Source organism: Agelaius tricolor, unplaced genomic scaffold, assembly GCF_023055355.1.
Source record: "Agelaius tricolor isolate 1412-34295 unplaced genomic scaffold, bAgeTri1.0.p SCAF_30, whole genome shotgun sequence".
NCBI lineage: Eukaryota > Metazoa > Chordata > Aves > Passeriformes > Icteridae > Agelaius > Agelaius tricolor.
The window spans coordinates 3,524,715-3,592,186 of record NW_027269290.1 but is presented as its reverse complement, the minus strand read 5'-3'; the positions used below and the strand labels follow the sequence as shown (position 1 = coordinate 3,592,186).

The window sequence follows — 67,472 nt, the reverse complement described above, 5'->3', positions numbered from 1 at the left end:
TCGCCAGCTCCAGCACATGCTCCGCACCAGCCCGCGGATGAATGGGAGAAAAGGGCTCAGCACCTCTTTGATCTCTCCCAGAAGAGCTGCCAGGAGCAGGCAGCTCTGGAAACACCCCGTGGAGGGATGGATCCAGCTGTGCCCGTGGTGCTTTTGACTGGCTGGTCCCAGTTTGTGCTGGGATCTTTGGAGTCAAGTGTGGCTGGAGACAAGGTCCCTGGAGTAGCCATGGTGTGGTCACTGGTGCCCCACAACTCACAGCATATCCTCCATCCCACCCCACAACAAAGGAATGTCTCCATCACAGCAAGTGTTTTGTTTTTATTTAAAACCGCATAAAAAAAATAAGATTTCTCAATTCCCCTGTACAATATTAACTATTAACAAAACCCGCCAGCTACACACGTGGTTACAGGTACAGACTGGACAGTGCAGACAGCCTGGGCCAGCCCCCCCCCCCTCCCCAGCCCCAAAACCAAGACACCCGTGGAAAAAACCCAAATTCATCTGCAAACTGAGATCTGCACGTGGCAAGGAAAGAACAGCACCCAGAACTATGTACACAGACAGCTGGGGAGAAGCTGCCACCCCACACCTCCACCAGACACCCAATGGAAACACGATGGGCCCAGGGATGGACACAGGACAGAAACAGAGGGAAGACCCAAATGGAAAACCGGGGGATCAGCAGCTGTAGAAGCAAGGCATGGGCTGGAAACCCACATGAATTATAAATAAATAAATAAGTTATCCTAGTGGCTAGAACTCTTCCTTTAAAAAACAAAACAAACAACAAATTTATGAAAATAAATTAAAAACAAAAACTGGAAATGAGAAAAAAGGCAAAATGTTATCACTATTCACAACTGTACATCAAGCTTTGCTCCTGTAGAACTATGTACACATTTACAGCTGTTGGTTTGCATTGTTTGTGCATTCGTGAGGGCACAGAGAAGCAAAGAACCCCAGAAAACCCGTGTGGGATGGAGGCACAGGAGGCGAGGCATAACCCACTTGGTTCCCAAGCATCTTCTGACCCATTTCCTTTTTGAAAAAGAAAAAGGAACTATAGGCCCAGGCGAGTCTCAGAAAAGCAGCACTGTAGGAAAAGTCAAGTCTTTCCTCCAGCACGGCTCAGATCAAACAGAAGGCACACAAGCATGGGGACAGGGAGAAGGGACAGTGAGAAGGGACAGCCACTTGGCCACAGGCCTTGCCCTCCCCACAGTTTTCCCCTGTTGAAGCTTTTCTTGCAGTCAGGTCATCCAATTCAGCAGGTCAAGATGACACTTGAGAGCCTCCAAAACCAGTCCAAAAAAAATTACTGGTAAAGTCTCAGAAGAGACAAAGTTCAGATGGAGTCCAGGACAGCTGGCTTGGATGGTGGCTACCAAAACTTGGAAGAGCAGGTCCCCAGCACAGCTCCAGGGAAGGATGTGCACATTCCCATCTGAGAACATCTGAGGATCCCTGCTCAGTGTTATGGTCAAGATGAAAAAGTCTGGTTTTCTTTGCTTCTTATGACCAGGAGCTGCATGGAGCTGTTACTTGTCAGGCTCCTGGATCAAACTGTGCAGGTGGATCTCAGCTGGTTCCAGGTGAATGTCCTGCAGCCAAGAATGGTTGAAAATGTCTTCCAAGGACGGCCTGTCTGAGGGGCGCATGGACAAGCACCACTTGATGAGGTGTTGGCACTCTGGGGAGAGAAAGCAGCAAGCAGTGGTCAGTTAGAGCAGGCTCCTGTCCACCCTGTGCCACCATCTGAGCTGTACCCAGCCTCCCCATCCACCCTCTGCTTGGGAGGAGAGCAGCATGGCAGCACATGTGCCACCTCCTGCAGATGAAGCCCCTGCAGAGCTCCCTGGGAGCTGCTGCCTCCCCCAGGCACGTCCCAAGCCGGGTACCCACCGAGAGAGATGCGCCGTCGGAAGAAGAGCTGGCCCCGGATGATGTCCTCGTCCTGCTCGAAGGGGACGTCCCCACACACCATGTTGTAGAGCAGGACACCCAGGGACCAGATGGTGGCTGAGTGGCCGTGGTAGCGGTGGAAGCGGATCCACTCCGGGGGGCTGTACACCCGCGTTCCTGCGGGGCACAGCAGCTCATCAGCCCCTCGTCAGAGCATCCCTGGGCGCCGCTGGCACCCGCCGTGACCCGCCCGCCTTCCCGCCAGCACGTGACTCTTGTTTACAAACTTTGGGTTGTAAAAGGAAGGCGCGGGTGCCAGAAGAGGGCAGCAGGGCCCGGGAAAGGCCCGGCCGTTACATGCGAGGAAAAAACCCACCTACGGGTGGGGAAAAAACCACGCCTTCCCAACCCCCCCCGCAATGGTAAAAAAAAATAAAATTTAAATTATAAACCAAGGCAAACAAGGGGAGAGGAGCAGCCCCAGCCCTTCCGCACCTGCAAACTAAACCGGCCGGTGCTTGGGTTTTGCAAACCCCCCCTTCTGCTCCCCCCTCCCCAGGGTGTTTTTGTCACGCTGGCTTCCCCCGCCCCAGCCCGAGCCAGCCTGGGTGACGGAGGCTGTCAGCAGGGCCAGGAGCCGGCTCCCGTTTCACAACATCCTCCCCGTGCCAAACAGAACTTGGCAGCGGCTGCAAAATTCATGCCGGCCCTCCCCGGCACGGGGAAACCTCCGGAGCCCGGCCCGGCCGCGCAACGCCCGGCACCGGGAATGCACCCGGCTGCGGGCTCACCGTCAAACTGCGTGTAGAGCGTGTCCTTGAGGAAGGTGCCGGAGCCGAAGTCGATGAGCTTGAGCTCGCCCGTGGCCAGGTCGAGCAGGATGTTCTCGTCCTTGATGTCGCGGTGCAGGACGCCGCAGTTGTTGCAGTGCCGCACGGCCTCCAGCACCTGGCGGAACAGCCCCCGCGCCATCTCCTCCGGCAGGAACCCCCGCTCCGTGATGAAGTCAAAGAGGTCCTGCGACGGCTCCGGACGCTCCATCACCACCACGAAGCTGTCCGGGAGCTCGAACCAGTCCAGGAGCTGGATGACGCCGTGGAAGCCGGAGCCCACCTTGTTCAGGAGCACGATCTCCAGAGGGACACGGCTGCCGCCGGGCTGCGGGGGCACCACGCTGCCATCAGCGGGGCTGAGCCACCCCCGCCCGCGGCAAGCCCTGGCGTTCCCCCTGCCCGCACCCACTGATCCGGGGGATGCTCCGGTGTCTCCCTACCCGCTCCCATCGGTGCTGGGCATCCCGGTGTTTTCCTGCCCGCCCCCATCGGCGCTGGGCATTCCCCGGCCCGGGATGCTCCGCGTCCCCCGGTGACCCCACACCCGCTCCCCCCGCGCCGTCCCGGTTTCCACCCTCCCGCGTCTCTGCTCATCCCCGCCCGTCACGCTGGGTTCTCCCGCTGGCCTCGCTCACTCACCAGCTCGCCCCACTGCGAGATGCGGTCCCGGGCCACGCGTTTAATCGCCACCTGCGAGCCAAGGGGAGCGGCGGGATGAGCTCGGCGCCGGGATGAGCTCGGCGCCCGCCCCGCCGAGCCCCCTCCCGCTCCGCCCGCCGCCGGCCCCGCCACTTACCGGGGCGCCGTCCGAGAGGCGGATCCCCGAGTAAACGCTGCCGAAGCCGCCGCTCCCCAGCAACGGGCCCACCCGGTACAGCTTCTCCAGCGGCTCCTTCTCCTTCCCTGTGGACGAGACCCGCCCGTCAGCGCTCCGCCCGCTGCCCCGGCCGGTCCCGAGCCGGGACGGGCACCCCCACACCGGCCGTCCCGGACCTGGCTGTATCTTGGCGGGGTGCAGCTCGCCGGCGGTCCCGGAGCGGAGGTGCGCCAGCGAGGTGATTTTGGAGAGCAGCATGCCGGCGGCGGGGCCGGTGGCGGTGGCGGGGCCGGTGGCGGCACCTGCGGCTCGGCGCCGGGCAGGGCTGTGAGGGCGGTGAGGGGAGGGCAGGGCAGGGCAGGGCGGGCTGCGGGCGCGAGCGGCCGCTCCGCGCGAGGCCCGGCCGCGTGTGGCGCGCGGCCCCTGCCGGCCCCGCGAGCCGCAGGGGCCGGGGGCGGGGCCGCACGCCCCGAGGGGCGGGGCTACGCCTCGGAGCCACGCCCCCCTAACGCCCGGCGGCCAATGGGGAGCGGGCGCGGCGGCGGCGCGCGCGGGCCGCGCTGCCCGGGCGGCCCCGCGCGGTCACGGGGCCGCGCCCCGGCCACGCCCCCGGCCCCGCCCAGCGGCGCCGGTTCGCGCGCTGCCTTTTCCCGGGAATCGCCGCTTCCCCCGTGCCCGGCGTCCCCCGGGCTCACCCCGCTGTTCCGCTGTTGCTTCATCACGCGCCAACCAGCGCATGAACTTTTCCCCTTTCCAGTAAAAGTGGCCATGTGGCCCTTCCAGCTGGGGACTCTTGACTAATATCGCTGTTTTTTAGGGTTTTTTTACCCCTCTCCACTCCCCTCCCCACCCGTCTTCTTTTTTCCGCAGAAGTCGCTGGCTGAGATGCCTCCCCGAGTTCCAGAGATAAGATAAATAATTTACTGGATGGAGATCTCTGATTACTCACTCTATTAGCATTTGGAGCAAAGAGCTCCAGCCACTGGGAGCTGTATTCCAGACAAAGCCCATCTGGGCTCCTGCTCCTAAGCAAGACCGAAGAGTTCCTGGCATCCCACACATACTTGTGGGATGAATTGCTTGAAATCGAATGGGGTTTACTGGAAATGCTGGTGACATCCTATCCCCTTTAGTGTTAAGAAAAAGGATTAAATACAACCAAGATGCACCCCCCAAACTGGGGTTTGGAGCTGCGGCCCAGCCCTTGCAGTGGCCGGGAAGGACTCGCCACCACAGCTGCTGCTTTTAGATTTACCCGGAACGTGACACATCCTCTTTCTGGGGCTGAGCCAACCAAAAACTGGAAAATCTACCTTCCGTTTTACCCAGAAAGTGACATTTTTACTTAGGGAAAAGTGTGGAAAATCTGACGCAGCGCCTCCATTCCTCTTTGTTTAAAATATATAATTGTTAAAAAAAATTAATATATTGTTGTTGCAATTCGAGGTGATGCAAGCTGAGAGTGGGGCAGAGGGGCAGGCAGCGCCTTTCTCCTGCCTTATTCCCACCCCGACGCCTGGGCACATTTGGGACAACTGGTTCTGCCAGTCCCTGCTCAGCCGTGGGATGAGGTGACTTAGCATTTGGCCCCGAACTCATTATCAAATTCTTTGCCAGGATGATGAAAGGCACCGATGGGGACCTGTTGACAAACAGAGCTCGCCGGGCTTTCCCGGGGGCTGCCTGTCCCTGACTCCTCGGCAGAAGCAGCTCTGCCCAAACCTGCTCATTAGCGTCGGAGGGAGCAGCAGCGTGCCTTGCAACCGGGATGAGCTGGGGCCAAAATCATCCTCGTGCATAAACCTGCCCAGCTGCTCCGGCCCGGCACTGAGTCAGCGCCGGCTCCTCCTGCTGGCAGCAGGGCTTGGGTCCCCTTGGGTCGGGGAAACCCCTCCTGGCAGAGGAGAGCTCAGGTTTGGGTGCCCGTGGATTGGGGAAATCCCTCCTGGCAGAGGAGAGCTCAGGGTTTGGGTCCCCTTGGATCAGGGAACCCCTCCTGGCACAGGGGAGTTCAGGGTTGGGTCCCCTTGGATTTGGGAGCCCCTCCTGGCAGAGGGGAGCTCAGGTTTGGGTTCCCTTGGATCAGGGAACCCTCCTGGCACAGGGGAGCTCAGGGTTTGGGTCCCCTTGGATCAGGGAACCCTCCTGGCACAGGGGAGCTCAAGGTTGGGTCCTCTTGGATCAAGGAAATCCCTCCTGGCAGAGGGGAGCTCAGGGTTGGGTCCCCTTGGATTTGGGAGCCCCTCCTGGCACAGGGGAGCTCAGGGTTGGGTTCCCTTGGATCAGGGAACCCTCCTGGCACAGGGGAGCTCAGGGTTGGGTCCCCTTGGATTTGGGAGCCCCTCCTGCTCCCTGTCCTGGCCCCGTGGAGCTGGGAGGCAGCCACACTTCCCAGCCACCTCCATCTCTTTCCAGATTCACCCAGCCAGGTGCATTCCTGTTCCCAAAATGACCCCAAAGCAGGGCTGGGAGTCACCTTTCCCCCTCAGCCCATTCCAGACTCTTGCCTTTCCCTGCCAGCCCGGGTGAGGCCATGGGGATGTGTCAGAAATTCAAACAAAAACAAAACAAACCCCATCCTGCTGCTCTCACCCACTTTGCCCTCATCCCTGGGGATCTCTTCTCTCCCCATCCCTCTTCCCCTGGGGTGAAAGCCGCCGAGGATGAGGATGGTGGGTGCAGGGCAGCAGCCACATCCCCAAGCACACCCTGCCCTTGCCTGGGCACGGGGATGTCCCGCGGGTCCTCCCCGGGCCAGGGCTGCCCTGTCCATCCTGGAGCATCCCCAATTCCTGCCGTGAGCCCTCGGGGACCAGTTTGCAGCCCGGAGGAGACTCCACAGGGCTTGCAAGGAGGAAAAACCCAACCAGGGCCATGCCCGGGGAGAAACAGGACCCTGGGGTGGCAGGTCTGGGGGAAGAGGAGCTCCCAGCAGACATCAAAAGATCAGTTCTGAGCCCTGCAAACAATCCCGGCAGCTTTCAGGCTCTTCAGCGGCATTCCAGTCTAACCGGGGCTGCCTTGCATGACAATCAGGCTTAATTACTGCTTTATCGCTTGATTGCCGTGCTGGGCCCTTGGAGCTGCAGTGTTGCTTTCGCAGTTTACTTTTTGTATTTCCTCCCCCTCGCCTTCCCCGCCAGCACAATTAGCAAATAGGTGAAAACGGGGAGGGCCAGGGCGATGCCCAGCAGGGAGAGAGAGGCTCCCCAGGCCCGCCTGGGGGTGAGGGGATTTAATTCAGGTTTGCACCGATGTCCTGGAACAAACCAGCAAGGTCAATGCCCCGCCGGGAGGGAGCGCGGCAGCCCCATGGGCATCCCCTGGTGAGGATGCGGGGCCGTGAGTGCCGTGACACACCAGGGAGGGCTGTGGTTCCCTTTGAGTCATTGCCTGACCTTGGCTGAGTCTGCCCCTGGCTCCCCCAGCTCGGGGAACCGGCTGGCCCAGGGCGTGGGGTGAGGCACGGCACCCAAAATGTTCCCAAAATGACCCTGCGGGTCCCCGGGGGAGCCCGAACCCTTCCCTGATGGAACCTGGATAAAGGGATTTGAGGCATCTCAGCAATGCCCCACGAGGAGGGCACCGAGGCCTTTGCCCACCTTGGCCTGTCCCAGCCTGGCATAGCTGGGAGAGGGGAGGAGAGTGAGGGGCGAGGGTGCTCCCACCCACCCGCAGTGACAAATTCCTGGTGGCACCGGGTTTGTGCCACTGCTGGGACACCCCCTGTGTGTCACCACCTGCTCCGAGTCACCCCACAAACACAGTAAGGTGCTCTGGGCTCTCACATTTGGAAATGTGGGCACGCTCCTGGTGTGGCAGTGCGGGTGAGGGACATCTCTGTGGGATGAGGCCAAGCTCGGGGTGCAGGGTGTCCCCCCAGAGAGAGGGGAGGGCTGGGGTCCTGTGACTTTGGGTCACGAGTGCTGGGAGCAGTGAGGCTCTGCCTGGGTGCTGCTTTCCCTCCTCATCCTCATCCTCAGGGTCCCCCCAGACCCAGAAGGGACCACACGGCAGCGGTGACACCTTGGGGACCTCACACCACATCCTGGGGATGGAATCACCCGAGCACAGGGAGGAGAAGGGTCCTGGCTGGACCTTTCCAGCTGCAGCTCCCCAAAACCCCCCTCAGCCAGCACCCAGTCCCAGGACTGTGGGTGCCAATTCCCACCAGACAGTGATGGGAGCAGGATAAGAGCGGGACAGGAGGTGCTGAGACCCATCCTGCTCGCTGGCAGGAGCAGCCGTGCAGATTTCTTCTTAATAATTATATTTTTTTTCTTTTTTTTTTCTTTTTTTTTTTTTTGTATGTTGGCTTTTTCGCGGGCTTTTTGGGGCGAGGTGTGCGGGGAGGCGGCAGCATGGCTAATCTGCTTTGTGAATAGAGCCTCACGGGGGGGAGGCCGAGGGGATCGGGGAGGTGGAAGGAGCCGCATATTTGGGATTCCATCATCTGGGTGGGCTTCTTCTCCCCAGACTCTCAGGATGTGGGAAATGGAAGATGAAAGGAGCTGCATTTCCAGCCTCTCGGGTTACAATGTCTAAAGCAGAAAGGGGTGGTTGGGGAAAGAAAGAGGAAAAAAAAAGAAAAAAAGAGCGGGGGGAGTGGGATGCTACAGGGAAACCTGGGTTGGGAAATGGCCCGGGTAGGTTGGGGCAGGCAAGGGGGCGGCTGGGGCCGAGCCGCTCGTGTTTCACATCACGTCAGGGCTGAGGAATTTCCTCTGCTCTGGGGGTGCCTCGCAGAGAAAAAGGGGGAGGCTTTAAGGTTAGCTGGGGATGAATAATAGCCAAGAGAGGGATTAGAAGTGTTACCCAGGGGCTGCTGTTTACAAGCAAACCCTCCTGCCGAGAGCAGCAGGGGAAAGTGGGATGCATCGGGGTGATGGTGGGGTGATGGATGTGCCACCCACATCCCACATCCCTTCCCCCAGAGCACAGGGGGGATCCCCCCAGCCCCTGGGAGATTTTGTCCCCAGCAGGGTCCCAGCACACGTGGCATGTCCTGGGGTGCCCAGCCTGTCTGCTCCTCCTGTCCCCCTTCTGTCACCCTGAGTTGCAGACACCCAGATCATCCCTGTGAGAATCCACAGAGGATTTGTGTCACCCCTGCAGAAGGAACAGGGAGAAGGGATGTAAGGAGTGGGGAGGGGGCACAGAGACACAGCCTGGGGGCAGTGCCTGGGCCTGGGGCTTGTACCCTGCTGGGTGATGGCAGCAAATCCTGGGCCTGGGCATCTCCTGGCATCATCCCAGCACTCCAGGTTTTGTCCCAAAACAATCTATTTTCATTTCCCCTTTATTGTTATCCTGGGTGATGCAAGGTCGAGGTGGGGAGGAGTGAAAGGAGCCACATTTCTCCTGTGTTGTTCCCTATCATCCTAGGACAGCTGGGAAGGGATTGTCACAGGGTGGAAGTGCAGCCTCCAAGCTGGGACCAGGGAAGCTGTAGGATCCACCCTGGGATAATGGCAGAGACACTGGAATGTGCTGTGGGCTCCGCTTCCAGGGGCTGTTCTCCTTGATTTAGCCCAGGGAAACTGAGGCACGGGGGGGGCAGGAAGCCCCTGTGAGACTGGAGTGGGGAAATGGGCTTATTCCAGCCCATAAAGGGGAAGAAAGAGCAGGGAGAAGACGTGGCTGGAATCAGCTGGGTGCTGTTTGGAGGAGGCTGAGCCGGCCCACCCGCACTGGTGAGACCCCTGACCGTGCCTGGGGACTTGGACCTGGCCCAGTGACAGCACCAGGGACTGGCAGCACTTGGGGGACACAAAATACATCCACGGCCGGGGCTCGGGCTGACTGCAGCCCCACCTGCCCCGCTTAGCAGGTTTCTTCCTGCAGAGCATTTGCACAAGAAAAGCACCTTTTCATGGCCGTAGAACAGATGTCGGTGGCTAACTGCGGGCAGGAGGGTGCTCAGCTCTCCTCTTCCCCCTCCACCCTGCAAAACCCTGCCTATTCCCAGGTACATTCCTGGCATTGCTCCGTCCTGGAGTGCAGGGAGGGCCCTGACCCCCTGAGCATGGGAAAAATGCCTGTCTGCGTGCGGGAAAGGAGGTGCAAATAGTGCGGGGTGAGGAGGTCAGCCGGGAAATCCCTTTCATCTCCTCCCGGGCCTTCGCCTGCCGGCCGGGGAGCGCGGGGTTCTGTGTGCAGCTGGAGCAGAGGAGGCTCCCGGCAGGGCCGGTGCTGGTTCCGAGCTGGAGGAGGCTGAATCGCCACGTGGGGATGGGATGGGATGGGATGGGCTGGCCAGGTGACAGCGGCCACCCCGGGATGGGCGATGGATGGGGCCTTTGTCCCCTTGTGCAGTTCAGTGGTCACCGGGCCCTGCCACACGCCAGGGCGAGGGGGCAGAGGGGCACCCCTGCACCCCAAAGTGCCCCTGGCACACAGGTACCAGCTCTTGGTGCTGGTGGACCAGCCCAGCTGGTGACACTGAGGTTCCCAGTGTCATCCCAGAGAGCTCTGAGTGACAGAGTGACCCGGACTGGTGCTGTCCCATCCTGCAGAGATCCCATGGAAACCCATCCCCATCTGCACCAGACCTGACACTGCTGCAAAGGCTGGGCCTGGCTCTGCACCGGGGCTGCTGCAGCAGGAAAAAATCTGGCATGAGCACAATAAAAGGCAGGTCTTGCCCTCCCTGTTTGGCAAAAACCTCCTGAGTGGAGGAGAAAGGGGGAACCCCTGAGGAGCCCGGGAGATCCCGGGGCCACCCCATCTTCTGCCACAGACCCGCTGCACTCTGTCCCTCCTCTCCATCTCTGTATCCCACCTGGACGATTATAAACCTCTCCCTGCGGTTTGGACTCTGCCATCTCCCTCCCAGCAGCCCCCCCCACCACCGCGGGCCATGGTCGTCATCGCTGTCACCTGCCCTTGTTGGCCAAAGGAGGAGTCCGAGCGCAGCCCAGCCCGGCCCCGTGCGTGCCGAGCCGGATCCAGCCCGGCTTCCAGGAATCTGGGCTGTGCCCGACAGCTGCTGCCTGGGGTGGCATCCGCTCCTCCTGGCGTGCTCAGCTCCCCATCCACCCTTTTCCTAAGGCACCCACTGCTCTGTGGGACTCAGCTCTCCCCAGAGGCTCCCACTGCCTTTCCCCAGCGTGGGACGAGGGCTTCTCCTGCCTGCACAAGGCAGATGGTAAAACACGGCCTAACAAGATCAGAGATTAATCTGCACTTTGCTTCCAAATCGCATAATCATGTAATTATTGCCAGTATCGGGGAGGAGCAGGCTCCTGCTTCCTCCTGGGCCACTTTGCATGGCAGGATGGTGTCAGGGGTGAGATCCTGCCTTGCTGCAGTGCAGGGCACTGGGACTGCAGTGGGGCTGCCCAGTGTCCTGCTGGTTTGTGGCCTCCAGCTCAGTGTCCAGCGTGAGGTGTTGGGAGAGGTCCAGGTGTGTGAGAGCAGCTCCCCATCACACCCCCATCCCCATCCAGCCTTGCTCTGGGGTTATCCACCTTGTGCCAGGGCAGGAAACACATCCCAGAGCACCTTTCCACAGGAGCAAACCCAGCCCAGTGACTCCCAGTTCCTACCAGTAAGAGTCCCTGGGGTGGAACTGGCCTGCTGCTGCTGTGATGCTGCTCTGCACCTGCACAGGAGTCAGGGGCCATCAGCACCACCCACTGCTGCCCCAGCACCATCTCTTGCTTTTGTGGGAGAGGAAACGGGGGCGAATCCCACATTTAGGGCAGCACGTGTGGCCGTTCATTGGCTCTGAATTCCTGGGTGGCCGTGGCAGGGCCCCATTATCAGCAGGCCTGGGCTGTTTGCTGGAAAAGGGCGGCAGCAGGGCTGGGTGACCCCACACTTCCTTCCTTTCCTGGAAGCCGCTCGCTGCGGCGTGACGCCCGCTCTGATAACAGCTGCTTTCACAACACGGGCTGGGGCTGCCTCATCCCTGCTCTGTCACCATCCTCCCCACCCAGCTTCCAGCCCCTGCCTTCCCTGCCTCAGTTTCCCTCCTTTCCAAGGTGGGAACACAGCCTTGAGTACTGCAAGAGTGAGGGTGTGGGTATGTTCCACTGTGGGGTGTAATGAAATGTATTGGGTGTCAGACTCACTGTCTGTCCATCTATCTGTCTATCTATCTATCCATCCATCATCCATCCATGAATCCATCCATCCATCCATGGACCCATCCATGAATCCATCCATGGACCCATCCATGAATCCATCCATGGACCCATCCATCCATCCGTATATCCATCCGTCCGTCCGTCCGTCCATCCATCCATCCATCCATCCATGGACCCATCCATGAATCCATCCATGGACCCATCCATCCATCCATCCATCCATCCATCCATCCATCCATCCATCCATCCATCCCTCATCCATCCATCCATCCATCCATCCATCCATCCATCCATCCATCCAGTGAGGAGAACTGAGGGCTCCTTCTCCGCCTTGGCAGCACCCAGGGAAGGGCTCGTGAGCTGTGCTGACCCACGGAGCTGCACCTGTGGCCGTGCACTCTCTGCTCTCCCTGTTCCCTGGAGGATCTCAGTGCAAGGTGCAGGATGGTACAGGAGTGGCTTGGGGGGTTCTTGGTGCCCCTGTGCCCAGGGCAGAGCAGTTGGTGGCTCCTGTGTGCACCCAGGGGCTGAGCAATCACAGCTGCCTTTGCAGGGGAGTGGCAGGCAGGGTCCTGCCTCACTCAGGTGTGCCCAGCACCCCAGCACGGTCCCCTCCCTGCGTGGTGGCAGGTCCCTGCACGCCCCAGGAGCCACCGCCGCGGGTCAGGGAGGGACAAGCTGAGGGGGAAACTGAGGCAGTGCTGGGAATGCCATGACTTGCCTGAGCCCTTCTGAAAAGGGACCCAGCAGCCCTGCCTGCTGCCTGGACACTGCTGGTGTGCAGCTCTGGGGGCTGTGTGGAGCCAGGTTGGTGCAAACAGGGTTTGGGCTGTGGGCTTGGAAACCTGGGGCTGGTGCTGAAATCCTCCCAAACCCCACTGGGATCCACTCTGCACTGCCCTGTGCAGGGGCAAAGGATCAGCATCAGGGTCTGTGGTTCCAGGGACCTCCCTGCAAGCCTGGTATGGCTGAGCTGGTCTCCTTGACCCGTCCAAGGAGGAAGTTTGCAGGGTGGATTCCAGCAGACAGGTAAACAGCAGCCAGATGGGACCCAGATACCAGCCCAGAGCCACCCTCCAGGCTGGGTTTGCACAGCCCCGGTGAGTGTTTGCTCTGGGGAGGGCTTTTCCCTTTGCTGGACGTCAGCAGCAGGGCCAGGACGTCACCCCAGCAGCTCTGCTGGGCTCCTGGTCACGCTCCTGGCCAGGTGCCTGATCTGGGGCTGCCCTGCCCAAAGTGCCACTGACCCCCAGCCTCGCCCCCCACAGCCAGGTGCCAGCAGATGCCCAGGGCTCCTCTGACATGGCCAAAAGGGCTGGGGGTGTTCAGGTGGTGCTGGGCTGGGGGTCCTGGCCTCACTGGGCCCCTCTGGAGCAGGGCAGGGCTGAGGGGTTCTGCTGACTGGGCCAGCTCAGGCAGCAGAGGTGGCTGGCAGAGGGTGCCAGGCATGCCCTGGCACACGTGCAGGAGCACCTCACACCCAGCTCTGCTCTGCAGTGCCACCGGGAAGCTCCCAGCCCTGTTGTGAGATCCTGGCTTGGCTCATCCAGCTTGCTCAGCTCATCCTTCTGCTGCCACACCCAGCCTTCCCTGCTCCCGGGGGAAACTGAGGCACGGGGATGGCAGGATGGCTGCAGGGACATCTGAGGGAAGGTCACAGAGCATCACCCACCCATGGAGCAGCACTTCATCCCAGGTGCTGCTGTGTTACCCAGAGCCCGGGGCTGCATCGCTCCCAGGCAGTGGATGCTGCTGGGTTGGTTCTGCTCCCAGGTTTCCATCACTCCCCCATCTCTCCCCCATCACTGCGGGCCCGAGGTGGCAGCTCTGGGGCGCAGTGCCCACCGCAGCATCACCGCAGCATCACCGCGTTCCCTGCCCTTTGCGCGGTGATGAATAACGCAGAGCCCAGCCCCGAGGGCTCCTCGCTGCCACAGGACGAGCAGGAGGCTGCTCCCTTCGCCTGCCGGGGCACGGAGGGGAAATGCCGGGTCAGGACCCCGTCAGCGTGTGTTTACTGTGTCAGGAGAAGCTGTAAATTCACTTGGTTTAATTGAAAGCCGGTGCTGTGGGTTTGGCTTAATCCACCCTCCTCCTCCTCCTCCTCCTCCTCCATTAGATAACGTCTCGCTGAAACCACTTTGCAAGCTCACGGCATTCCTGTGTGCTGAGCACCGGGCGGGACACAGGGGCCGCGGCCACGCCGGGGGCTCACAAAGCCCTCGGGACACTTTGCTGCTGCCAGCTCTGGTAGGAGCACCGGGGGTAGCACGGTCGGGACAGACGGACACAAGAGATCTCTGCAGCCAGGGCTGGGAACTTGGGGTTATTGCAAAGGGCCTGGGTGCAGGGCCCTGCTGGGAGCTGCCAGCCACAGCTGGAGCAGGACTGAGAGAAGAGAGGGGGAGAGAGGATGAGAGGGTAAGAGAGAAAAGGGTAAGAGAGTGAGGTTCCCGTTACAATACCATAAATTTTCTTCTGTGTTGAATATTCTAATTCTCACTAACCAATCTAGTACAATATACAAATCCTATAGCATTTCCATACAGCCTATAAGAATCATTACATTACCATACTGTGTTACATTTTAAACCCTAAAAACTCCTCTTTGGACTCTTTCTGTTAAGCTGGTAGGGTCTGCTTGGACCCTTGGATCATCAAAAGGGGATTACCTTCAGTGGCCACACGATTGTTTTCCAATTGTTCAGTAACTGAGGGATCTCAAAGCTTGCTTTCATTTCAATCTCAATTGTAGTTTCCATATTCTCAGAATCTTTTGCCAGACAATCATATTGATAAGGCTTTCCTGTTTCATCTTCCCCAACAGGTCCCCCGCACTCATCCTGCCCCAATCCCAGTCCCACTGACCCACTCGTGACATGAAACAGCAGAACAGGGTGGCTGAGGGTGGTGGGATGCAGGAAGATGCAGAATTGGGCTGGGTGAGCACCCAGGAGTGGATTCAAAGGGCTGAAGGTGAAAAGATAAAGGGAAATTCTTTGGGTGGGGGGAAATCCAAGCTGGGATGGGCTGGGATGTTCCCAAAAAGAGCTGCTGGGGAGGAGCAATGGGAACCCTCTGGTCTCTGTGCATCAGAGGGGTCAGCTTCTCCTCACCCCAACAAAGGGAAACTGAGTCACAGAGCTGGGCAGTGCTCGGGAGTGCTCGGAGTCGGGGCTGTTTGTGGGGAGCCCGTTCCTCCTCGGGGTTCTGCAGAACTGGTGGAGGAGGAAGCGCCCAGGCCACGGAGAGGTCAAACACTCCCGTGGGCTCTGTCCCCTGTCCGTGAGCTCTGTCCCCTGTCCCCATCCCCTCATGGGGACACCCGGGGGGACCCCTCTGCCTCCCCCTCCCCGCAGCCGTGGAACGGAGGAACCCCGGCGTCTGGCACGGGGGGAAATTTGCTTTGCCAGCGGAGTTCAGGCAGAGGCCAGGGGCGGCCGGAGCTGCCGGGGTGTCCTGCGGCCGCCGCTGACCTGCCAGGAATGCTGTGAGTCACCGGGAAAGCATCCCCGAGCCGCCAGCCCCGCTCCGTGCCTCCGGAACCGGCACCTCGGGCTTTGGGGCGCCGTGCCCGGGACTCCCCGGGACTCCCCGAGACAGCCCGGGACAGCCCGGGACACCCTCGTACAACCCGGGACACCCCGGGACAATCCGAGACAATCCAGGACACCCCGGTACACCCCCGTACAACCCGGGACAGTCCGGGACAATCCGGGACAACCCAGGACACCCCCGTACAACCCAGGACACCCCCGGAACACCCCGGGACAATCCGGTATACCCCGGGACAGTCCGGGACACCCCGGGACAATCCAGGACACCCCGGCACACCCCGGGACACCCTCGTACACCCCGTTACACCCTGGTACACCCCGTTACACCCCGAGACATCCCGGGACACCCCGAGACACTCCAGGACACCTCGGGACACCCCCGTACAACACGGAACACCCCGGGACACCCCGAGACACTCCAGGACACCTCGGGACACCCCACAGGGGCACGGGCAGTGCCCACCCGGGGTGAGCCCCGATGCTGCGGCCAGCCCGGCACACGGGCAGGGACAGGGCAGGCCAGGAGCGATCCCCAGCTCCGGGAAAGGCCAGACATGAACTCAGCCTCTCCGAGAGGGAAGGGCTGACGCGATGCTGGGAGGTCACCCGGGGCCGGGACGCCGGCCCAGCCCCGCTCGGGCACCGGGAGGGGAGCGGGAGATTCTCCCGGAGGCGGCTCCTGCTCCGGTCCTTCCCCCAGGGCAGCCGGTGTTTCAGACTTTATCAGCTCGCCGCAGAGGAGAGAATGGCTTTTCCCGCTGGCTCCTTATCGAGGAGGAGCTGAGCCTCGGACGCTGCATTGTTTCTGGTCACGTTGCAAAATTAAAGAGGCAAACGGCACTTCGGGGAGGAATTGTAAATTCCTGGAAGATTATCTGAGCATGGCACCTGGCCCTGGTGGGGGCACTGGGAGGTGGCATGGGGCCAAGAGTGGAAATCGCAGGAGGGGACAAATCCCAGAGCATCCATCCCTCTGTGGGTGAACACCCGGAGCCTGCCCAGCTGTGCCCTCACAGCTGGATACATCCATCCTAAAGGGGAGGAACTTTCTGTGTTTTCAAAAAAGTCTCACGAGCAGCACCCATGGGTGGCCATAGACAGCACTGGGAGCAGGACCGTGGGGGCTACAAGAGTCCCTTCCCCTGGTGGCAGAGCAGGGTCCTGCCTCCAGACCCGGCTGTTTTCTGCTTGGTGCATCCAGCCCAGCCCAGGGATTGGCACCCCGAGGGGCTCTGAGGTTCTCTGCCTCCCCACACCCTCCTTCTGCAGAGCCAGGGCCAGCTGGGGGGCAGGGGTGTGCATGGACCCACGAATTTCTGGGAGTTGAGCTACCAGATCACACACCACGCTCAGCACAGCTTCTGTTCCTGGGAAGAGAGGGGACAGGCACACGAGCAGCACCCGTGGGTGGCTGCAGGCAAGCAGGATGGGGAAACTGAGGCACAAAGCAGGTCCCTGGGCTGCCCGTGGTGTCACCACAGCTCTGTGAGGAAAACACAGCTGCTGAAGGAGGCAGCAAGCCCAGGAGCTGCCCCTGGAGCCGGGGAAGCATCTTCTGGACTGGATCAGACTCCAGAGGATGCAGCCCCGGAGCCTCCTCGCTGCCCCCCTGAGTTTCCACCCACCTTCAGGCTATTTTTCCTTACTCAAGTGCCTCTTTGCAGGGCGGCTCTGAGCTTCTCCTGGGCACTGGGAGGATACTGGGAGGATACTGGGAGGATACTGGAGGCTGCAGTGGGAGCTGTGATGCTGAACGAGGCACCAGCGCCGGCTGCTGCCTTTGCTTCCCTGCACTAAAACACAGCAGGTTATTGAAGGGACAAGTGTGAGACAGAAGGAACCTGGTGCCACCTCCTGCCTGTCCCCAGCACTAGGGCAGGACGCCCAGGAGGTGACAGAAGGGACCAGCTGGGGGCAGAAGGACGGTGACCTCCAGGGAAGGTGGTGGTATCACAAGGGACGTGTGGGGCCCTCCCAGCAGCCAGAGCCCATCTCCCCTGCCTGGGGCATCTCTTTCCCCAAGGTGCCACCCCAAGGGCCACTTCAGCACCTCACCCCTCCTGTCCCAGCCCGCTGCTCATCTTCCCAGGAAGAGCAAAGACCTGAGGCTCTTGTGACACCTAATGGCAGCTGCTGTTATCAGACACAGCCCTCCCAGGCAGGCTCATCTCACCATGGAGCTGCAGACCAGGGGATGCTCTGCTCCCACTCCAGGCCGCTGTTTCTGGGCCTGGACAGGGCTGCCAGAGGGGTCTGGGAGGTGGAAACATCAGCCCTGGGAAAGACAAGCCCAGGAGTTGTTTTTCACCCCATTCCTTTCAGGAATGCTGGCTGTGATGTGCTGGGTGTCCTTTTGTCCCCTCTTGGGGACTTTTGAGCCCCCTGATCACTCCCAGCTCCCAGTGGTGCCTGCAGGAGAACCAGGCAGGTGGCAGACAGGAGAAGCTGCCACTGCTGCTCCTCAGTGCTGTCCCAACACCTGCCCACAGCCACAGCCCCAGACATCAGAGGATCCACACACAGCAGCCCTGACTGCCCAAATCCAAATCCTGCTGCTGGGGGAACGCCCTGATAAAGGCAGCCCTGTCCCTGGGGAGGAGGACGTGTGCCCTCAGCTCACAGCACCCAAACCTCAGAGCAGGGGTTGCCAAAGGTGCAAAGAGGCTGGAAAACTCCTGGATCAGTCCCGAATCCATCCCCAAAAGGATCAAACCCTTGGAGTAACCCAGCACCAGCAAACCCAGACCCTGCTCTGTTGGGTCACATCCCTCACGTTCCTGTTTGCTCTGGTCCTGCACCAGGCTCTCTGAAGAGAACACAGAGCAGGCAGCTTTGGAAAACACCTGGCACAGTCCTGGATCCATCACCCAAAGGGATCAAACCCTTGGAGTTACCCAGCACCAGCAAGCCCAGACCCTGCTCTGTTGGGTCACATCCCTCACGTTCCTGTTTGCTCTGGTCCTGCAGTGCTCCAGGCACTTCCCAAACCCTCATCCCAGCACACACAGACTGGATCTGCAGCCCCTCACACCCTGCTGGTGTGACTTTGACCATCTCCCTTCCCCTGGTGGCAGAGCAGGGTCCTGCCTCCAGACCCGGCTGTTTTCTGCTTGGTGCATCCAGCCCAGCCCAGGGATTGGCGCCCCGAGGGGCTCTGAGGTTCTCTGCCTCCCCACACCCTCCTTCTGCAGAGCCAGGGCCAGCTGGGGGGCAGGGGGTGTGCATGCACCCACGAATTTCTGGGAGTTGAGCTACCAGATCACACACCACGCTCAGCACAGCTTCTGTTCCTGGGAAGAGAGGGGACAGGGACACGAGCAGCACCCGTGGGTGGCTGCAGGCAAGCAGGATGGGGAAACTGAGGCACAGAGCAGGTCCCTGGGCTGCCCGTGGTGTCACCACAGCTCTGTGAGGAAAACACAGCTGCTGAAGGAGGCAGCAAGCCCAGGAGCTGCCCCTGGAGCTGGGGAAGCATCTTCTGGACTGGATCAGACTCCAGAGGATGCAGCCCCGGAGCCTCCTCGCTGCCCCCCCTGAGTTTCCACCCACCTTCAGGCTATTTTTCCTTACTCAAGTGCCTCTTTGCAGGGCGGCTGGCAGAGGGGGGCACTGCCTTTAAGTGTATTTGATGGATAATTCCTCATTACTCTAATGCATTTGCAAGCTGGGATAATTGATGGATGTTTAACAGGATGCGTTTCCGACAGTCGGCTGGAGAAATGGACTCCCATTACTCTGCAAACGTTTCTTTTTACCATTGAACTCCTTTGTTTCAATTGATCCTCGCCTTTCCCATCACTTGCTGCTCATTAATAATCCCCAAAGCAGCTGCTCCCCCACTCCAGCTCCTCCCAACCTGCCATGCTGGAGGCTTTAGCAGGGGTTTGCAAGCAGATCTGGCCATTGCTGCAGTTTTATAATAAACAAGATTTTTTTTTCCTCCCCAAAATGAGGCAAAAGCTGAGCAGAAGCAAGGCAGGCAGGGCTGGGGAATCTCCTGGGTCCATCAGAGTGATACCAGCTGCTATCAGGGGCAATTTTGGGTGAAGACAGGGAGGTGCAGGTCCCTGGGGCTGAGCCGAGCCCAAGGGAGAGGTTTCCCTTTGGGGCTGGTATCAGCCCAAGCCAGGCTTGGAGCTGAGCCCTGCTCTGCCTGCAGAGCTTTTATCTGCAGCTCCTGGTGCTCAGGGAAGGGCAGCCAGGGGTTATCAGCCCTGCCTGTGCCCTGGGCAGGCTCCATGCCCACCCACAGAGGGTCCCTGTGTCCCCACCCTGCAGAGCCACTCGGGGGCTGGGCTGCAGGGGACATCTGCCACTTGCTGAGCAGCCTGGCATTTCATTCCCTTGGGATTTCCTCAACAGAACCCTTGGCAAACAGGGCTCCTTGCACTCAGAGTCACCCCAGGCATGGCTCTGGCCCTGCCCCAATGCTGGGGGGCACTGAAGCCCCACGTTCCAGGCTGCCAGGGGTCAGCAGTGCCCCAAGGAGCTTTTCCCCACGGTGCTGAGCTGTTCCCACTCCCAATCCTGGTGCATCCCAGGCCAAGGTGCTCCCTTGATGCTCCCCTGCTCAGGCCAATGCTCCCCCTGTATCCCTGCTGCAGCCCCAGCCTTGGCCACTCTCACCCTCAGGTCTGGGCTCAGACCCTTCCCCTCCATTCCCAGACCTCCAGCCCTGCAGGACCACCCCTCACACCTTCACTTCTCCTTCCCAGCTCCCCCAGAGCTGCAGGGGGACCTGCAGCCTCATCCCTCATCCCCTGACATCACCCAGCCATGCACAGCACTGGGGCAGGAGCTTGCACTGCTGCTCACACCAGGCACTGACCCGACCCTGCAGCATCCTTTGTGCTTTTCCCATCCACATCTTGCCCGGGATGAGGCACAAGAGCCTTGGCACAGGAGAGGAGCATCCACAGGCCTGGCTTAAGGCAGAATTTAAGAGGAAAAACAAAAAGAGAAAAAGGAGAAAAAACCCAAATTTCATAGAGGAGAAAATCAGCTGTGGGTGCTCAGGGGTTACACAGACCTGAGTGGGTGGAAAAAGGGGGATTCAGGTCAGCTGGGGAGATGGGACAGGACAAGACTGTGAGACCTGAGATGGAGTGTGGGGAACAGGAGACGTTCCTGCCCTGGCCTGACCCTGTCCCAGGGCATGGACCCACCTGATGGAGCCCACACTGCTGGGGCAATGAGAACAGCAAACCCCAAACGGCTGAGCCATGGCACTGAGCCCCTGCACTCCCCAAAACCCGGGCTGCACCCCTTGTACCCAGAGCAAACAGGCCTGGGGCCATGGCTGATTGTCCCCAGATCCCCATGCCAGGGAGCAGCTGGCTGCAAACACTCCCTGCTCCTCTGCACAGCCCGGGCAGGCAATAATCTGCTTTTGGGGGGCTCCCTTTGAGGTCTCAGGTTGGTCTGGGGGTGACAGAGGAACCCACAGAGCCCATGCCCACCATCCTCTACAGGATTAACAGCCTGAGAAGGGATGAGCTCCATGGGCAGGGATGGATGAGACCCCTCTGGCTGCAGACAAGGTGCTGAGCAGGTGGGGGACAGAGGGACAGCAGGGACTGGGATTTGTCAGTGCTCCCATAAAGCCCATCCCAGGATTTGTCAGTGCTCCCATAAAGCACATCCCAGGATTTGTCAGTGCTCCCATAAAGCCCATCCCAGGCAGGATGTGTCCTGGAGATGCCCCCAGTGACTCTGGAGCTGCCCCCTGAACAGCCCTGCTCTGTCCCTGCCCATAATTTGGAGCATTTCTGAGCCTGGGCACACCTGGGGGGTCCCCCAGAGCTGCCAAACCCAGCTCTGATCCCCTCCTGAACTGCAGAGCTGCTCTTAAATCATCGCGGGAAGGCTGGTAAAAGCCTCGGTGCCTTCAAGCATGAAATACAAAGCACTCACCACCCCCTTTCAGCCTCTTCCCTGAGTGCCCGGCTCACCGCATGAAACCTTTTATATCCCCCCCTCCCCGTTCTCCCCCATCAGCCCGGAGAGCGCCGGCGCCGCCAGCAGCACAATCCCAAATTGCTCCCTTTATTAGGGAAAAAAAAAAAAAGAAAAGGAAGAAATCCGAAGCTTCGATTTCCTTTCTCACCTCTGAAATGGCCTGGGGGGTTGAGGAGGGGGGTGCGAGGCCAAAGTGCCCCCAACCCCAACACCAACCCCGAACCCAAACACACCAAAGGGTTTGATTTGAACGGGAAGGGATCAGGGAGGCGTTTTGCAGCGAGGGAGGGCGTGACTGCAGAGGAACCATGGGGATGTGTGTAGGGCAGTCGGGGGTAGCACGGTCGGGACAGACGGACACAAGAGATCTCTGCAGCCAGGGCTGGGAACTTGTGGGTTATTGCAAAGGGCCTGGGTGCAGGGCCCTGCTGGGAGCTGCCAGCCACAGCTGGAGCAGGACTGAGAGAAGAGAGGGGGAGAGAGGATGAGAGGGTAAGAGAGAAAAGGGTAAGAGAGTGAGGTCCCCGTTACAATACAATAAATCTTCTTCTGTGTTGAATATTCTGATTCTCACTAACCAATCTAGTCCAAGATACAAATCCTATAGCATTTCCATACAGCCTATAAGAATCATTACATTACCACACTGTGTTACATTTTAAACCCTACAAACTCCTCTTTGGGCCCCTTCTGCCAAGCTGGCAGGGTCTGCTCTGACCCTTGGGCCTGTCTGCAAGCAGAGGGTGTTGTTCCATCTAAAGGGGATCACCTTCAGCTGGCCACACCATTGTTTTCCAGTTGTTCAGTAACTGAGGTATCTCAAAGCTTCCTTTCATTTCAATCTCACTTCTAGTTTCCATATGCTCAAACTCTTTTGCCAGGCAATCATATTGATAAGGCTTTCCTGTTTCATCTTCCCCAACAGATGTGGAAGGACCCCAGTGCTGGATCAGGGCTGGTACCCAGCTCACAGCAGCAGGAGGGCTGGTGGAGCGCGGGGATAGGATCGGGATGCTCCATCCCACTCCAGTCCCAGGGCATGGAGGCAGCCAGGGGTGCCTCAGGGTGCTGCCCAGCATCCTCCCTGCAGCCTGGGGCGGGGAGGGCCCCGTGGGGCCGGGGGTGTCCCCGGAGCCGGGGGAGGTGCAGATGGCGCTGGCTCCTGTCACGCTGCCATCAATCAGCGCCGGCTCCTCCGAGCGCGGCAGCGGCTCCGGGGTGTAAATCAGACCTGAACAAGGCTCAGGGTTTCTCTGCAAGGCCTGGCCTCGCTGCTGGCACTCGCTCCGGTGGCAGCGTCGCGACGGGCAGAGCTCGTGTCCCCGGCGGCCCGGCAAAGGGCGCCCGAGGGCGGCTGCGAGAGGATGCTGGACGTGCCACCTCCTGCTGAGGGTGAAACGGCCCAGAGGAGCAGGAACGGCAGCTCCTGGCAGCCTGAGCCCCTCCTCAGCCGTGTTTCTCCTGCTTCCCAACCTCCTGTGTCCTGCTGATGGAGCCCCAGCCGAGCAGGTGTCTCCCCACCCACCGGGCCCTGCTGGGGTTTGTAGGGGACAATGAGGCACCCACAGACCCTGCACAGCACTCACAGACCCTGCACAGCACTCACAGACTCTGCACTGCACCCAGAGATCCTGCAGGGCACCCAGAGACCCTCAGGGCACCCACAGACCCTCACTGCACCCAGAGATCCTGCAGGGCACCCAGAGACCCTGCACTGCACCCAGAGACCCTCAGGGCACCCACAGACCCTCACTGCACCCAGAGATCCTGCACTGCACCCAGAGACCCTCAGGGCACCCAGAGACCCTGCACGGCACCCACAGACCCTCAGGGCACCCACAGACTCTGCACTGCACCCACAGACCCTGCAGGGCACCCACAGACCCTGCAGGGCACCCAGAGACCCTCAGGGCACCCACAGACCCTGCACAGAGCCCACAGACCCTGCACTGCAACCACATCCCTAAACGTCACCCACAGACCCTGCAGGGCACCCAGTCCCTCCCCAGAGCAGGATTTGTCTGTGCAACATCAGGATTGGCCCCCAAGCTGCCCCAAGGAGAGAATGGGATGGAACAGGACCTCTCTGAGTGCCCAGAGGCTGTTTGGTCCCTGCAAGTGGCCTGTCACCTTGTCCCCATCCTGCCTGGGACAGTGTCTGGGGGGGTTTCAATCCTCTCCTCCTCATTTTCCTCAGCATCCTCTGGGCGTGGTGCAGCCCAAGGTAGCCCAGCATCCTTCCCACGTGCTTTATTCTCCCTCCTAGTGCTGCAGCTTCCCTGCAAGGCTGGTGCTGCTGAATTGTTTCATCTCTTTCCAAAATTTGCCTCCCTGGGAGCCAGCCCAACCCTCAAACTGTGGCATGCAGGCACCCCCGTGGGTGCTGGGTATTTCTGGCATTGCTGCTTCACTCAGAGGCACCAGTCTGCCATCAGGGTTTGCTTTTTTAGGGTTTCACTTTCCTTCCCCAGGTTTCTCCCATCACCCCCAGGCTCCCTCCTGTCCATCCAAAGCTGGGCAGGTCCAGCTCTTCCCTCTCAAACACCGAGCCCTCCTCTGGCTGCATCCCTTCCTGATGCCAACCAGCCTTGGCACAGAGAGGGCAACCCCCCAGAGCAGGGTCTATGGGTGCTTCATTGTCCCCTGCAAACATCCCTGCTCCCGACAAAAGGCAGCCAGCTCTGATCTGTTCCTTCCCTTCCCCGGGGTGGGGGAGAGCGGCTGAGCTCCCTGCCTGGCTCATGTGAGCATCTTTCATCCCTGCACTGAACGTGCTCACATTTAAGGAGTAATTACTGCGTGGTGACTCAGCCGTTCTGGCAAACGCCCGATGGCTCCATCCCCGTGCAGCTCCCCCTGTTATCCCAGCCCTGCTCAGGGGTGTGAGCTCAGGGCATCCCCAACAGCAGATTTTGGGGGGATCAGGGTGGGGGATGCAGCTCGGAGTGTCCCTTTGAGACGTTCAAGCCCCGGGGACAGCGATGCTCTCCAAGGGGCTGAGCTCCAGCATCCACCCGGCACATCCCGGCCCGGGAGCAGGGGAGGGCTGGGCGGCTGCGATTATTCAATCTGGAGCAACCCTGACCTGCTGACAAAGGCAAAGTTATTTTTAAAAAACAACCACTCAGCGAAATTCGCCTCTGCTGCTCGTCCTGCTGCTGCCGCTGCCCGCCGGGGAGAGAGAAACAGCATTTCTGTCCCGGGAAACGCTGCCCTGGGATGGCAGCACCGGGGTAGGGGCGTGGGCTCTGCTCCACACCCTCCAGGCTCCGGCCCCGCTGGGTTTTTGGGCTGTCGGATCTTCCACAGAGCCACGGGAGCATCACAACCTGCTTCCTAGCATTATTTCTAGTTATTATATTACATTTATATAATATAAGAATATATTTAAATATTAATAATATATAATACAATGGTATAATTTTATATTTATTATATTTATATCTATATCTATATTTATATTTAATTATATTTATAGTTATTATATTATAATTATATAATACAATGATATATTTATATATTATAATATATTTGTATATACACTATATTTTATATTTATTATATTATGTTATAGATATTGTATTATATTATATTATATTATATTATATTATATTATATTATAGTTATTATTTATAGCCCCACGTGCATGGTGAGCCCGGGGCACCCCAAATGCACCCCCCAGAGCATCTCCCTGCTCCCTCCAGCAGCAGCAGAATGGATTCTGAAGGGCCCAGGGATATTTTGATGTCAGGGTGGTGCTCACTGCAGCAATGGCCGCGGTGCAGGGACTGGGAATCACCAGGATTTGCAGGGTGGGAGCGTGGGGCTCCCCCATCCCCACTGCCCCCTGCTCAGCCTGGGGGTCAGCAGCAGCCTCAGACTCAGCCCGTGCTGGGGCTTTGCCCTCTCTGTGCCAAGGCTGGTTGGCATCAGCGAGGGATGCAGCCAGAGGAGGGCTCGGTGCTTGCAAGGGAAGAGCTGGACCTGCTCCAAATTTCCAGGGTGAGAAAATCTCCCCGAGTCACGCTCCAGCTCCAAACAAACGCTCGGCTCCAGGGGCCGCCGATGATTCAGCCGGGTGAGACCTCAGTGCTCCCACCTTGCAGCCGCCCCCTTTCCATCCGAGAGCGCTCGGGGGGGTTAATTCCCACTTAAGGGGGGGATGGCTCCAAGATTGCCTGGCTCTTGCCCAGGGCTGCGATCCCAGCCGCACTCGCCTTCACTCCCCCGAGGTGGCCGCGCTGCCCGGGAGCCCTCCTTCCCTTTTATTGCCACGAGGTGAATTAATACCCATTTCCTGAAGCTTTTATAGTTTCCTCCCAAATGGCTCTTACATCAGGGGCATATTGGGTTACAGCAAATACCAGCAGCAAGGAGCGAGGCCAGGCTTTGCTGTTCCTAAAGCCTCCCGTGCATTTGGGGACCACCAGCCTCCAGTTCCTCTCCCCCCAGAGCTGGGTGGATGCTCCCAGCAACAAACGACTCCCTTGAGATGTTGGGAAACAAGGAGGACTCTTGTGAAGCTCTGCAGGAGGAGCCCTGGGCTGGCTGAGCCCCTGGGGGTGGGGATTGGGGGTGCCCCCGGTTTCGGGCTGGTTTCGGGGTGCTGCTGTGGCTGCCGAGGCTCCTGGCTCCGTCTCGCTCGGAGCGCACGCACACCTCTTGGGCTGGTTACTGTAGAAACGAAATTAGCACGGGGAGGGAATGCAATCCCAGAGCTAATTAAGGTAATTACAGCTTCACACCAGCTGCTCACGAGGTCCAAGGACCTTCTGTAACTTGTGGAGGGGATCAGGCGCTCCGGGGGACTTTGAATTCCGATTCCCCCGGACCACGCGGCTTCCGAGGTGGCACTTGTGTCACTGGCCGGTGTGACATCGAGCTGGGGGGATGCACGGCGCCAGATGCGCCCCCCCAGATGTGCTGGCCCCATCGCAGCAGTGGGGTTCAGGCTGTGATTGGGGCCTGGGGTGTGTTTGGGGTCCCTGGGGAGCTGTTTTGGAGGGGGTCAGTGCTGGGGGGGTGGCAGGAGGTGCTCTGTGAGCCCAGGACATCCTCTGGAGGTTGTACTTTACAGATGTGCCACTTTGGCTCTTCAGCTGGGCACAGGCTGACCTGGCAGGGAGGGAAACTAGAGCTGGCTTGGGGTCCCCCTGCACCCCATATTTATATTATATTATATTTATAGTTATTATATTATATTTATAGTTATTACGTTATATTTATTATTTATAAGCTCACGTGCATGGTGAGCCTTGGGCACCCCACATGCACCCCCCAGAGCATCTCCCTGCTCCCTCCACGAGCAGCAGAATGGATTCTGAAGGGCCCAGGGACATTTTGGGGACCCAGGGGACTGTCTGGCTGGGGCCAAAGGCTGCAGGATGGGTGCAGGCAGCAGGGAGGTGGCAGCACCTGGAGCTGGTGGGTGTCAGGGGTGTTTGGGTGGGGTGCTGGAAAATGAGATTTCTGCTCCAGGCTTGGATGAGCCCACTGGAACCAGCTGGACACACTGGGGGTGGGGTGAACGACCCGGCACAGGATCACCCCCAGCATCCAGGGAGGCAGGAGCATCCCCAGAGCTCCCCACCCTCCTTTCAGCTGGCAAAACGTTACCCCCGCAGCGGTGCCTTCCCAAAACCCATGGATTTGGAGCTGATTCCTGGCACTGCTCGAGACGGGAGCCAGGAGAATGTGGCCAAACGTGTTTGTGCCGAAAGTGCCCGGTGGCGGCTCGGGGCTGGGAGCGCGGGGGCTCCGCTGCCCGGGGGCTGGCGGGGGCCAGCGCTGGGGACAGAAGCTCCGAGTGCCGCCGTGTGTCAGCAGCAGCAGCAGCAGCAGCAGCAGCAGCAGCGAGCGGGCGGTGATTCACCGCTTCCCAGCAGCTGATATTTATTACTCAGCCTCGCTGCGGGGCCGACATGAAATGTGGTCCAGGGAGGGGGAATAAACACCGAGCGGAGCGAGCGGGGGGCGGCAGCGTCGCCCGTGAAACCTGATGGGTTTCCCCATCCTCCCCCTCCCGCTGCTCTCTCCGGCTGGTGGATTTCGATGGAGGAAAATAAAGGCTCACAAAAATCACTCTCTCTCTCTCTCTCTCCCGGCTTGTCCCCGTTTGCCCTGTGCTTTGGCAGCTCTGCCGCGGTGGGCTGGGACGTGGCAGGAATGGGAGCGAGGAGGGAGGGAGGGACGGCAGGAAGGGGCTCCCCTGGGATGCTTGGCCCCAGCAGGGTGATGGGACTGAACTGGGACCCTCCTCCTGAATGGGACCCCCCTCCTGCAGCCCGTTCTCCGTGGCTTTGGAGAGAGGCAGTGATGATGTGGAACTGCGGGCATGAGAACTGCCCAGGTCGGTCCACGGATGAGAGGCAGGGATGGCGTCCCACGGGATGAAGAAGTGGGGGAGAAGGAGGCAAATCCCCGAGATGGTCCCCAGAGCTCGTCCTGCACCCTGAGGGGGGTGGTGTGGGGAGAGTGAGGCAGTTTGGGTCTGGGGCTGGACCCTCAGCAGCAGGGTGGATCCACAGGGGTAGGATGGATCCATGGCAGCAGGGTGGATCCACAGGGATAGGATGGATCCATGGCAGCAGGGTGGATCCACAGGGATAGGATGGATCCATGGCAGCAGGGTGGATCCACAGGGGTAGGATGGACCCATGGCAGCAGGGTGGATCCATGGGAGTAGGATGGATCCATGGCAGCAGGGTGGATCCACAGGGATAGGATGGATCCATGGCAGCAGGGTGGATCCATAGGGATAGGATGGATCCATGGCAGCAGGGTGGATCCACAGGGGCAGGATGGATCCATGGCAGCAGGGTGGATCCACAGCGGTAGGATGGACCCATGGCAGCAGGGTGGGTCTGGTGCAAAGCAAAGGATCCAAAGCAGAACGATGCAGCTGCTGCGAGGGGACAGATCCAGCCCAGAGGGATGGGTCGGGTGCGGGCAGCTGGTTGTGCTGTAGGGGATGGAGCTGCTGCAAAGGGACGAGTCTGATGCAGAGGGATGTGACTCAGAGTGACACGAGTGCCAGGCTTTGTGTATCCCCCCAGCCCTGCTGATCCCCTCTCCCGCCCCGGCATCGCAGGCAAACGGGTCCATCACCTCCCCTCGCCCCCCCAGCAGAGCCCCACCTGTGCCTCAGTTTCCCTGTGCAGCCAAGGGGCAGAGGCTGCTCCGTCCCCGTTTCCCTGAGTGCCTCCATGTGTCCATCCACCCTCCAGCGGCACGGCGAGGACAGACGGGGGCTCCGACCTCCTCCCGCAGCAGCCGGGAAGGGCCGGTGTGAGCTTCCCCGGGTTATTTATCACAGCTCCAAGCGCCGGTGTGCGGCGGCAGCTCCCGGGGATATTTTTAGCCCGCTGCAGGGAATCACGGCGGCGAGGGCTCGGGAGCAGCAGGAGGGAGGCAGAGAGGGAGAGGTGCCGCAGCGCGAAACCCTGCCAGCATTCCCGCTCCAAAAACCCTTTCCAGGGAGGATCCCCGCTCCGGGATGGCTGCGGGGTCACGCCCGGGCTTGGCGCCGTCGCATCCCTTCGTGGCCTGCTGGGACCCGAGGGACACCCGAGCAGCGGGGGCTGCAGGCTGGGCTGGGGCACGCAGCGAGGAGCCGAGGGCGGCTGCAGCACGCACAGGAGCTGAGCAGGCTGTGCTGTCTGCTCGAGACAGGAAGACATTAGAGAGCAGCGCTGTCTGCATCCCTAATCGGCCTCGCTCCGCCGCTGCCGCCCGCTCCCCCTCCCAGCGCTGCGCCGGGGGCTGCGGGAAAGCCGGGCCAGGGAGCCCCGGGAATGAAGGGCCAGGGAGCCCCGGGAATGAAGGGCCAGGGAGTCCTGGGAATGAAGGGCCAGGGAGCCCCGGGAATGAAGAACCAGGGAGCCCCGGGAATGAAGGGCCAGGGAGCCCCGGGAGTGAAGGGCCAGGGAGCCCCGGGAATGAAGGGCCAGGGAGCCCCGGGAATGAAGGCCCAGGGAGCCCTGGGAAAGCCAGGCTGGGGACCCCCAGGAAAGCCGGGCCAGGGACCCCTGGGAAATTTGGGCCAGGGACCCTCGGGAAAACCAGAGCAGGGAACCCCAGGAAAACCGGGCCAGGGAACCCTGGGAAAGAAGGGCCAGGGACCCCTGGGTGCTCCGTCCCTGCTGCCAGCCCCACTGCAACCCCTGTTCCTGTGGGTGGGTGCTCTGCAGCACCCATGTGGCACTGCCACACACCCGTGTGCACATGTACACAGACACACACACCCCCCTGTGTGCACATGTACACAGACACACACACACACACACACCCCCCTGTGTGCACATGTACACAGACACAGACACACACACATACACACACACATGTGCATCACTGGCAGGGAAAGAGCACCCACCCTGAGCTCTGGGCTCACCCACCCAGGCCTTGCTGAGCAGGGAGGGACCCCTTGTGCCAGCCCCCCAAACGCTCTTTGGCTTTATTCTCCTGTGACCCTCTTACCCCCAGTGCCAACAACACTCCCCATTTCCCACACCCCAAAGCCCATTACAGCCTACAGCAGCTGCAGAGCACTCGGTGGCTGCTTCCCAAACACCCCAGGATCTGGGCACATGAGGATCTGGGCATGCAGGACCAGGGCTGCACATCCCAGAGTGCAGGGCTGGGCATCCCAGAGCTGGGGCTGGGCATCCCAGGGTGCAGGACTGGGCACCCGGAGCTAGGGCTGGGCATGCCAGGGTGCAGGGCTCAGCATCCAGGACCACATCTGGGCACCCCAGGATGCAGGGCAGGATTCCCAGGACCAGGGACAGACACCCTGGGGACAGGGACAGACAGACATTCCCCCCTGGCAGTGGCAGCAGGGCATGGGGCTGATGTGTGAGGCACCGCCCTCCTGTTCCAGGCAGTTTCCCAGTTTATTTTCTCCCCTATTAGATTCCAGCTGGCAGGATGGTTCCTATAAATATACATAAGGGCTCATTTCCATGACAGTTTATTCGGGAGCAAATTCCACAGCTGCCTGGCAGACGCTGCTGCAGTGGGTGAGAGTCGTGCCCGAAACCAACCCTGCCTCAGTTTCTCCATCTGCAGCCCAGGCAACAGGGAATGGCTTTCCCCACATTTTTGACAATCCGTTCCTGGAAAACCCAGGGTGTTATTATCAAGGCTATTTATAGCCTGGTAAATGTGTTATTAATATGATTATTTGCCGTGTGGCAATGGGTAATTGCCCTGGGTGGGGACAACACCAGCGTGTGTGAGGTGCTGCATGGGGACGGTCACAGACCCAACCTGCCTCCATTTGAGGGGGAAACTCCTCCCAAAAGCCCCAGGAGGGCACTGGGGTGTGCCTGGTGGGTGATGGGGTCCCAGGGCAGAACCAGAGACTCACCAGGGCAGGGGAGAGGGCTTGGTGGCTCCATGCTCCAGCACCGGAGTCCAGCTCTTGTTTCGATCATGATGATTAGCTGAGTCACAGCTGGGGTGCTGCTAATTAAATGTATTTCTTAATTAACAAGATCACAGAGAAGGCCTGCCAGCCCGGCTTGGCTTTCAATCACGGCTGACAGAGGCAGCTGCGGCCACGGGGCACGGCGGGCCCGAGGAGAGGCGATCACCCCAGCCCGGCGCTCAGCGCTGCCCCGCGCAGAGCCGGGGATGCTCCGCTGCCCTCCTGCTCCACAGGGCCCATCCCACAGGCAGCAGGGGTGTGAGGATGAGGAGGGCTCATGCCCGGCATCACCCAGCCCAGGCTGTGCCTCTCTGGGGTGCAGGGAATGTGTCAGGGCTCAGGGCAGGGCCACCCCTGCTCTGCCCTGTGACTCAGGGCTGCTTCATCCCTCCCTGCCACCTGAGCCCCGACCGAGCCTGGCTATTAATTAATATTAATAATAACCCCTTGCAGCTGCTATTCACTGGCCTCAAAGCACAACCTGAAGTAACCCCCGTCCCGATGGGGAAATCTCCACTCCGCACCGGATGGGGAAACTGAGGCACGGGAACTGGGGCAGGAACCGTGCCAGAAGCTTTCCCTGCTCACCCATAGAGATAGAGCCTGAAAAATGAGGAAGCAAAACCCCAGGAACTGCTCCCCCCCCCAGCCCCACGGCGATGTATGGGGAGTGGGTGGAGAGGGTTTTCCTAGCTGGGGAAAAAAAAAAAAAAAAGGAAAAAAAGAAGAAAACAAACAAACAAAAAATAAAATAAAATTTAAAAATAAATAAATAAATAAATAAATAAATAAATAAATAAATAAATAAAGCCATTGTGCCCCCCATGTCGAGCTCTGCCCTGCAGCAAGGGGCTGCTTGCTGGCTCCCTGGGAAGCGGGAGCCTGAGCTCCCCGAGGGGATTTCGCGTGTCCTCGGCCCTCGGCGCGGGCGGGAATCGGAGCTGGGGCTTCTCCCGCTTTTTGGCAGTCTGGTCATGTCCTGCCGGCAGAGCAGCAGGACTGAGTCACGTTCCAGCGGCAGCAGTGACTCACGGCCACCCCAGCCTCCCGGGGAGCAGCCGGCACATTGCAGAGATTCCTGGATGGAGGAAGGAAAATAAAATTAAATAATAACAACTGCCAGCATCATCCCCCCCTCCACCACCACCACCTCCGCCCCTTCTTCCTTCCCCCAACCTCCTGCAACACAGGCGCAAACAGCAAATTCCTGCGGCACCGGGAAACACCTCCCGCCTCGCCAGACGCCGGGATGCACGACCTGCTCCTTCCCGAGCGCACGAAATGCCCTTTGCCGGCACCTGCGGGGGCAGGTGGAGCCTTCCCCTCCTCAAACGCTGCCCCAAGCATGGGGACACCCCCACAGCGACAAAATGGGGTGCAGCTGGATGGATCCCGGGATCCCCCTCCGGGTCTGAGTTGTTCCCTGAGGGACCTGGGGGGGTGAAGAGCAGGGTGAGGTACCCCTAAGGTTACACAATCCTGGTTGTGGGGTTGTATTTTTTTGGGGGGGTGCATCACCAATATTTTCCATCATTTAGCATCATCTCACATCCATGCAGGGGATGCCCCCAGACCCAGGGGACACCCGTGTCCCTCGTGTCCCCGCAGCCCTGTCACGGCGGGAGCGATGCCCCGGGGCAGGGCTCTGCTGTGGCTGCCTCTGAACTCCATTTATTTATTATTTAAAGCGCTTGGCGGGAGCAGCGGAAGCGCCGGTGGGGCTGAGAGGCTGCAGAGGCTGAGCTGCTGCAGCTCCGGCACCGCGGCGCTGCGGAGAGCTGCCCAAAAAAGCTGCCCAAAAATGGCTCAGCGAGGGGAGAGCTGCCCAAAAATGCCTCAGCGAGGAGAGAGCTACCCAAAGATGCCTCAGCGAGGGGGGAGTGACCCCTGCCCCACAGTGAGGGATGTGCTGCCCAAAATTTCACAGTGAGGGGTGTGAAACCCAAAATCCCACAGTGAGGGATGTGCTGCCCCAAGAGCCCCACAACAAGGGTTGTCCTGTCCAGTGCCCTGCAGTGAGGGCTGTGCTACTCAAAATCCACAGTGAGGGATGTGCTGCCCAAAATCTCACAGTGAGGGATGTGCTGCCCAAAATCTCATAGTGAGGGATGTGCTACCCAAAATCTCATAATGAGGGATGTGCTGCCCCAAGAGCCCCACAGCAAGGGTTGTCCTGTCCCACAGCGAGGGATGTGCTGTCCCCAAGCAGGGGCTCTCTGTGGGTCACAGCCCCTCCAGGGAACACCCCTATGGAACTCAACACCTACAGGCACTGTGTGGGGCTGGCCCCTATGGAGCCCAGCACCCATACAACCAAATCCCAGGGGTTATAGAGCAGAATCTGCTGGCCCAGCAGGGCAGACACCTAAAGAACAGTCCCTAGAGAGCACAAAACCCCATCCCATGCAGTGCAGAGGGACCTGCAGTTGGTGAGTGAGAGAACATGCCCAGTGGAACAGTCCCCAAAGAGCGGGACAGCCAAGGCTGCAGAGAACCCCCCTAGAGAGCCTGTCCCTATGGATGAAGAGCCCAGACCCCACAGAGCAGCTCCCAGAGCAGCCCTGCAGGCTGGGCCTGTGGGGCTCTACAGCCCCACATGGTTCCCACCCCACACCTGCAGGGCACCAGCCCAGGCCCTGCTGAGCCCCTTCCTGGGGATCAGGGGGAGATTGCAGCCACAGAGCCCTGCAAGGGGGGACCACAGCTGTGCCCCTGCCACCTCCTCTGCTCCCTCAAACCTCTCCACATGCTCCAGAGGTGGGGGCCACACAAAAGTATGCATGACATTCATGGGCTGTATGAATCTACTTCCAGTGATTGCACTGGTAAATCTGAAGGGTTAATGGCATGCAATTAATAGCAGTATGCTTATTTTGCTGTTTAACATATTGTTCATCTGTCTTTATAGTACAGAGGCATACAAACAATGCCAGTGGCAGCTCATACTGTCCCTGAATTTAAGAGATTCTCTGGAATCTCTTCGAATTCAAGAGATTCTCTTGAATCTCTTAGAATTTAGAGAATCTCCTTAGAATTTAAGAGATTCTCTGGAGTCTGATTAGAGTCTCTACAGCAGATAATACACAGTACCAATTGTATGTCTGGTTTTGTGTATCCAGCAGAGCAATATCCCCAGCTGGGGTTTGGGATGAGCAGGGCACAGTGGAGCCTCTGCAGGGCAGCAGCTCAGGGACACAGGTTCCCCTGGGTGCTCTCTGTGATGCTGTCCCAGCCCAGCACAGCCCCTGTGGGTTTCACAGGGTATTTTGGTCAGTGCTTACGGGAAGAGGCATGGGGGGGCCCGCGGGGGGATGCCAGTAAATGGCCTCTGAGCCTTCCCCATTCTCGAGAATAGGAAATTGTGGCTTCTGCACGGGGGTTTCACTTTCTGTTCTGGAGGCGGGAGGCCAAACTGCTCTGCTTGACCACTGCTGTGGCACCGCCTGGGGACTGAGACAGGACAGGCAGGGAAAATTCATCACTGTATTTATTCTCTGCACCTGTAAAAATCCTTTTCTTTGGGGAATCAAAATAAAGTTTGATCTCTTGAAGTTTGGTCTCCCACCCTCCTGTTTGGGGGTGCTCAGGGCAGTGATGCTGTCGCCCTGTCTTTGAGGGTGGCACAATGCAGGCCCAGCCTGCAGGGCTGCTCTGGGAGCTGCTCTGTGGGGTCTGGGCTCTTCATCCATAGGGACAGGCTCTGTAGGGGGGTTCTCTGCATGCTTGGCAGTTCCCCTCTTTGGGGACTGTTCCACTGGGCATGTTCTCTCACTCACCAACTGCAGGTCCCTCTGCACTACATGGGATGGGGTTTTGTGCTCTCTAGGGACTGTTCTTTAGGTGTCTGCTCTGCTGGGCCAGCAGATTCTGCTCTATAACCCCTGGGATTTGGTTGTGAGGGTGCTGGGCTCCATAGGGGCCAGCCCCACACAGGGCCTGCCCTGGTGCCCTGCCACCCCCTCCATCCCTGGGCCACCTCTCCTCTGTGGCAGCCCCCTTCCAAGGCAGCCATGGGTGCTGCAGTGATCCCGAGGGTGCTGGGGGTCAGGAGGGAGGAGAGCAGGAGCTCCAAAAATAGCCCCAGGTGCCCTCTGCCCCGGGAGCGATTCCTCACTGGGTAAACAGGAAATTTATTCTTAGGCCATTCACGAGCTGAGCTGAGAGCAGCTCCTTGCTCGGGGCTTGTTTTGTTCCTCGCTGACACAGCGGTGACACAGCTGAGGTGGAAGGGCCACCAGGCAGAACCTTCCAGCCCCGAGGGGCTTCCCCTTGCTCACTCTTTCCTCCCCTTGCTCACCCTGCACTCCCCGCCTCTGCCAGGGCTGCCGGGAGGGGGTTCCCCTTCCCACGGGGTGACACTGGGAGCCGAGGGCTGGCTTGGGGTGTCTCTGGAAAGCCCCGTTTGTGCTGTGTGCATCTGGGCTCAGATGGGGGGCAGAGCTCTCACCCCGACTCTCATCCAGCCCCTCCTCTTCCCTTCCTTGACAGGATCTCTTGAGCTGGAGGAGATAAAGCCACCGCAGTTTGCCCTTTTCCAGGATGAGCTAGGTTGAGAAGACTGAGGAAGGACATTGCTCAGAGCTTTTTCCTGTCTCCCCAAAGCCCCCCAGGGTGGTGACAGCTGTGATTCATCTTTACCCCCCCCCCCATCCTTTCCCCAGGTGTTGTTCCCATTTGCAGGACCCTGCTCCACCTGCCTTCCCAGTCTGCAGGGATCTGTTCAGCCTGTGACACCTCTGGGCTCGGCCCAAGGCTGCTCTGCTGGAGCTGCTGCATGGTCCAGGGAGCAATCCCTGCCTGCCAGGGATCATGGGCTCCTCCAGCTCTGGGCATGAGGCCCCTGGCAGGCTCAGAAGTGGCAACTTCTGCCTGGGCAACATTTCTGGGGAGCTAAAGAGGACACAGAGAGAAAAATGTGGGGCTGCAGCCTGAAGCACTGACTGAAATGAACAGGGGTGCTCATTATGCTGATGATAGAGAGGAGGATCCCCCATGTTTCCCCAGCATCACCCGTGTGGACATGACCTTGTCCCAGAGTGTTTTCCCCCTGGAAATGTAACTGAGGGAGGTACAAGGGTGGAAGGTGCTTGTGGGCAGGAGAGTGCAGGGAGAGTCTGGGATGGGCAGGAGTGTGGGCTGGTTCAGAGAGGCTGGCGAGGGCTCTCTGTGGTTAAGGGGTACCCCCACACCACGGGACTGCAGTGTGAGGCCAGGAGTGGTGACAAACTAGAAAAGGGACATCCTGAATCCAGCACTGGTGTCCCTGAGCTGTGAGGCTGAGCTACAAGCTGGATCCCTGATATATTTGTGACATATGTAACAATGTGGAGCCACGAGGACAATCCCACGGGGATTCTCTGTAAAACAGACGCCAAAAAAAGGCTGCAAGGAGCGCAGAGAGGGGTGGCAGGAGGGTTTATCCGAGCAGTCCCAGGCCCGCGGGCTCTCCCGGCTCGGGCATCCCCGCCCGGCTGCGGAACAACGGGGCGGTGCTGCCCTCGCGTGGCCGCCGGCGGCACCGCACCGCGCCCGGGCTCCCCCAAATCCCCGCTCCCCCAATGCCCCGCTCCCAAAATCCCCGCTCCCCTAAATCCGCGCTCCCCTAAATCCCCCACTCCCCAAATCCCGGGCTCCCCAAATCCCCCACTCCCCAAATCCTCGTTCCCCCAATCCCCGCCCCCCCAAAATCCCCCACTCCCCAAATCCCCGCTCCCCCAAAATCCCCGCTCCCCCAATCTCCCGCTTCCCAAAATCCCGGGCTCCCCCAAAATCTCCGCTCCCCAAATCCCCGCTCCCCCAAAATCCCCACTCCCCCAAAATCCCCCACTCCCCAAATCCTCGTTCCCCAAATCCCCTGCTCCCCAAATCCCGGGCTCTTCAAATCCCCTGCTCCCCCAATCCCCGCTCCCCAAAATCCCGGGCTCCCCAAAAATCTCCGCTCCCCAAATCCCCTCCTCCCCAAAATCCCCTCCTCCCCAAAAATCTCCGCTCCCCAAATCCCCTCCTCCCCAAATCCCCGCTCCCCAAAATCCCGGGCTCCCCCAAAATCCCCGCTCCCAGGGGCTCTGTCCAGCACAGAGAGCAAGCAGGGAGTGAAAGGGGATCCAGCTCGTCCATGTGCTGGCAAACGTGTCCCCATCCTGCCCCTATCATGATGGAAAACCAGAACACAGCGATGTTGGGGTGTGCCCAAAGCCAGCAGTGAGAGCAGGCAGGGAAGGTGTGACCCCCCCTCCCTGCCCCCAGGCAGCGCAGGGCTGGGAATGGCCTCATTGTGCTTCATCTGCATCCTCCTCCTCCTCCTCCTCCGTGATCCCCGCAGCAGAGCGCGCCATGGCCTTCATCCAGCGCTGTTTCAGCTCCTCAGTGTCGGCCACAAAGGTGAACACCTGCCGGGACTGCACCAGCTGGAACAGGTGCCGGGACTCGCTCTGGGGCATGTCCCGCACCTGATAGCCCAGCAGGGGGATGGAGGTGTGGGCTCGGACGTCCTGCCAAGAAGAGAGACAGCGGTGGGAGGCAGGGCATGGGCACAGCGGGATGGGATGTCCCTTGGGCACAGCAGGATATCCTGGGATGTCCCTTGGGCACAGTGGGATGTCCCTTGGGCATAGCAGGATGGGATGTCCCTTGGGTACAGCAGAATATCCTGGGATGTCCCTTGGGCACAGTGGGATGGGATGTCCCTTGGGCACAGCGGGATGGGATGTCCCTTGGGCACAGCCGGACGTCCCAGGATGTCCTGGGATGTCCCTTAGGCACAGCAGGATGTCCTTTGGGCACAGCAGGATGGGATGTCCCTTGGGCACAGTGGGATGTCCCTTGGGCACAGTGGGATGTCCCAGGATGTCCCTTGGGCACAGGGGGATGGGATGTCCTTTGGGCACAGCAAGATGTCCCAGGATGTCCCTTGGACACAGTGGGATGTCCCAGGATGTCCCTTGGACACAGTGGGAAGTCCCTTGGGCACAGTGGGATGTCCCTTGGGCACAGTGGGATGTCCCAGGATGTCTCTTGGGCACAGGGGGATGGGATGTCCTTTGGGCACAGTGGGATGTCCCGGGATGTCCCTTGGGCACAGCAGGATGTCCCAGGATGTCTCTTGGGCACAGTGGGATGTGATGTCCCTTGGGCACAGTGAGATGTCCAGGGATGTCCCTTGGGCACAGTGGGATGTCCCTTGGGCACAGTGGGATGTCCTGGGATGTCCCTTGGGCACACTGGGATGTCCCCTGGGGGTGCACTCAAGCCAGGCCTCACCTGGGGCGCTGCATAGATGTAGAGCACGAGGGGATCGTCCTGTGGGATCACGAACCAGCCCCGTGTGCCCCCCTTGCCGTTCTTGTCCAGCAGCTGCAGGGAACTGCAGAGCAAACTCCTGCTTGATACCTCTGCAGCTCCTTTCTGCCAAAACAACCAACAGATCCCTTAATACCCAGTGCAGATGGTAGAAAGGGCACTGAGCTGATTTCCTGGGGAATTCCCTGCCCACTCTAGGGAAAGCAGGGGCAGGTGAGGGCTGTGACGGTGCTGCTGACATCCTGTGGTGAAGGGAGCTGCTGGGTCCAAGGCTTGGAGCATAGGGAGGGAGGGAGATCAACACATGCACATTCTGAGTGCCCTGGGAGTGACTCCCACCCCTCCTGCTGCAGGGCCAGGCTGGGACAGCGAGGCTGGAGCCCGGGGTGGGTGGCAGTGCTCAGGTGGCACACGGGGGTGGAGCTCACCTCCAGGATGCCTTTGTGCTTCCCCTCGCGGTCCTCCAGCACCGTGTGGCCGGTCAGGAAGATGAAGCACTCCTGGCAGACGCGGTTGGGGCGGTTCCCATCGTACTGCAGCTCGGCCTTGTAGTCAGAGCAGCGAGCACACACCACCTGCAGCCACCAATGGGGACACTGGTGACACTGGGGCAGGGCCAGGGGACCCAGAGCCAGCTCCACAAGGAGCTGAGGGGCAGGAGCAGCCCCTGTCACAGACATCTTTTATGAAAAATCCTTTCCTTAAGATTTTTCCTCCTGAAAAGCTGAGAGGCCTCAGGAACAAAATGTAAATAATGATTATCTGCTGCTGTGGGATGCAACAGGTGCATCTGGGATTGGCCCATGTTGGTTGTTTCTAATTAATGGCCAATCACAGTCAGCTGGCTCAGACTCTGTCTGAGACACAAGCCTTTGTTATCATTCTTTCTTTTTCTATTCTTAGCTAGCCTTCTGATTAATCCTTTCTTCTATGCTTTTAGTATAGTTTTAATATAATATATATCATAAAATAATAAATCAAGCCTTCTGAAACATGGAGTCAGATCCTCGTCTCTTCCCTCATCCTAAGACCCCTGTGAACACGGTAACACAGCCCCAAGCCTAGGAAAGGGGTACAAGGTGCACTCCTGGCCCAGCAGGCCAGCAGGGAGGGGACACTCACATATCCACAGGCTCGGCAGTGGTGCCTCCGGCGGGTGATGGCGTTGAAGGGCTCCCTGCAGCGCATGCACATGGTCACCAGATTGTCCCTCACCCACTGCGGGGCTCGGCGGCCCAGCTCCTCTGCCTGGGGGTGGGAGAGCACAGTCTGGGTGTCCTCAGCCTCCCCCCAGGTCGGCTGAGCTTGGGAAACTGAGGCACAGCAAGGTGTGTTCTCCCAGATGGGGCACAGGGAGAGCAGGAGGGTTACCTTCAGTGCAGGGGTGTCTGTCTCCAGTCCATGGACTGCTGTCTTAAAGGTCTCACTCCTCTTCTCCTTCCTGTCAATGGCATCTTGGAAGGCCTAGAGGGGAAGGCAGGGCTGGAGGGGCACTGGGGGTGCCCTCACCCAGGGCATCCAGCTGGGATGGGGGAAGCTGTGCCCCCTCTCCCAGTACTCGCTGGTACCTGGATCCAGTCGTTCATCTCCTCCTCAGATCTGGGTACAAAAAGGAGCTGGATGAGCTGATGTCCCTCCTCCCTGAGGATGTGCATGACTTCACCCTTCCCCTTACCTGGCTTGGAGCTCCAGTGTCCGCTGCTTTCCCGAGACCAGGAAGGTGTGAGGGAACTCAGCGTCCTTCAGCTCCCGCACCTGTGGGAGACCAGAGGAAGGATGTGGAGCTGAACCCACTTGCAGAACACCTGGACCTTTCTCCATGATGTGGGGTACAGGGATGTCCCTCTCACACAAGCCCTTCAGCCCCTCAGATCCCACAGACACAAGATTTCACTGGCATTTCCCAGGATCAGAGTATCAACCCCACTCACAAAGCCACCCCTGCCTCCAGCTCCTCCCTCCCTCCTGAGGAAATTCGGGCAGCAGCCACACCCCAGAGCAGAGGCTTTTGGAGCAGGCAGGAGCTGGGGGAAGCACAGAGACAAGGGCAGCTGTCTGACCTTCATGCCCCCCACATCCATGCGGAGGTGGACCTGGAACTCGGCGCCCACCTGGATGACCTTGGGCACGCAGTAGAGCAGCATGTTGTTGAACTGGGAGGGGAGAAGAGGGTGGGTTGGAGCCCAGCACTGCCTGCTCTGAGCTGTGGGCTTCCCTGGGGTCTGGGGTCCTTCACTGCCACCTAAAACTTGTCTGTTTCTGCCTCAGCCCCCTCCCACCCTGCAAAGGTGAAGCATCTCCCAGGGATGCCATGCCCAGGGATCAGCAGATTCCCAACCGTGCCCTGCACTGAGCGGGGTCAAACCCTCCCCACCCAGCTCTGAATTCATCCCCTCTGTGTCAAGGTGACCCAGCAACACCCTGGCCAGGCTGTACCTCCCCACTCCCACCTCATCTGCTCCCTGCCCCAGGCACCCCAGCTCCCACCAGGAACAGGTACTTCTCCGATGTGCTGTTGTTGCGGGTGGAGATTTTTTGGATTGGCCCCTCCTTGATCAGCTCATTGGAGGGATCCACGATGTCATCCTCGAGGCCCAGCCTCTGATAGACCACCCAGAGGTTCTGCAGCCGTTCCTGGGGGAGGCACAGGACCTGTTCTTGTGGGGTGCTGAGCAGCCACAACCCTGTCACAGCTGGGTCCCCTCCATGCCCACCTCCCAGCCTGTGGCTGAGTGCTGGGAGAGGTGGCACAGCTCTCTCAGCCCAGACTGATCTTTGGGAGCAGCTCCCAGCCTTGACCAGCTGGTCACAGCCCAGCTGATGCTACAGATGTGACTTGGTGGTGAGGTTGGGCATTAAGAACAGGGTCTAAAGCTCCACAGCTGAACCCACAGGGCTCTTGTCCCCTTCAGGGGGACTGTGCTGTGAGTTGCAAAGCATTTCCAGCTGGGACAGGGCCTCACCATCTCGGCAATAGCTGCATTGGAGTGCTTGGCCACCATAAAAATCATCTCCAGGGCTTCTGCAATAAGAACAGACAGGAGGTGAAACACACAACACCTGCTCTGGAGCTGTGGGAGGAAGCTTCTGCCTCTGTCCCTCATGGATGCACATGAGTAGCAGCTGCTGCCCTTCCATGAACACAACCAAAGTGGCCCTGAAATGCTGTGCAAGAGTCTGGGTACAGCTGGACTGCACATGGAGGGACAGACAGCCCACTCCTGTATCCCTCCATGCCAGCAGGACTGGGAACTGTGTTATCCACAGGGGTCTGATGTGTTATCCACAAGCTCCCCCAGCTGCTACAGGTGTCCTTAGGGGTTACTGTGGCCACCTGACACACCACCCTTCCCCTCCCCAGCCCCTGAAAAAGAAGATTAATCCCTCTCCCTGCTAGAAAAGGACCAGACTGAGAGGTTTATCCAAGGGCACAGGGCAGCTGGAGAGTGAAGCCAGGTTATCTGGTGCCCATGTACAACACCAGGCGTAGGAGCACTGGGGGTAGGACAGTGGAGATGGATGGAGATGAGAGATCTCTGCAGCCAGGTCGTGGAACTTGGGGTTTATTGCAAAGGGCCTGGGTGCAGGGCCCTGCTGGGAGCTGCCAGCCACAGCTGGAGCAGGACTGAGAGAAGAGAGGGGGAGAGAGGATGAAAGGGTAAGGGAGTAAAAGGGGTAAGAGCGTAAGGGAGTAAAAAAGGTAAGAGAGCGAGGTTCCCGTTACAATACCATAAATCTTCTTCTGTGTTGAATATTCTGATTCTCACTGACCAATCTAGTACAAGATACAAATCCTATAGCATTTCCATACAGCCTATAAGAATCATTACATTACCACACTGTGTTACATTTTAAACCCTAAAAACTCCTCTTTGGGCCCCTTCTGCCAAGCTGGCAGGGTCTGCTCTGCCCCTTGGGCCTGTCTGCAGGCAGAGGGTGTTGTTCCATCAAAAGGGGATCACCTTCAGCTGGCCACACCATTGTTTTCCAGTTGTTCAGTAATTGAGGGATCTCAAAGCTTGCTTTCATTTCAATTTCACTTATAGTTTCCATATTCTCAAAATCTTTTGTCAGACAATCCTATTTATAAGGCTTTCCTGTTTCATCTTCCCCAACAACCAGGGGCTGTTATTTCCCTACAGACCCACCCTGCCCTCCCCTCCGTGAGCCCTTACTCTCGGCATCGCCTCTGTCGGGGGACTGGGGCGGGAGTTTCCGGACGTAATCCTTGAGGAGGAGCTCGTAGCGCGGGATCCTCTGCACAGGCTCCAGCATGTGGTGCTGCAGCGTCAGGTTAGCACAGACCTTCCTCTTCTGGCCAGGGACAGCAAGCACGGACAGAGGAACAGTGACCAAGGAACAGTGACCAAGGCAGCTCCCACCCTCTGTTGTTTCCCCACTCCCTGGAGATTTTGGGAGCTCTGCTGCCATTCCCCTGCCCTGCCCTTACCTGGATGTCAGCAATGAGCTCCTGGAAGGGGGGTGATTTCTCTGACCAGGCAGTGATGAGCTCCACGGCCTTGTCAAAGTTCTTCACATACTCCCCGTACATCTTGAGGAAGGGTGCAAGCTTCTGGATGACATCCCCAATGCGGGGGTTGTGGTGCCTGCAGGAGGGAACCACAGACCAGCAGCTTCCTCAGGACAGACAGACAGTGAGGGATGAACTGAAGGACAACGCTGGAGGACTGAGGTTTTCCCTGCTGCAGGCTGCTACATCCCCACACTGATTCCTGCTCTCCAGAGCAGGAATGTCCCCAACTTGCAGCCAGCCTGGGCTGTTCATACCCAGGCACACCCTCAAACCACCTGAGATGTCACCCAGTTTTCCATACTCTGCTCTGAGCATTTTAAGGAAGTGTTTTCCAGCAAAAGACACTTGGAGATAAACAGGCTGTGTGACCGTGTTCACAGGGGTCTTAGGATGAGGGAAGAGATGAGGATTTGACCCCATGTTTCAGGAGGCTTGATTTATTATTTTATTATATATATTATATTAAAACTACTCTAAAAGCATAGAAGAAAGGATTTCATCAGAAGGCTAGATAAGAATAGAAAAAGAAAGAATGATAACAAAGGCTTGTGTCTTGGACAGAGAGTCTGAGCCAGCTGGGCTGTGATTGGCCATTAATTAGAAACAACTCTATGAGACCAATCCCTGATGCACCTGTTGCATTCCACAGCAGCAGATAACCATTGTTTGCATTTTGTTCCTGAGGCCTCTCAGCTTCTCAGGAGGAAAAATCCTAAGGAAAGGATTTTTCATAAAAGATGTCTGTGACAGGCTGAGCTCTGGTCTTGGTGGGAGCCTGAACTCAGTGCTGCTCCCCCATTGTGGCCAAGGCACCCAGGTATGCTGCCCTCCCCTCCCCTCCTGCACTCACCAATCCTCCATGCGCTTCTGCAGCTCTGGCAGGAAGAACTCAGCATGGAACTGGTAGATGGAGGAGATGTTGGAAAAGATCATTTTCACCACCTCCTCTGGGACCGTCTTCCCAGTTTTGGCTTCTTTCATCAGCTCTGTATAGAATACCTGGAAGAAAGAAGGGTGAACAAAAAGGGCCAGGGAGATGTTTGAGGATCCCATTTCCTCTCTGGGACAGGTACATCACCCAGTAAAAGGTCTGACTGTGCAGGAGGAAAATCCCAGGCTCCAAGAGGAGAGGGGGATGGAAGGCTTTCCTGGGACAAGGGTGCTTCCCACTGGTGTGGGGTCTAGAAAAGACAAATGCCAGACCCAATCTCTGGCTGTAAAAACCAGCAGCCCACATGTTTCTCATTTTTACAGCTTCAATCCCTCCAAAATCCCCTTGCACTGGTCCCTCCACTCCCCAGTTCACCTGATCAAGGAGATGGAGGCGGTTGACATAAGCCTGCTCTGTCTCCAGCAGCTCCAGGGCGATTTTCTTTTCCTCTGGTTCCTGCATGGGGAGCAGGGCTCAGTCTCATGGGCAGAGATGAGACCTTGAGCCAGCCCTGCCTGAGTGTGGGCACCCACCCCACCAGCCTCTGGAGCTCACCTGGCTGCCAGGCTCCAGGCCTGGGCCCTGTGGCCTCCTCCAGTTGTCCTCACGGATTTTGGATCGCAGAGAACGGAGGCATTTGAAGCTGAGTCCACGTTGACCTTGCTGATCCTTCTCCTCCTCATCCTCCTTTCTGGTCAGGGAGTGGCTCTGGCTGGCATGGAATGCTGGAAGCTGGCTGCCTGCCTGTTTGTCCCTCTGGGCAGATGTGCTGTTCCTGCTACAGAGGAATGGGATCAGCTCAGCCATTCCCCAGCACAGCCCAGCTTAAAGCCACCAGAAGGGACAAGAGCAGCAGCTGCCCAGCGCTGTCACTGCCCTGCAGTACAAACATCCTCAGCATCCTCCATGGGGTGAGGATCCAGCCTCTCTTCTCCCAGAGCCCCCTGCTGCTGTGCCCAGTCCCTCTCCTGCTCTAGAAAAGCAGGATCCTGCTGTTTATCCCACCCACAGCTCTGGTTTTCTGCCTGCTGCCAGCATGGAGAAAAGCAGGGAGAAGCCCAAGAGCCAAGAGTTTTGAGCCAAGAGCAGGCCATGTGTGGGTGGTTTTGCAGACAGGTTGTTTTTGGTGGTGCTCTCTCTTCCCTTTTCTGGCAAAGACAATGAAAGCAGGTCCAGAGCAGGCATGAGGGAGAAGCCAGGCCGTGAAGGTGACAGCAAGTGACTTGTCTGTCATCCAAGAGCTGGTCACTGCAGGAAACTGCTCTGGGCAGAACTGGAAAGACATCCACTGCTGGCCTGCACACAGGAGTGGGATGGACAGGATGGGAAAGACCTGAAGAATTTGGACATCAGAGTGCAAAGCTGAGGATAGGAAGTGACTTGGGGAGCAGAGACTCATCTGAAGAGGATGCCAGCTCCATCCCATGCTAAGGATGTCTGTGAGCTCAGGAGTGCATCCACAGCCATGCACAAATCCCCTCCTGTCCAGGGGGGCTGGCAGAACCCTTCAGAGGATTTTTCCATCTCTCCTGGTGCCTCCCAAACCTGTGTCAGCCTGAAGCCACAGCTGAGTCCCAACAGGGAACTTCTCTCTTTCTATTTATGCTGACTTAGGCCAAACCATTGTCTGCTCCAAAATGCTCTGCTCATTCCCAGGTTCCCCAGCTTCCTCTGAAAGTCTCAAGTTACTTTTATTTCCTCTAAATCAAAGGCAAACAACAAACACACTGCAGCAGTGACATGGGGGCAGATCAAACACTGCAGTGGTTCCAACACAACATCACTGGGGGATGATGGGCACAACCACAAAGCCTGGGGAAAAGCACACAGCAGAGATGCAGGAGCTCCTGGAATGAAAGGAAATCTTGTGCCTGAGCATCTTCAGGAATGGCTACAAAACTCACCTGCCCAGCCCTTCCAAGGCTCACTGAGAGCATCTCATGGAATGGCAGGATTCCATGCCTTGACCCATCAGATGGAGAAAGTGAGAAATAACTCACCTGAAGCCTCAGAATTACCTTTACACCAGAGCCAGGGCAGATCCCCTCGCTCAGACCCCAGCACACGCTGTCTGAGGGTCCCAGCTCACACTCCACAGGAGGGAGCTTCTTTTATGACAGGAATTCTCTCTCTCCCTTACCACAATGCTTTCTGTTTCCTTTCCTAGGAGCCACATCTCTGCAAACAACTGGACAGTCTGAGGCTGGGAGCCTCCCAGACACCCAGGCAGTTCATTCCCAGTGAAAACCTCTGCCTACATATTTGCAAACCACAGGCTGAGAGTGAAGATGCTGGCTGTGGGGGAATGGGCTGCCACAGCCTAACCCTGAGCCAGGCAGAACCACTCACACCCCACTGAGGTTTCCAGATTCTGCTCATGACCTGCAGCAGGAGGGAGACAATGAGGCAAACCTCAGTTGTGAAGGATTGCAAATCACCTTGTCAGCTTCTCCAAAATCACCTTGTCAGCTTCTCCAAAATCGCCTTTTCAGCTTCTCCACAGGCTCCAAACCACCTCCACAGTGGGTTCCTTCCTTCCCAAACCCACTCCACGTGGAGCCCTAACACACCCTGAGCACCCAGAGCCCTCCTGTCTTACCAGTGGTCTTCAAACGCAGCTACCAGCTTCACCACACTCTGCTGATAATCTGCCTTTCCCTCCATGGCAGGGCTGGGAGCAGCTCCAGGGTGTCCAGGAGCTGCAGGGGCAGGTGCTGGGGGCTGCAGCTCCTTCCTCTGTCCCCCTCTCTGCTCTGAAGTGTTCTGGCTGCAGTTTGGGAACGAGGATTTGCAGGAGGCAAAGCCCACCCGCTGCCCTCTCTGTGGTAGCAGAGCTTGTCACTGGGTTGGCCTCAAAAGGGAAGGGAAAGAGGAACCACAGCACTTTGTGGGTAGGAGAAATGCTGAGAAAACACTGGGAATGGCTTCAGCTTGGGAGGGACCCAAGTGTGGCACAGCCAAGGCCAGAGCAGCAGCAGGGATGGTGCAGGGCAGGTGTGACCTGGGACACCTCTGGGCTGTGCAGCACACGTGGGGTGGGCTCTGTCCTCTCGGGACTCTGCTGGTCACAGTGACCCTGAGATGTGTTAGAAAATCTCTTTTCCCAGCCTGGTGATTGAAGAAGGAGTCAGAACTCTTCAGTTCTCGGTCTCAAGGTTGTTTATTGTTTCTTATCTATAAAATTTTTTTCTCCTGTCCAGCCAAGGTCTGCTCAGGAAGACAGTCCAGGCACTCTGCCTGCCCCCGGGGCGGTGTTATTTTTTATTAAAAAACCTAGATATACAATATTTACAATTACTTTCCAATACCTATCACCTATGTTAGACAGTGAGCTTCTACTCTAAACCAATCTAAAAGTGCCAACATCACAGCAGAAGATGAAGGCCAAGAAGAAGAAGGAGAAAGGCCGGACACGCCCAGATTCCCCCATCTTTTCCCCTGAACCCCCATGCTAAAAACCCCAAAAAATCAATTTTTCACCCTGTCATAAATTCACTATCATTCTACTTAAACTTTCATGGCTTGTAAATAAAGTTGGTAATTGTTTTTTCCAAGGGCTAAATCAAAGGCACAGGGGTCTTGGGCTCTGTGTCAAGGTCTCTGAGCACCCTGGGCAGGGGCTGGAGCCCTCCAGGGCAGCAGAGGAATTTCCTGGGTTCTGAGTGTCCCACCAGGGTGGGAGTCTGGACAGTCTGGGGGGCTGGAGTGGGCTGGCAGGACCCTGGTGCCCAGCTAGGGCTGCTGTGTCTGTCCCAAGCACCCACAGCTGCATGGCTGTGGGGCCAGCCAAGGACTGCTGCTAACAACAGACAAGGATTGTCGGCGATAACCGTGAGAGAGAACAAGTCGTGGCTGGAGAAGGGGCAACACTTTTCCAGAAAGGTCTGAAGACAGTGCTCTGTGCATGAGAACCAATGTGCACGGCAAGTGAGAAACCCATGCCAGAACTTGTGCCCCAGGAGCCTGGACATGGCATCAGCCAGAGCAATGCAACCAGCACTGGAGATCTGCTTTCCTTTTTCCTCTTTTCTTTTCCTTTCCTTGTATTTTTTGGGTCTTTTTCTCTTCTCTTCTCTTCTCCCCCTTTTTTCTCATTTTTCTCTTTTTCCTTTTTTTTCCTTCCCTTCCCTTCCCTTCCCTCCCCTCCCCTCCCCTCCCCTCCCCTCCCCTCTCTCTTTAACTCGAGTTATCTTTTCTCTCTCCCCTTTCCCAAACCCCTCTGCCGTGTGCTCACAATCCCGGTCAGTCACTCACACCCAACTCCACAAATCCCTCAAACCCTTCTCCATTTTCCGCTGCCCCTCCGCCGCTCCCGCCGCCGCCATCGCCTCCCCTCATGGCGGGCTCCCCCCGCCCCGCAATGGTTCCTCCCGCCCTCAATGGTTCCGTGGTTCCCCCCCCCCCGCCCCGCGCGGCGGTGGTGGCGGCCGGTGACGCGCGAGCCATGGCGGCCATGGCGGCGCTGCCCCCGGGGCCGCTGTCGCCGCCTGGCGGGGGCGCGGCGGACGCGGCGGGGCCTGAGGGCGCCGAGGGCCTGTTCGTGCTGCTGGGCGCAGGGCTCGCCGCCGCCAGCCACCCCCTGCTCTACGTGAAGCTGCTCGTGCAGGTCCGCTCGGGGGCGGGGAGGGACGGTGCGGTGGGAGTCCCGTGTGTAACGGCGGGGGAGACTCCGGGATAACGGGAGGATTTGTGGATAGTGCTCCTATAGAGGCCTCCGTGCGCTGGGGGTCACTGTTTGTACAGCCCTGCCCGGTATAACGGGGCCCCCTGTGAGGTGGGGACACCTATAGGACGAGGGGCACCTATGGAAGGGGGGACCTCAGTGTAATTAATGGGGTGGGATCCCAATGGGTAACGGGGCATCGGGACCCCGGTGTAATTAATGGGGTGGGGTCCCTGTGGGTAATGGGGCATCAGGACCCCGGTGTAATTAATGGGGTGGGGTCCCAATGGGTAACGGGGCATCGGGACCCCGGTATAACAGGAGGAGATATATTGGATTTCCATAGGGGTTCTGGGTTCCTGCAGTGCCCCTATGGAAACCCCCATGTGCTAGGGTTATATACACAGTATGTACAGGCCCCCTGTTACAGTGGGACCCCCTGTGCAATGGGGGTGTCTACAGAATGGGGGGCTCCTATAGAATGGGGGACCCCCATGGGTAACGGGATCGAGTCCCTGTATGGGATGGGAGATTGGGACCCCAGTGCCACAGGTGGAAGTGGATTCCTGGTTTGTGCCCCTATAGAGGACTCCATGCCCTGGGGGTCACTGTACATGCAGCCCCCCCATTATAAGGGACCCCCTGAGCACTTACAGAATGAGGGACCTGTGGGTAATGGAGTGCCCCATATGTAAGGGAATGGGGTCCCCTATACACTGGTGGATCCTATATAAAAATGGGGTCCTATATAATAGGAGGGTGAGGATGCCTTCTACAACTGGGGAACCCTATATAGGGAATAGGGGACACCATATAATGGAGGGGTGAGGCCCCCCATGCAGTGGGGGCTCTTTGTAGTGGGGCATTGGGACCCCTCCTATGACAGGGAATGGGGACACCCAGCAATCTGGGAACCCCTATAAAATTACCCCTCTGCCATGGGGCCTCCCATATAAGAAGAGATAGGAAAGCCCAAGACCTTCTCAGTAACAGGGAGCTCCTAAAATTGGAGGGTGGAGGACCCCCTGTAACCTAGGGATGCCATAAGAAGGGGGAAGGAATGGGAAAGGAATGAGAGTGACATGGGGATGCTGGGATCAATCCTGTTCATCCCAGGGACTTTGGGAACACCAGAACAGAGACCTGCTCATGAGCTTTCTCTCTCAGGTTGGCCATGAGCCACTACCTCCAACCATTGGCAGAAATGTGCTGGGAAGGAAGGTCCTGTACCTGCCTGGCTTCTTCACCTACGGTGAGTGACTGTCCCTCCCTGCCAGCACGAGGTCCTGCCCTCGTGGAGTCAGGGCTGGGAGCTGCCAGGCAGCCTGAGCTGACCCCAGCAGCACTCCCACATCCCCTTGGGATCATCTGAGGCTGCAGTGAGGCATAAACCACCACAACTCCTTGCAAGGCTGTCACATTTATGTACCTCTTGCTGGGGGTGTTGGTCTGCATTGTGTTCCTGTGGCACTTTGCTCTGGGTTTGCACCATGGTGGAGGGGTTTGGGGGATTTTAGGTGCTGTAGGTTTGTTGCAGGAGGTTTTAATGTGTTTTGGAGGTTGCAAAATACTCTCCTTCTGCTCCAAAACAGCCCTGGAATAACCTGCCCCATGCCCTGCTCATTTGTGTTGTAGATGGAGCCCTAAAGGGACAGAAATACCAAGAAAAGGGCAGGTAATATGTTTAGAAGGAAAAACAATGGTATTTTCCTCTTTTTGTGAGTGGGAGAGCAGCATGGGAGAGGTGGGTGAATACTTTGTGACTTGTGTCACAGCAGGTTTGCTGTGGGGAAGGGAATGCACTGTCCTGACAGCTGACCTGGGCCAATCCCAAAATCTCCCAATGATATCCATGGGGTGGAACCAGCACAGGAGCAGGATGAGAGCCCTGGAAGCCCATCCTGGGACACCCAGGGCTGGAAATGCTCCAGTGCTGCCCTTTGGAAGATGCAATTTCCAAAGAGATGGGCAGTGTTGGGTGATGGAGAGGTGCAGAGCCCACCTGGGCAGCACAGGGCAGGGGCCAGGAGCAGTCAGTAGCCACCAGCACATGGTGGGTTTTATCCCACCTTGTTATATGTGGGAGAAATGGGATTTCTGGGCTTTTTTTTGCAACTGGAGACCTGAGGAAGTTTGCCTGGGAGAAGGTGGTGGGGCAGGAACTGAACATGGGTTTGTGAGATCCATATGAACCGTCCTGGGGTGGAGGAAGGAGGTGACAGCCCAGAGCACATGGGATGATCCCCCCTGCCTGGTTCAGTCCAAACTGCCTTGGAGCCCTTTCAGGTGAGCAAAACCATCAAAAGACAAAAAGTAGCCCAAAATATTGCAGCTGTCCTTCCAGATTAGCCAGATGACAGAGTAAGAATTCCTGTCCTCCAGTAAGAAGTTTCTTTAGGAGTGTTCCAATAAATCACTTACTGTGGGGCCATGGAGTGCTGAGCTGAGCCTGGCGTGGTTTCAGCTGAACCCTGGGGCTGTTTGGGGTGCTCTGCATGCACTGTCCCCTTCCCAGCTGACAGCAGCCTGGTGTTGTCCCCCCCAGCCAGACACATCGTGGAAGTGGATGGGAAGAGAGGCCTCTTCCGTGGCCTGACCCCTCGCCTCATCTCGAGCACGTTATCAACCATCACCAGGGGCAGTGTGAAGAAGGTAAAGGTCAGCTTCTCTCTCCATTGATCACCTGCAGGGTCAGTGCTACTGCAGCAAGGAGGACTGGTGCATCCATCCATCTCCTAAGGGAATAGTCCTCCAGTGCCCTTATCCCCAAGGCATTTTTTAATTTATAAACCATTTTAATTTGATTTGGCATTCCCGTGCCTTGTATCCTCTGTCTGCAGTTTTGTGACTCCTCTGTTCCTCTATTTTACTTTCCATCCTTTCTTCTCCTGTGTTCCTTCTTGCCTGTTTGTCTTGCCCTTGCATCTAGAGCACAGCTTTTTGGGGTTCCCCTGTCCTCAGACATTGTGGGTTAGCATCTCCATCAGTTCTGAGCATGTTGCTTCCCTCTCCACTCAGGCTTTTCCACTGGAAGACATGGAGCATGTGTCTAACCAGGATGATGTGAAAACTTCACTTAGGAAAGTGGTCAGAGAGGTGAGAAGTGGATATTGCCCATTCAAGAGTGGCTGGGAACATCCCTGGGGACATGGGTGAGATAACTTGGAGAGAAACTGGGGTGAGAAGTTTGTGGTGAGAAATTTGTGGATTTGTTTGTCTATCAGTGGCCATTCTATGTCTATCCATTAAATAATTCACAGGAGTAGAGGTTCACCACAAGAACAGATCTCAAAAGAGGGACCCAAAATGTGTTTCCCCACAGTGAGGGCAAGGGAGCAGGAGGAGCAGCCCAGCTTTTCTTTCTCACAGGTGTTTTCTCCTCCCTTCCCAGACATCCCACGAGATGATGATGCAGTGTGTGTCCCGGGTGGTGTCACACCCCCTGCACGGTGAGTCCTGTGCCCTGGCTGGCAGCTCCCTCCAGGCTGGGCATCCCCCCAAACCCTGCACACTCAGGGGGATGATTCTTATGATACTTTTCTATCATATGAGCCTGATGCTGGGGTTTGCCTTCAGGCACTAACACAGCTGAGCAATGAGTTTCTCTCTTGCCACTCATCCAGGACCTTGTCCTAGAGATCCCATAGGGGTTAGGGCCAGTAGCAGCTTTCCAGTGCCTAAAGGGGCTCCAAGAGAGCTGGAGAGGGACTTTGGACAAAGGCATGGAGACACAGGACACAGGGAATGGCTTCCCACTGCTGGAGAGCTGGGTTAGATGGGATATTGGGAAGAAATCCTTCTCTGTGAGGGTGGGGAGGCCCTGGCACAGGGTGCCCAGAGCAGCTGTGGCTGCCCCACCCCTGGAAGTGTCCAAGGCCAGGTTGGACAGGGCTTGGAGCAGCCTGGGACAGTGGAAGGTGTCCCTGCCCATGCCAGGGGGTTTGGAAAAAGACAGATCTTTTGGAAAAAGATAGGGACCTGATAGATCCCTTCCAACCCAAACCCCTCAGTGATCCTCTGAAATCCTTCCCACCACTTACAGGCTCAGGAAAGGCCCCAGTTTCTAATGAGTCTTGCAGTGCTGATGACCACTGAGAGGAGCTGGAGATGCTGTGAGTTGAGGGAGAGCAGAAGGGTCATGTTTCATTTCCCTTGACATCCAGTAGAACCCCAACTGGATTTGTTTGTCTATCAGCCCTGTGTTTCTTTCCTCCCAGTGATCTCCATGCGCTGCATGGTCCAGTTTGTGGGCCGGGAAGTCAAATACAGGTGAGTGGCTGCAGCTGGGGAGGCTCTGGTGTCAGGGGTGCCAGGTACTGACCCCAGATCAAATAGAGGGTGCTCTGGGATGGTCCCTGTGAGTGGGGCATGGCTGGGAGTGGAGCAGGCTGCTCACAACCCTCCACCACCCAGGGAAGTGATCTGCAAGAAGCTGCCACATTCCCTTCCATCCACATGAAATAAACACTGCTGGTGGCCTAAAGAAACTTAATGGTGGCTCCCATGCCATGGGAATAGGGTTATCCAGGAAGCTTGAGAGACTGAAAAGTGAGTCTGAGCTGTGCTTAGAGGGTGGGTGACTGGGGCTTGAAGGGGTGTGGAAGGCTGGGCTCTGTCCCTGGTGTGCCTCTGTTCCACCTTGTGCCTGTTTGGGGCTGTATCACCCCTTGCTGATCACACAGTGAGTCTCCTGCCTTTTTCCTTTAGCTATTAATGGAAAAGGAAGGCAGCAGGGAGGCAGAGTGGATAACACAAAGCTTTGGTGCAGCCCTGCTTAGTCTGTAAAATTTTTCCAAGCCTTTTGCAGTACCAGCTGCCTCTCTGCAGGGCAAAACTGCCTGTGGAGCAATGTGGAGGCACACTAGACAGGACTGCAGCCAGCCCACAACAGCCAGCTCAAGTTCCCAAAGGCTGACAGGGTTCTTGGGCTTAGAATCATCCAAATCAAACCATATCACACAACATCTGTACCCACTCACAAAGCCTCAGAGAGCTCTTGTGCCTTCAGCATTGAACAGTTGTGTGCAGGTTGGGTGTTCTGCTGGTGTCACTGCAGACTGGCAGAGCACAGACCCGACCTTCCTTCCCTCAAACCTGCCTGGTGTGAGGAGAATAGGCAGAAGAAGCTGCTGGAATGATGGCTGGGGAGGCACTGCCATGGCTGGGGGCTGCAGGATTGGTGTGAAGCTGCACAGGGCAGAGGTGGAACAACTCTGCACACTCACAGCTCTCTTCCTTTCTTGGCAGCGGTGTGTTCAGTGCCATTGGCAGGATATTTAAGGAAGAAGGGATCCTGGGATTCTTTGTGTAAGTGAATTGTTGTTTAAATACTTTCTCCCATAGCCTGAAGGCACTGATGGCTCTGCCACAGCTGGTGTCACACTGAGCTGAAACCTTGTCTGACCAAGGGACTCCCACATCACTCCCACGATTAAATCTGTGCCTTTGACAGCACTCCAGTTTGACCATTAAGTTTGCCCCAGATCTTATCTTCAATCAAACCTTCAGATCCCAGAACAAGCTGTGTTTTTTCTTATCTTTCTTTTTCCCTTGGTGCTTCTTTGTGTTTCAGTGAAGGGCCATTTAAAGCATTTATTTGTGCAACAGGCACCAAGATCAAGTGCAACAAAAGTTCCCTTGTTGAAATGAAAGCCAGGCCCTGGATAAGCAGCATATTCCTCTGCTTGTAAAGAGCAGGTATACCTGCGTGGCTGGAGTGTGGTGGTGCCTGGACCAGGAGGAGCTGAAAGGTTTTTCCAGCTGCTTACAGAGCGTGGCAAATTGGTGCATCACTGAAAGGGAAGTTTAATGGACACCTTTTTGCTTGAACCCTTAATTAATGCTTCCTGCCTTTCTTTTTCATATCTACATAAAAGCAGAACCACCTGCTGTGTCTGCTCGTGGTGGGGAGATAACTCACTTTATTATGTCAATAATAGTAAAGGCAGCTCTGGAATTTCAGTAGGGGTTTCCAGGATGCCTTTGGCTCTGCACTCACAAAATATGGGCCTCCACATGAAACATGAATGCATCAGGAAGAGGGAAAAAAATCACAGAGGGTCTCCCCCTGTCCTTCTCCAAGGGGAAATGGCCAGGGATCTGCAGAGACCCCACCCATTGAGGGTCACTGCTTCTTTGGCAGCCCACAGCTTCTCAGCTGAGCTGTGCAGCTCCAAATCTGCTGCACTAAACACAGGATGCTCTGGGATGGTCCCTGTGAGTGGGGCATAGCTGGAGCAGGCTGCTCACAACCCTTCACCTCCCAGGGAAGTGATCTGAAAGAAGCCACCACATTCCCTTCCATCCACATAAAATAAACACTGCTGGTGGCCTAATGAAACTTAATGGCTCTCAGGAAAGGCTTTAACACAACCCAAATTGTCTCAGGAGGGTTTTGAAGTCCTACATGCTCTACAGCCCTGTTAGGAAATCCCACTGCTGTGAGGGGAGCACAAACTACACCTGAAGGACCAGACTGCTGGTTTTCTCCTCTCAGCCCTGGTGCAATCCCAGCACATGCACTGCCCTAAAATCATGGCAGTGCACTTGTTTCTCATGGCCTTATAACAGTGGCACACACTCTCTGAGTCTCACACTCTCTGGGTGTGTGCCTGGCTAGAGATAAAGGCTTTTCAAGGATGGATTTATCTCCCTTCCCCTCCTATCTGCAACAGGCTCCTGCCAGCCCAGGGAGGTGTTCCCTGAGCTCCAAAGCTGCTGGGCATGGTCAGCTCAAGGTTGGCTTGTCCCAGGTCCCTTGCACTGGGGTTTCTGCTGTTGTGTCACATTGCTGTACATCATTCAAGCTTCCTCCTCTGCCTGCTGCTATTCCAGCTTTTCATCATCTTCCAAAGATATTCCCAGTTCAGATCTTGGACATCTCAGCAGGTGTGAGAATTGCAGCACTCACTTTTTCATGTCAATAGTAGTAAAGACAGTGCTGGAATTCCAGGAGGGGTTTTCAGGCCTGATGCCTTTGGCTTGTTGGCTTTTTTTTAGTTCCTTTCTGCAGCTCTCAGCCCCCTGGTTTCCAGTCATCCAGCTTAGGGCCAGCAGCTGTCATTACTTTGGAGGGGAGAAAGGGATGGGATCCTTATTGGAAGTGGAATAAACAGTCTGACTCCCTCTCAACAGTTGGGTGAGGTTTTCCTTCTGGGGCTGCCCTGGCCCAGCCCTTTGCTTCTGGATTTTATTAGGCTCTGTTGTATCTGCAGCAGCTCAGGAGCTTCAGACTTAACTTTGAGTTAGAGAAAGGGTGGTTTTTTTTACAAAGGCTGAAAGCCAAACACAAAGCAGAACATCTCTTTGGGGCCAGAGAGCTTTGATTTCTTTGTCCTGTCTGCTGCTCTCATGTATCACATCTTTGAAGCCAGTGAATCTTCTCTTGAAGGTTTCTGCTGTGCCTGGCCCCTGAGACCTCAGCTGCATCCTCAGGGCTGCTGGGGCCTTAACAATGCACAGGTTGTTCCCAAAACCAGTCCCCGTTGCTGCTCTGCTGCTGCAGCAACCACAGCAGGAAACAAACCGGTCCCTTGCTCGGAGGAGGCAGCGTGGTGTTTGGGAAGAAACAAAAGACTCCGATTAACGTGCCTGGAGGTGCCTGGAGGGGGCTCTTTGCAGCTCAGCAAACACTCCTGTGGCTCTTGACAGGCTCCTTGTCAGAACTGACCGCATCTGCTGGTGAAACACGGGTTTGACACACACCTGGATCCTTTTATAGTGGAACAACCCCTGCAGAAGCAGGAAACCCTGCACTGCTGCAGCAGAGAAAACTGGAGAAACCCTCTGGAATATTTTGTTAAAGTTTTAGTGCTATTATCTGCAAAAGCTGGCAGTGCTGGTGCTGCTGGGAGCTCCAGTGTGTCAGTGGGAGGCATTAACCAAAGAACTCTGCTCCTGGGGGGCAGCAGGGACTGGGAAAAATCAGTGTTTCCCCAGTTACTCCATTTCTCAGTGGAGCAGCTTGTGCAGGAACAACCCCTCTCATTTTGATTTCTAAAAGAAGGGAGATTCCACAAAGAGATGAACTTCTCATTGTGCATCCAAAAGAGCCAAGTTCAGAAATGGAAACCACTTCATCTGTGTCTCACTTGGGTTTCTCAGCAGGAGTTGGGCCAAGAAGGGATTTGGGATAGAACAAGGGGAATTGAATCATGCCCAAAAAACATCCCAAAAATTTTCAGCCAGAGCAGCACATGTAGTGTCAAGTTTGAAGGCTGAGACAGCTCTTCCCTGAAATTTCCCTTTTCAGTTCCTCCCAAAGTAAAAATTTCATTTTGGGGGAGTGGAGTTCCTCTGAGCTGGTGGAGGGAAGGAGGGCTGGGCATCTCAGGAGGTGGCACTGGGACCCTCCTGCACCTCACACCCCTCTTTTTGCCCTTGCAGTGGCTTAGTCCCTCACGTCCTGGGGGATGTCATCTTCCTCTGGTGCTGCAACCTCCTGGCTCACTTCATCAACACCTACGCTGTGGATGACAACGTGAGTGGAAGTGCCCGAGGGAGGGCTTGGGGTCTGGAGGAAGCACCTGCAGTGGGAAGGAGTTCCTGAGGAGCAGGGGCTGATTTAATACAGACCCCAGGCTTTGGGGACATCCCTGTGAGAGAGGTGGGGGCTCTGTGTCTGCTCAGGGCTGGGCTTCACCTGCATTTTGGGGGATCACAGTTCCCCAAATGCCTTCCCAGACTCCCAGCTGGAATGCAGCTGCTCTTTGTTGCTTTCTGCCTCCTCCCCTGCCCCTCACCTCAGGCTCGGGAGTGTCACATAGTGACAGTGCCACTCTGGTGTCATCCCCCTGCTCCACAACACCTTGGGTTTCTCTCTGCAGTTCAGCCAGGCCTCGGTGATCCGGAGCTACACCAAGTTCGTGATGGGGGTATGTAGGAGCTGCTGTGTCCTTTCCCCTCCTCCTGCCACCTCTGGGCTCAGAGCTCGTGCCTGGGGACACAGGCTGCTCTGTACTCGACATCCCTTATCCAAGGATAACTCTGCTAACATGCAAAAGCTGGAAATAGCGTTTTTGACATGGGGAGCTTTAGAGAGGCTGCTGGTTTTCTGTGCTTTCAGATCGCTGTGAGCATGCTGACCTACCCGTTCCTTCTCGTGGGAGATCTCATGGCAGTGAACAACTGTGGGTATGTCCTTCACACTGAGATCTAAAGCTTTCCTTTCCTTTCTTGCAGCCCCTTGTTGTCTGAATGGGCTGCTAACGACCGTAAAGCTTTCCTCCAGCCCCGTAAACTCTGTGGCACCTCGCAGAGCTGGCTCGTTTCCTGTCCCACGTTGCTTATAATTTTAGATCAGAGGGCACAGACACGAGCAGCAGAAAAGCTCAGGTGGTGAGAAATCGGGAGAGTTGTGGTGGTCTGAGCTGAGCTGGAGGCACAGGGATCGAAGGGACAGTGCTGGCTCCAGGGAGCAGCACGAGGGAAGCAGAGCTCTTATGGCAGCCGTGGGAGCAGACAGGAGCAGAACCAAGCTTGCCTTCCCAATCGCACTGCTGCAAGTCTTCTGCATTTTTTTGCTCGTGGGAACGGGATCCAAGTCTGGTGCCGTGTTTTCTCGGTATCTGCTGGCTTTTGAAGGTGTAGATACGGTCCTGGACTCTCAAAGTCTCCAGGTAACGCTCCTTGTTTGTGCACTCCAGGGGTAATTAAATTACAGATCTGCTGCATTGTAAATAACGAGCTGTCACTTGGCTGCCAGCCCGGTGTGGATACTGTCCCGGTGTCCTCGTTCACACCTCCTGCTGCTCTTTTGTTACCTGTGTGGGTAAGGTGACACATCCACCTCAGCTCTTCCCTGTTGCCGTGCAGGTTGCGCGCCGGCCTCCCTCCCTACGCTCCTGCCTTTGCATCCTGGATCCACTGCTGGAGGTACCTCAGTGCTCAGGTGAGGGAGCAGGGCACACACGGGGCTCTGGGCTCCCTCTGCTGCTTTCCCAAGTCTCCAGCATTCCCCAAAAGTGCCTGTGCTGCATCCTTGCTGTGCTCTGTAAGCTGCTTCTGTCCCTCCAGCTGTGGCACTGGTACCACCATGGCAGTGCTGCATCCTTGCTGTGCTCTGTAAGCTGCTTCTGTCCCTCCAGTTGTGGCACTGGTACCAGCCTGGCAGTGCTGCTCTGCCCCTTGCACACCCCAAGCTTGCAGCCTGTGAGCTTTTTTCCCATGCATTGCACACAGCAGAGTCTGTTCCCCTCTGCATCTGTCACCCCTGGGGAAAATGCTCAACTCCAGCACCCACAGGGCTGGAACCTCACTTTGTCCAGCCCTGCAGCCCTGCCATGGGCATGGAGTGGGGCCCTGCTAAAGCAGCTGCAGCTCCCTGGGCAGGTCTGAGCTGCCCTGACCCCAGGCTCTCCTCCTCAGGGGCAGCTGTTCCGTGGCTCCAGCCTCCTGTTCCGCAGGGCGCCCATCCCAGCCTCCTTCCCCATGGACTGACGCCTCAGCAGGGACAGCTCATCAACCTGGACTCCTCAAGAAACCCCAAGCTTGTTTCGATATCTGTATATTTCTATTTTCTGATCCAAAGTCCATGGTGCCAGAACTGACACCTCCTCTCCAGCAAGGCCAGGAACAGACTTCTGGACATCTGGCTCAGGCTCCAGCTGCACCAAAGCTCCATCCTCGTGGCTGTCTCGACTGGGATGTATAGCAGAGAGAGCAGAAAGCCGTTGTCTCTTTGGTCCAGGCTGTAGCTCTGGAGTTGCTGGGGAAGTCCAGGAATCCAGAAAATGCCCAGGTACTAAAGGAGCCAGCCATGAGCTGCAGGGACAAAAGACTGCTTTGTTCTGCCTGAGCTGAAAAGCAGCAGGAGATCCAAGGTCACCTCCCTGGGAAGGTTATGCCAGGTGACAGCTCCTGCCTCATCCTTTCTGGAGAGAGCACCTTGGCCTGGCAGGGTAGCTCATGCTGGGCAAGATCAACCTGGCATCCATATTTAAGATTTGAGGGTACCTGATCACCCAGGAACATCCCACCTCCCACGGGTGTGAAAAGGAAATGATAGAATGAAAATAGGGAAGGGAAACAGAGTCCCACTGCAAAGAACAGCAGAGTCCCAAAGAGACAGGTCCAGCCCAGCTCAGGGCAGCAATGGGATGTGGACATGGAGAGCCCTTGGGAAGGGACATGTGCTGCCAGTGGCGCTGCTTTGGGCAGGATTTCACTCATGGAATGGGCTGTGTTCAGGATACACCCAGCAGAGCTGAGGGCAGGGCAGGCAGCCTGCACACAGGATACACTCATGGAATGGGCTGTGTTCAGGATACACCCAGCAGAGCTGAGGGCAGGGCAGGCAGCCTGCACACAGGATACACTCATGGAATGGGCTGTGTTCAGGATACACCCAGCAGAGCTGAGGGCAGGGCAGGCAGCCTGCACACAGGATACACTGATGGAATGGGCTGTGTTCAGGTACAGGCAGCAGAGCTGTGGGCAGGCAGCCTGCACACAGGATACACTCATGGAATGGGCTGTGTTCAGGATACACCCAGCAGAGCTGAGGGCAGGGCAGGCAGCCTGCACACAGGATACACTCATGGAATGGGCTGTGTTCAGGTACACCCAGCAGAGCTGTGGGCAGGCAGCCTGCACACAGGATACACTCATGGAATGGGCTGTGTTCAGGATACACCCAGCAGAGCTGAGGGCAGGGCAGGCAGCCTGCACACAGGATACACTCATGGAATGGGCTGTGTTCAGGTACACCCAGCAGAGCTGTGGGCAGGCAGCCTGCACACAGGATACACTCATGGAATGGGCTGTGTTCAGGATACACCCAGCAGAGCTGTGAACAGGCAGCCTGCACACAGGATACACTCATGGAATGGGCTGTGTTCAGGTACACCCAGCAGAGCTGTGGGCAGGCAGCCTGCACACAGGATACACTCATGGAATGGGCTGTGTTCAGGTACAGCAGAGCTGTGGGCAGGCAGCCTGCACACAGGATACACTGATGGAATGGGCTGTGTTCAGGTACAGCAGAGCTGTGGGCAGGCAGCCTGCACACAGGATACACTCATGGAATGGGCTGTGTTCAGGTACAGCCAGCAGAGCTGTGGGCAGGGCAGGCAGCCTGCACACAGGATACACTCATGGAATGGGCTGTGTTCAGGATACACCCAGCAGAGCTGTGGGCAGGGCAGGCAGCCTGCACACCCTCTGGGGGAGGTGGGTGCTGTGTTGGACTGGCCTGGCTGCACCCAGGGCCATCTCCCAGCCAGCAGCACCACGAGCCCTGCTGGGCTCCTGTTCCTGATGGAAAGGGAGTGCTGGGATCTGAGAGCTGCACACAAAGGGCTCTCCTGCAGCAGGGGCAGCAATCCAGGGCTGTCTGCAATGAAGGGATACACCTTGAGCTGGCCAGAGGCTGCTGAGGCATCAGAATTGAAGGCTCCTGGTCTCAGTGGAGCATGGCTGGCTCTGTGTGTAGCAGAGCTCACCAGTGGCACCAGGGCAGGACTGATGCTCAGCTCCCCAGACAAGAGGTTTTTTGCACCAGTCTGTGCTGTGATGGCAGCCAGGCAGAATTCCCCCATTTCAGTTCCCCACGAAGCAGTCTTTTGCACAGAGGTGATGCTGCACTCCCTGGGAAGAGGGTTAGCATTCCTTGGGAGGGTTCCCATGTGCTGCAGCAGCAGCAGCTGGGGTCACATCTCATCCTGGTCCTCTGGGGACCTGCCACCACAGGGGGCTTTTCTCCAGCAGGCAGGGTCGATGCACACCCCAGGCAGGGCTTGCAGGACAGTGCTGGTGTGTGCTGGGCTTGCAGGACAGTGCTGGTGTGTGCTGGGAGTGGCAGCCCCCACCCAGCTCCCTTCAGTGTCATGAAGTCAGTCCTGTCTGTCCTCCCTCGCTCCCAGTTTGTGTTACAGTTAAATAATGCATGGATCTGTTCCCTAACACCAGAGATGATTTCAAAGAGGATTTAATTATGCTCCAAAATACAGTTATAAAACAACTATTGGGTGGTTTGGTTTTTTGGGGGGTTTTTCTGTGATTTTTTTTGTGATTTTTTTTTCCCCTGTGTATTGTGCTCCCTCAGGGAAGGTTTCAGTTTAAGACAGGCACTTCATTTGGTCTTTTCTACAAATCAGGGGCTAAACCAGCTGTTTAAAACTTGGATTCCCCCTGATTTTCCTCACCTCCATGGAAGGTGGGCATATTTAGGCTGAGCAAACTGCAGTGGGTGCACTTGGAGTGAAGGTGGAGGCAGCAGAGAGCTTGGGTGCTTGAAGCAATATATGTTCAATTAGGTTTTTGGAGTTAAAATGGACCCTGAGGTCTTCTGGAAAGTGATGGAGACCCTTTGATACTCTCAGACTGGTGAGGTGGGCTCAGCCATTCCATCTTCCCCCTCACAGCTCCATCCTTCCCTTTAATCACCTTTTTTTATGACCTGCTCCCACACAGGGCATTGCACCTGCCAGGTCACACAGCACCTGCTCAGGATCATGTACCTTTGCCCTCCAAATTAAAGCCACCTTCTGCTGCTCACATGCCTGTCAAACCTCCTGCAGCCTCTGCACAGCCTGAGTGCAGCCACTGCAGAGAAAAGTGCTATTTCCTGTCCTTTGAGGAGTTTACCTAAGGAATTTACCTAAGGGATTTACCTAAAGCTGCACCAGTGGATGCATCCTGCCAGTAATTTCTGCCCAGTTCATCAGGGCCCACAAACTTGGCTGAAAACCCAACAGTTGACTGTAGTTTTTTGCTCAATTTAAATGAAAACCAGCTTTCAAAGCTTTCACTGCACTGCCTTACTTTGAAGCCAGGGGCTGCCATTCTTAGGATGATTGAATATTTCCTCACCTCCTCTTTCTATCCCTGATTCTTCTTGTCCCATCCTTCATTTGAGGGGCCTCAGGACAAATTTCATTTGAGGGACAAGAAGGACAAATGTCTGCACCAGGAGCAGGCAAGGAGACAACCCAAACCCTGGATGGGCATCCCTCTCCCTTCAATTGCTGCCCATTAGTCAGTGCCTGGCCCTGCAGCTGCTGCTCAGGTATCCCAGCTGAAGGGAATGGGGCCCCATTCCCACAGGAGAGGGGATCCAGGGTGGAACATGTGGTGGGGAGAACAAATGAAGGGGTGGAGGAGGAGGAGGTTTGGGTCTGGCGCCCGGGATGGAGCCGGGGGTTTGTCCCACTGGCACTCCCCTGTCTGCCCAGGAAACAACCTCTGGTTTAAATATTGACTCTCCTGCACAAAGCCAGGCTGGGTGGGGATTGCTGCTGTTCTGTGCCCACACCGTTTATCAGCCTCCAGTGGAGAACTGAGATTGCTGGGACTTTGGCCTCATCTGCTCCCAGCTGCCCGGGGGAGAAGGGAGGCAGCGACAGCAGCCAGGAGAGGGAATCTCAGGTCAAGGCTGGTCTGTCTCCGCTGGGCATGGATGCTCGAGTCTGGCAGGATCTGGAAAGCAGCAAGATGAGCCTTTGTGCCCAGGGAAGTGCAGCTGAGCTCAGAGCCAATGTTCCATCCTGTCCTTTCCCCTGCAGAGCCGTGCTGCTGAAGACCCTTCAGCTCAGTCCAAACCCCCTCCTGGCCGTGCTGCTCTCCTGCCGTGGAGCTGGGAGGGAACATTCCAGAGAGCCCTCCCGATGCCTGGAGGGTGCCTGGTGTCTCCCTGGTGTCTGGTCAGTGGAAGGCCAGGGGCTGCCAGCCCTCCCCTGCAGCCATGGAGGGCCCCATCTTGCAGCCACGCATGAGGAAGTGCCCTGTGGCACAGCTGCCCTCGATAAGGCTGTTTGCTCTGTTCTCCCGCAGCGCCGAGCTCCACGTAGGCAAATAATTCCTTAAAAAAAATAAATATATATATATATATGTAAAAAAATAATAACCCTCACAGAGGAGATCCTGCTGCCGGGGTGGTGGGGCCGGCTGGTGCCAGGAAATGCTCAGGGTGGGGACTTGGACTGGACCCAGGACCAGCAGTGTGGTGGCCCTGGACCTGTCCCTGTCTTCACACAGCCCCATCCCCTGGGATGGCCTTCACTCGAAAAGGGGGATTACAGAGGAGCTAGGTCCTCGTGGATTCCCCCTGGATAAGGGAAATCCCATCTGGAAACAAGGAGAAGAGGCCACAAAGAGCTCAGGAGCAAAGCTCGGCACAGCGGCCTGACCTGCCACGCTGACAGGGACAGCTCCGTCCATCACTCACGGCTGGTAAGAGGATGGGAAGGAGGTGGGGAAGCTGCTTTCCATGCTCCTGCTTGCCTGCTGTGGGCTTTTTTTAGGGTAAACACCCTCAAATCCCCCTAAACTGAGCTGCTCTGTTCCCTCCTGGGCACTGCTCTCAGGGGGAGCCAGTGATGTTTCATCCTACCCTGAGGGGATCTGGGTCTTTTGGGGAAGAGGTGGCAGCACAAGGTCAGCACAAGGTCAGACTCCTTTCCCTGCAGCCACCGTGACCCCTGCACACCTCCCTCGGCACTTAGACCGAGGGCTGTGCCCCCATCCCGGGGAAAAACAGGAGGGGAAAAGTCTCCCCAGCTTTAAACTTGTCCCTCTCCCCCTGCTGTGCCCCGAGGCCGGGCTGGCGTGGGGAGGGTGGGCATCGAGGGTGGGCATCGCTGCGGCTGCGGGCCTGGCTCGAGGCGCTGCCCCTCGCTGCACACGTGTGAATGCTCCCATCCCTCGGAATGGAGTTTCTCCCTGAAAAGCCGCCTGCGCTCTGCGGCCGGGCGGCTCTTGTCAGGCTGCCAGAGGAGGCCGGAGCAGCGTCACATGCAGCAAAGTTTTACAAGGCGAGCGAGCGTCTGGGGAGAGGGACGGGAGAGGGACCGACGGCCGCACGCACACACTCGGACGCACACGCAGAGAAACCTCCTCCAGGCTCCCTCCAGCTCTCATCCCAACGCTGATTTTTTTTCTTTCCTCCTTTTTTTTTCTTTTGTTTTTGGAAGAACAAAGACTTTGGGGTGGGTTGGCGCTGTTGTTTTTCCGGGGTTGCTGTCGGTGGATGGGGGGAGGCTGGAGGTGGAGGGGGGAGATGGTGGCTTGAATGTGAGAAAGTCCCAAATTTCTCTGGCCGAGTTGCCGAGATCATCTGTGCAAAACTTAGAGGAGGAAAGACGGGGGAGGGGGGGGGGGAAATAATTAAAAAATAAAATATGATGACGTCACTCAGAGCAGGGGTGCCTTCCCTGCTGCCTGTCAGATGCGCCTGAAAAGAACAGGGCAATAAAACAACAGCCGCCTCTGTCTCCCTCGTTAAACACGGCACTAATTGGATGTTAATTTTTCCTTGCTCTTCTCGCTGCTCGATTGTGAGGGCTCTGCCTGGCTCTCCCTCTCCCGCTTCCTTTCTTTCCTGTTGCAATGCTCTTGGCAGCTCTGAGGGACTCCGGACTGTGCGCTCCCCTCCCGCTCGTGGACTGGAATAATTCAGGAGCTGGGAGAATTAAAAAAGACGAGGCGCGGGGGCGAACGGTTCAGAAACGGGGCGGGCGTGATGGATTTTGAGAGCTACGCTAATCTCCCCGTTTCCCGTGCATTGTCCTGCCGACTTGAAGCTATTCTCTTCCCATTTGATTTCTCTTCCCCTCCTTTCCCTTCGCGTTGGGTTTGGACTGCAGGGCAAAAATATATGTTTCAAAAAAAAAAAAAGGCATAAAAAAAAGGAAAAAAGACAGGAAAAAATAGAAAAAAGACTAAAAAAAAAGGGGAAAAAGAAGAAAAAAGCCAAAAAAAAAAAAAAGAGGAAAAGAAAAAAAGCCTGGTTCAATGACGACAAACCCCCAAACCTCCTCCCAGCTCCCCCCGTCTCGCCGCGCTGCCTAACCCCTGCGTGGAAACAGGCGTTTTAGGGAGCCAGAGCAGGAAGTTGTTGTTCTCTGTCTTGCCCAGGTCATCCTTCCAGGGTATGTGTGCAAGGGCGGTGGGCACGAGGGCTCGGTGGGTGCCCAGCAGCCGTCGGCCGCCCCCCACGCTACCCCCGGCCAACGAGGCGGGTGAGCAGCGCAGGGGGAACGGGGGCCGGGTGGCGTTTTGGGGGACGCAAGAGGGGCCCAAGGGACAGGATGGGTGGGGGAGCGGAGGGGAGGGAGCAGAAGGCGGAGGTGGGGGGAGAGAGCGAGAGCCGGGGAGTAAAGTCCTACCTGGGATCGGTGCCAACTTCCTGCAAAGGGTTACAGACCCGCGGCTTTGAGAGCCCACCAGAGGCGAGTGCGCTCTTGTCACGGTTCCAAGGCGAGATGAAGGCAGCGGGAACAGGTACAGCAGATGCCGAGTGGCCTCGTTTGCCCGCCGAGCGGGGCTTCGGCTCGATTTAAGCCTCGCCGACGAGGAGCCTTCGGTGCTCCCGCCGGCGGGGGCCTCGCCATCCCTGCACGAGGCCACCGGGGCTGTCGGGTGCCAAGGGTGGGGTGGGTGGCTCGGTGGCGGGGGGGGGTGGGTGTGCATGGCACGGGGGGGCCTCCGCAGCTCGCTCGCCTTCTTGCCGTTTGGATTAACATGCGGAAGATGCGCCTGTCACTTTGCTTACTGTCAGCGCCGGCTCGGGGATGGGTGACGGCTTTGTTCGGCGCAGCCGGGGGAGCCGTGCCAACTCGGACTTGGCAGGCGAAGCCGGGTGGGCAGGGAGAGGGGGACGAGGGAGCGGGAACGGCTGCTGGGGCGGCTGCGGAGGGACGTGGCCGCAGGCCCGCGTCTGAGCACGGCGGCTTTCTGTTGGCGTGCGCCTCCCTCTCCCTCCCTCTCTCCCGCGCTCGCCTGCGCCCAGGCTGGTGCAGACAAAATGAAAACGTGTTTTGTTTTGGTTTTTTGGCATCTCCCCAGCAGCGCTACCAACCCCAGCTGCCCCCCCTCCGCTCCCTCTCCCAACCCGCCGTGACTCCCTTTTACAATCGGCACGACCCAGGTGCTTGGGCAGCAACAAAATAAGGCCAAAAATACCCCCTGGCACTCAAACCACCCCCAATCTGCCACCCTGGGCAACAACTGCTCCCAACCGTCCTCCATGGCGGGTGGGTTGTTGTTTGTATGTACATATATATATTTTGTCCTCTTTTTTTTCTGCCCCCATCGGGTCCCTCTCGCGTTGGGTGTGTGTGTTCCTATTCAAGGACCCACCACCTCCTGTCGTGCTAAAACCAGGAAGGAGGGAGCCAAGGGCTCATTTCTGCCTGGACGCCGGGGCGGCATGCGAGGGAGACAACGATGGAGGACAAGAGGAGGGAGGAGAGGGATGGGAAGGCGGGAAAAGGAGCATGGGGAGGGCGGAAAAAAAATAATCCACCTCCCCAGGCCTTTTGTTTAACCTGCGTCGATGCAAAGAGGGGTCTTGGGGGTTTTTTTCCCTCCCCTTGTCCTTTTTTTTCGCCATGTGCTTGAGCCTCATGGGGCGTTTTCGAGCCTGACGGGGCAACTTTCCGGAGCGGGCGGTGTCGGAGGTTGATTTTTTGGGAGGTGACGGGCTCGTCCCGCAGGCGCGCGGCTCCCAGTGCAGGAATTCCTGCCAGCTCGCCTTTGTGCCAGCCTCCCTTGGCCTTGGGTGTCTCGTTCGGATGGAGCCTGGCATCCAGGCACCGCCCATTTCTTGGCATTGAGCTGCGAGGGAGAAGGAAAGGGGAGAGAGCGAGCAGAGAGAAGGGAAAAAAAAAAGCTGTCTCACTCAAACTGGCCTTTCTCGGAAAAGGATCCTTCCCCGATGATTGTCCGGATAAGCGGAGCTAAATCCAGCCACTACTCAACAACAAAACCACTCTCTTCCACGGTGCGTCTCTCTTGCTGCCTTGGTACGAAATCGAACCTCACTCTTAATTTTGGTTGGTTTTTTTTTTTCTTTTTTTTTTTGTCCGTGCGGTTGGGGTTTTTTTGCCTTTGATTTGAAATAACGTTTTGTTCCTCCAGTTGCTTTGTTGTTGCTGTAACCTGCCTTCTCCCCAAAATCCCTTCCCGCCGAGTCCTCTGGCCCTTGGTGCTAAAACACCCGACTTTAATCGGTCTCCTAGAGAGGGATGTATAGCATAGCAGATAGGCAGGTCCCTACGTGCAGCATTTGGAGCAGAACTGGAGGGTGATTTCTCTCCCTGCCCTCGCCCCACCACCCGGGACGTCCCCAAGAGCCACCCGGAGCTGGGCGTCGTCGCCCGGGTGCCTCTTTAGTTCCCCAGCGGGCACCACCGATGGGGGAGAATGTGTCGAATCATGTCGGATTTGCAATTCAACATGGCAGCCGGAGCAAACGTGGTGGGAGACGCTGGGCACGGGCACTCCCGGCAGCGCCAGCGCAGGGTGGGGGCACGGCAAGAGCGGATGCACGGACAGGGAGGACGAGAGGACAGCGGGGAGGACAGCGGGGCGAGGTCAGAGCAGGAGGATCATTTTATTTCATTTCATTTGAAGGGGGTGAGTTCCACCAGGAGCGGTCTGGGAAGGAGGGAACTCAAGCCGCCTGGTTTTGTCAGCATTAACTGTTTAGAAGCTGGCTGGTTCCCCACGCTGGCACGG

The 67,472-nt window shown here is 57.4% G+C and overlaps 3 protein-coding genes and 2 long non-coding RNA genes across 9 annotated transcripts; 2 read left to right on the top strand and 3 right to left on the bottom strand.

Annotated features, from left to right (window-relative positions):
- Nucleotides 1-301: 301 nt before the first annotated feature.
- On the bottom strand, nt 302-3,957 carry PIM1 (Pim-1 proto-oncogene, serine/threonine kinase). Of its 2 annotated transcripts, XM_071450065.1 has the most exons (6): nt 3,735-3,957; nt 3,538-3,644; nt 3,381-3,431; nt 2,700-3,066; nt 1,909-2,085; nt 302-1,696 (listed from the first exon to the last, which is right to left on the bottom strand). In XM_071450065.1, exons 1-6 carry the CDS (start codon nt 3,814-3,816, stop codon nt 1,545-1,547), a joined length of 936 nt encoding a protein of 311 aa, XP_071306166.1. In that variant the 5' UTR covers nt 3,817-3,957; the 3' UTR covers nt 302-1,544. The 2 variants fall into 2 exon arrangements, with proteins under 2 accessions (XP_071306166.1, XP_071306165.1); XM_071450064.1 differs by having other exon boundaries at nt 3,538-3,957.
- Nucleotides 3,958-25,163: 21,206 nt separating this feature from the next.
- On the top strand, nt 25,164-27,244 carry LOC139601402 (uncharacterized). The gene is made up of 2 exons (XR_011682898.1): nt 25,164-25,241; nt 26,642-27,244. It is a non-coding gene; the product is annotated as an uncharacterized lncRNA (long non-coding RNA).
- Nucleotides 27,245-36,645: 9,401 nt separating this feature from the next.
- Nucleotides 36,646-46,158, bottom strand: FGD2 (FYVE, RhoGEF and PH domain containing 2). The gene is made up of 16 exons (XM_071449949.1): nt 45,954-46,158; nt 43,910-44,132; nt 43,730-43,810; nt 43,274-43,422; nt 42,340-42,496; nt 42,065-42,203; nt 40,853-40,911; nt 40,377-40,523; nt 39,950-40,042; nt 39,565-39,644; nt 39,458-39,488; nt 39,261-39,353; nt 39,012-39,137; nt 38,318-38,464; nt 37,851-37,994; nt 36,646-37,081 (listed from the first exon to the last, which is right to left on the bottom strand). Exons 1-16 carry the CDS (start codon nt 46,016-46,018, stop codon nt 36,860-36,862), a joined length of 1,956 nt encoding a protein of 651 aa, XP_071306050.1. The 5' UTR covers nt 46,019-46,158; the 3' UTR covers nt 36,646-36,859.
- A 1,517-nt stretch (nt 46,159-47,675) lies between these two features.
- On the top strand, nt 47,676-60,976 carry MTCH1 (mitochondrial carrier 1). 4 transcript variants are annotated; one of them, XR_011682889.1, is made up of 13 exons: nt 47,676-47,960; nt 49,185-49,269; nt 50,563-50,669; nt 51,036-51,113; nt 51,409-51,466; nt 52,235-52,286; nt 53,265-53,324; nt 56,403-56,496; nt 56,843-56,890; nt 57,082-57,149; nt 57,831-57,906; nt 58,383-59,925; nt 60,056-60,976. XR_011682889.1 is itself a non-coding variant. In XM_071450436.1 (12 exons), exons 1-12 carry the CDS (start codon nt 47,691-47,693, stop codon nt 58,452-58,454), a joined length of 1,068 nt encoding a protein of 355 aa, XP_071306537.1. In that variant the 5' UTR covers nt 47,676-47,690; the 3' UTR covers nt 58,455-60,976. The 4 variants fall into 4 exon arrangements, 1 of the variants encoding a protein (XP_071306537.1); XR_011682891.1 differs by having other exon boundaries at nt 58,383-59,938; nt 60,144-60,976; XR_011682890.1 differs by having other exon boundaries at nt 58,383-60,003; nt 60,144-60,976.
- Nucleotides 60,927-67,159, bottom strand: LOC139601395 (uncharacterized). The gene is made up of 2 exons (XR_011682892.1): nt 65,120-67,159; nt 60,927-62,814 (listed from the first exon to the last, which is right to left on the bottom strand). It is a non-coding gene; the product is annotated as an uncharacterized lncRNA (long non-coding RNA).
- Between the last annotated feature and the right edge of the window lie 313 nt (nt 67,160-67,472).

What these genes read in the sequence shown, in the direction of transcription:
- PIM1 (XM_071450064.1), bottom strand. Translation starts at nt 3,816, where the DNA reads ATGCTGCTCTCCAAAATCACCTCGCTGGCGCACCTCCGCTCCGGGACC. An exon ending in GCTCTACACGCAGTTTGACG is followed by an intron (nt 2,086 to 2,699) that starts GTGAGCCCGCAG and finishes TGTGCCCCGCAG; the next exon opens with GAACGCGGGTGTACAGCCCC. An exon ending in CCGACGGCGCATCTCTCTCG is followed by an intron (nt 1,697 to 1,908) that starts GTGGGTACCCGG and finishes TTCTCTCCCCAG; the next exon opens with AGTGCCAACACCTCATCAAG.
- FGD2 (XM_071449949.1), bottom strand. Translation starts at nt 46,018, where the DNA reads ATGGAGGGAAAGGCAGATTATCAGCAGAGTGTGGTGAAGCTGGTAGCT. An exon ending in AGCTCATTGCTGACATCCAG is followed by an intron (nt 42,204 to 42,339) that starts GTAAGGGCAGGG and finishes GTCCCTGGCCAG; the next exon opens with AAGAGGAAGGTCTGTGCTAA. An exon ending in CGGAGAAGTACCTGTTCCTG is followed by an intron (nt 40,043 to 40,376) that starts GTGGGAGCTGGG and finishes CTCCCCTCCCAG; the next exon opens with TTCAACAACATGCTGCTCTA.
- MTCH1 (XM_071450436.1), top strand. Translation starts at nt 47,691, where the DNA reads ATGGCGGGCTCCCCCCGCCCCGCAATGGTTCCTCCCGCCCTCAATGGT. An exon ending in GGTGTCACACCCCCTGCACG is followed by an intron (nt 51,467 to 52,234) that starts GTGAGTCCTGTG and finishes CTTTCCTCCCAG; the next exon opens with TGATCTCCATGCGCTGCATG. An exon ending in CCTACGCTGTGGATGACAAC is followed by an intron (nt 56,497 to 56,842) that starts GTGAGTGGAAGT and finishes TTCTCTCTGCAG; the next exon opens with TTCAGCCAGGCCTCGGTGAT.